Below are 72,089 nucleotides of genomic sequence, written 5' to 3'. Positions count from 1 at the left end.
GAGATCTTTAAGGGAAGTTTCAGAGTAAAGTCTATGATCTCATGATCTTCCCTGAATCAGTTTCCTCATCTGTAGAAAGGGAAAAATATAGAATTATTTCATGAGGGGCAGCTATGTGGTTCAAAGGATTAGAGCACTGGACCTTGAATCAGGAAGAATCATCTTCTTGAGTTCAAACCCAGACTCAGAAACTTACTAGATGTGTGATCCTGGGCAAGTCACTTAACCCTGTTTCTCTCATTTCCTTATTCATAAAATAAGCTGTAGAAAGAAATGGGAAACTACTCCAGTATTTTTTGCTAAAAAAAAATCCCAAATGAGGTAACAAAGAGTTAGATATGACTCAAGAGACTGAACAAGAACAAGATTCATAAGGGTTTTATGAATATGAAACTAGATAGAAGGAAACAGTGACTACAATTGATCTTATTACCTGATTTTGAAAGGGCTTATCTATGGCTAGAGAGCCCATTTTAACTGGGACGATTTCTAATTAAACCCTATTTGTAGCTCTGACTGTTAGAATACAGGCATTTTTACATTCTTCCAAAGATAAAGAATGATCCTTAACTGTTACCTGTTGCCTCATATGTCTCTCCATATCCCCCATACTAAAAGAATAATTAAAACCCCATAAAATCCTAGACTCTTAGATTTGTGAACTTTAAAACAAGGATCACAAAATAATAGTTCTGGTACATACCTTAGAACATAGAATAAAATGAAAGATCTGGAAGAAACCTTAGGATCTTGAATTTTAGAACTGGCATGTGCATTAGAATATAGAATATAGAATGTCAGAACTGGAAGGGAACTTAGAATGTACAACATAGAATTCTAAAGCATTGGGAAGATGTTGCAATAGTCTATGAAAGAAAAGCCATTTCCCAATTAAGCCATTTCCCAAATAAATGGTCAAAAGATATGAATAGATAGTTTTTAGAGGAATAAATCCAAGATGTCAATAGCCATATGAAAAAAAAGCCCCAAATCACTAATAACAAAAGAAATTAATACTGAAACAAGTCTGAGATAACTCCTTATACCCCTCAGATTGGCTAAGATGTTAAAGAAGGAAAATGATAATTTCTGGAGGGAATGTAGAAAAATAAATACATTAATGCATTGTTGGTGGACCTGTGAATCAATCCAATGATTCTAGAAATTGATTTGGAAGTATTTCCAAAGAGTTATCAAACTATGTACCCAAACTACTGACCCAGCAATGCCACTACAAAGGGTATACATCAAAGAGATAAAAGAAAATGGGAAGACATACAAATTTGCATATATGTCCAAATTTGCAAATACATACAAAAATATTTATAGCAGTTCCTTCTGTGGTGGCAAAGAATTGGCAACTTGAGGAGACAAAAACTCATCAGTTGGGGAGAGGCTGAACAAATCATGGTAAATGAACATGATGGAATACTATTGTATTGTGAAAAATAATGGAGAAGGTTTTATTGAAACCTAATTAGACTTGTATGAACTGATGGGAAGTAAATTAAGTAGAAATGATGAAAAATGGAATCCTCATATAGATAAAGAGCTGATGAAATAAGTGGGAATGAAAGCATATTTTCTTCTCTTTCTTTGCTTTTTTCCTTTTTTTTTTGATCTGACTAAAATGGAAAGTTGTTTTGCTTGATTATACATATTTGTAATGGGATTTGTCTTCCTTGACTTCTCAGTGGGTGGAGTGAGGGAGAGAATTCCCCCTAAAAATAAGATTGAATTTTTAAAAATAGTCTATCAAGAAGCAATGAAGATGGGGGAAGATAGGTAGCACAGTGGAAAAGTGTCAGGCCTGATGTCAGGAGGATCTGGGTTCAAATCCAGCTTCAGATATTTCTTAGATGTGTGATCCTGGGCAAGTCACTTAACCCCAAATACCTAGTCCTTACCACTCTTCTTCCTCAAATTCAATATTCATGATCAATTCTAAGACAGAAGGCAAAGGTTTAAAAAAGAAAAAAATAATAAAGGTAATACCTGAGCTTTCTCATGAAGAAAATAAGATATTTTATAAGGTAGAGATTAGGAAGGAATCTATTCCAAGTCTGGAGGATGACCAATACAAAATGGGGATGGGAGATAAAATACAATGGGTGAAGCATAGTAAGAGCCAATTTCATTAGACTGTAGACTAAGGGAAAGAAAGTAATATATGATGATGTTGAAAATGTAGATTGGAGTAACATTATAAATGACATTAAAATATAAACAGGAATTTAGGGGCAATAGGGAGCTAATGAAGATTTTTTTAATTAGGGTTGTAAAATGGTAAGAACTTACAGTTAAAGTGTATAATAATTAAAGTTTGAGATACTAAGAATCTAGTAGTGAAAAATAGTTCTACATCCAACTTTCTTTCCATAAGGAAATACACCTATCAGTTCCCAAATATCCTCACATGGTGTGATATGTAGTGTCTTCCAGGTATGATAATACAGGTAAGAAGCACTAAAGGTCCGAATTGGGGTAATAACTGAAAGTAATGAGTAGAGGATGGGAAAGTACAATGATCAAGATTAGAAACCAATTAGATATTTGTAATGAGAGAGAGTGTGGAGTCAAGATTCATGATTTATATTGAAGAGTACTCATAAGAGAAAGATCTTTTATTCCAGTTCCCTTTGTTTTTAAGAGGAAAAACCAGAGGCATAGAGAAATGAGTAATGTGTCCAAAGTTATGAATTTATAGCAGAGCCTGGATTCAATTTCAGCTTTCTTGACTGAGGGTTGGGAGGGGGAGAGACTGCCTTTTTTTCCCCTTAAACTATGTAGAAGAGATACTGAATAAGGAGAATGAAATGGGGTGTGGGAGGGTAGGGACTGTGCTTAAGAAATCTTTCATCTAATTCCATGATTGCGCTATGGGCCATCCAGGTATCTTTCAAGAACTCAAGATATAAGTAATATAAAGAAACAAACAAAACTTACCCAGACTTCCAATTCCATCTCCTTTCCCTTCAAAATAAACATGGTGCACTGTGCTGGTAGTTCTCTGTGAACAATTAAAGCTAAGTCATTACTAATTATCTTGCAGAGGAATCAGCTGTTGCCCATTGTGATATTATATTCACCTTAATATTGGAGCTTTAAATGAAAACTCTTCATTAGAGAAGATAAGTTGGCCATGGTAAAATGCTAATCATCTCTCTCCATTACTCCCAAAAGGGAAGAGGAAGGACTTTGCTCCCAAGGGAGGGGGAGGACTTCCCTGCTAATGTTTTTGGGTTTTGTAAAACTTTTATTCAGAGTGTTTGTCACGTCTGCTGCTGGAGTGGAATAGGAAATCATTACTTGAAAAGGGGATGACTGATGTTTCAGGGTGTCTGCCCATGCCTTTAGAATGGGAACATTCCTTCAACCCAAGTATGCATGGTTAAGCCTAACAATGTCTGGTATGACCAGGAGAAGGATGCAGAGGTTAATAAAACTCCCCTGTTCTGAATCATTTGTACTCTGCAGCTAAGAAAACCAAAGGCAAAAACTTTATCAAATTCCATCTATCAAAAGGAGAGCAAAGTAGCTCAGAGGGCTCCAGGAAATGTGTGTGTGTGTGTGTGTGTGTGTGTGTGTGTGTGTGGTTTCCTTATAATATGGTACAGCATCAGATGACCAAGGAAGCCCTTGGTTCAGGAATTATTTCTTATAAAAATGTTTGAAGGGGGGCAGTTGGGTAGCTCAGTGTTTGAGAGCCAGGCCTAGAGATGGGCAGTCCTAGGTTCAAATCTGGCCTCAGACACTTCCCAACTGTGTGACCCTGGGCAAGTCACTTGACCCCCATTGCCTAGCCCTTACCACTCTTCTGCCTTGGAGCCAATACACAGTATTGACTCCAAGACAGAAGGTAAGGGTTAAAAAAATGTTTGAAGGAATTGCTTGCCATCTCCTAGAGGGGGAGGGAAGGGAAGGAGGTAGGCAATATGGATCTTATAATTTCAGAAAATTGTTATATATAATTGGGAAAATAAAATATCTTTGAATGAAGAAAAAAAATTGAAGGGAAAGCAAGGTGACAGAATGCTGGGCTTGGGATCAGGAACTCTAGTGGGTTCAAATCTCACCTCAGTCACTTCCTAGTTGTGTGACCCTTGGCAGGTCACTTAATACCAATTACCTAACCCTTAGTATTCTGCCTTGGAACCAATACTTAATATCAATGCTAAGATAGAAAGTGAGGTGTTTTTTTTTTCAGTGTTTAAAGAGGTAGTTTGCTATAGTGAAAGTACCCTTGACTTGGATTATAACATTTTCCAAGTCCCAAGGTTCTAGGATCCCCCAGGCGAGGTACTGAAATACATAAATAGATTGGTAAGTACTTGGAAAGTGTGATCATTAAAAGCTGACATGGGTTCACCAACAACAAGGTATGCCACAGTAAATCATTCTCTTTGGGGGGGGGGGGTGATAGTTATTTTGTTTTATTTTGTTTTTGTTTTGAATTAGGATGATTGCTTATAGGAATTCTATGGACACAGAATATAGGATTTCAACAAGACACGTGTCCAAATCTCTGATAATATCTTTGTGGACAAGATGGAAAGATACGGCCATTGATTTATGGCCATTGCCACTGGATTGAATTGAATGGCCATTGGATTGAATTTCCTGGTAAGTGTCATAGGACTCTGTCCTCAATGCAATTCTGTTTTAGATTTTTATCAATGAATTGAATTCATACATAAAAGATCTATCAGATTTGCAGGTGTCATAAAGCTATAGAGGACTAATTGCCTGTTGAATGACACTTCACATGAATACTTCAGGAAACGATCCTTTCATCAGGGGGGATGTTCATCCCCATCAGCAGATTGCATTTCCACACCTTCGTGTACATAAGTTTTAAGGGGTTATTTTTGGTCAGTTGCTATTTCCCCAAACTCCATCCTCTCTTAGTTAATCTTTGAATGCTAAAGTCTTGGAATCTAGCTTGGCTGGTCCTCAGATTAGAAGGATATAATCCCATATAATCCCATACCTGAAGTCTTTCCAGTTTAGGAGTCCTAGCCAGAGCTAGTGCTTTGTTAATATACTCCAGAACCCAGGTTCACCTCTTTACTAGGAGGAGGGACTAGAGTAGGGCGGTAGTGAAGCCCCAGGAGTCACAACAGAAATCTGTAGTGTAGCAGACCTGTGAAGATAGGGAACATCCCTACTTCAAAAGGCCTTTCATTCTATAACCCCCCTCCCTCAAACTTGGACTCTTTGGTTGTGTTTGGTTGTATTTTTTTCCTAACATTTTCCCTCTCACTTTTTCTCCATATTTTTTACTCATCATAATCCTTCTTTTCTTCCAAATCTCTCATAAAATTCTGATTAATTCCTCCTCCATGAAATATTCAGGGATTTGAAAATGGTAATAATTTCCACCTTTATTCTCTCAAAACAAAACAATGCCACACTTCTTTTCTCTAGGTTAACTATTCTCAGATCTCTAAATACTTGTTAATTTATCAACTATTATACCTATGTAACTAATAAGGAAGCCCAGGGAGAGGAACTGGGAGAGAGGAAAGGAAGCTTGTTTGTGCCCACTTAGTGTTAAGGAACTTATGAAGTATTATAACCCTCCCCCTTACCAAGTGTTTGTGAACATTGATTTCTCTCTGGAATGACACTTCCACTAGAGTGTGTGTACAGAAAGAGGAATTCCATTTATTTTGTTCAGTGCTCTGAAGGGAGAATACCCAAAGGGCATTTAAAAGCAACACAAAGTTTAGCAGAGTGACATTTTCCATTTCTCTCCTCAAATAAAGAAGGAACATTACAGAATCTCTGTTTGGGGAGAGAAGTGGTGTAGTGAGAAGAGAACTGGATTTTCAGTTGGCAGACATAGTGTTGAGTTTAGGTTCTGACATTTGCTGGTTGTGTGAGCTTGACAAGTCACTTTGTATCTTAAACCTCAGTTTCTTCACTATAAACTGAGGACAATAATCCCTGACCCACTTGAGAATGATTTATTAATTGAAAGCTAGTAGTGATCCTCCAAATCATCTAGTCTAATTTACTCCTTATTTTTCAGATGAATGCGCTTAGCTTTAGGAAGTCAGTGACATTTTCTGAGATCACAAAAGTAGTGAGTGTTTGAGGAGGGATTCTGACCCAGGACATTGGACCATAGGTTCAGAAATGAGAGGAGGAAGGAACCATAGCCAACAAGCAACTGTTAATTCCATTCAGTTCCCCAGACACTTATTCAACATCTGCTATTTTTAGAATGTTGTGTTTAGTACTGGGGGGGGATATAAAATTAAGAAATGGGAGGACTTGTTCTACCTGAATTTAAAGTCTAACTGGTGGAGGTTAAGAAACCAATACTATATGTTAGGCATTGTACTGAGATCTGAGGATTCAAAGAAAAGCAAAAAAGAATGGCTGCTCTCAAGGAGCTAATGTCTATTGGGAAGGCAACATGGAAGTAACTAGGTACAGATAAGATGTTTCCAAATGGATATCAAACAGTCTGAGAAGGGGATCACTAATCTATGGAGGGACTGAGAAAGCTTAGTTTTGAAAGAAACCGGAAAAAAATAAGGGGATGGAAATGAAGGGATAGAATGTTTCAAATATAGGGGACAAAGAACTGTAAGGAGGCCGGCATTGTTGGATCACAGAGTACATGAAGAGGAATTAAGTCCACCCCAACACTATTTTTTCAGGTGTGAAAACTGAGATGAAAAAAGGTGAAATGATTTAATGAGGATTATAGAATTAGTTCTGAGATGGGATTTGAATTCAGGTCTTCTGGGTGCACAAGCACCTCTTTTTATCCACTATAGTACATTGCTTACTTATGCAGTATATTGGGTATGAGTTGTTGGGTGAATCCATTGAGATAATGGATATGAAAGAGATTAGTATATACTGATAATAGTTCTGTATTTGGATTCAGGGGACCATAGTTCAGATCTAAGCTCTTCTGCTTTAGACACCTCTGGGAAATTCAGTTTCTTCATCTATAAAATAAACGATTGGCTCTATGTGAACTTTTAAAAAATATTTATTTGATTGAATTTATTTTCAATTATCTCACCTCTATCTCCTCACTGCCATATTACCTGACTCCCTATATATATAATATCTCACACATATTATATACATATATGTATATATAGAGAGAGGGGAGGGGGAGAGAGAGAGAGTCTTTTGTGTTTCTATTTTTTGGATCATTCTCTGGAGGTGGATTTCACAAGTTATTCTTCAAATATTAATTCTATACCTGTATACAATGTTCTCTTGGTTCTACTTATTACTTCATGTAGAACTTTCCAAATATTTTTAAATAACCTGTTATAATTTCTTATGACAGTAATATTTCATCACAATTATATGCTATAATTTGTCCAGCCTTTCCCCAATTGATGGACATCCCCATAATCTCCAGTTCCTTGACACCACAAAGAGAGCTGTTATAAATATTTTGGAATGTATATGATCTTTTCCTTTTCCCCTGATTTCTTTGGGAAACAGACCCAGCTGAGTCTGAGGATATACACAGTTTTATAACTCTTTGGCCATAATTCCAAATTGTTCTCCAAAATGTTTGGATCAATTCAGAGTTCTTCTAACAGTTTATTAGTGTCCCCATTTCCCCCCAGCTATAATTTTTGCTCTTTAATCATTTTAGCAAATCTGATAGGTATAGGATATCTCAGAATTGTTCTGTTTACATTTCTCTAATCAGTAGTGATTGAGAGCATTTTTTATGGTTTTGATTTCTTCATCCAAAAACTATCTGTTTATATCTTTTGCCCATATTTCAATTGGAAGATGGCTCTTATTCTTATAAATTTGACAAAGTCCTCTATATATTTTACATCTGGGACCTCTATCTGAGAAACTGCCTATAATTGTTTCCCCAGTTTTGCTTTCCTTCTAATCTTGACTACATTGGTTTTATTTGTACAGAAACCTTTTAATTTAATATAATCAAAATTATTCATTTTACATCTCATGATGCTCTCCATCTCTTATTTATTCATAAATTCTTCTATCCATAAATCTGATAGTATGTTCCCAGTTCTAATTTGCTTATGATATCTCCTTTAATGTCTAGATCATGTATCCATTTTGATTTTATCTTAGTGAATGATGTAAAATATTATTCTATACTTCATCTCTGCCAAACTACTTTCCAATTGTCTCAGTAATTTTTATTAAATAGTAAATTCTTATCCCCAAAACTTGGCCCTATACTTTTGTCAAATATACTGACCTACCTTTTATTTTAGACAATACCAGATAGTTTTGATAGTTACTACTTTATAATACAGGTTAAAATCATATACTGTTAGATTTCCTTCCTTTCCATTTTTTAATAATTCTATATTCTTTATGTTTTGCTCTTCCAAATAAATTTTTTATTATTTTGTTATTATTTTTCTACCTCAATAAGATTTTTTGGTAATTGAATTGGGATGGCATTGAGTAAGTAGATTTGCTTGGGTAGGATTGTCATTTTAATTATATTGACTCTGCCCATTCATGATCAATTAATATTTCTACAATTATTTAAATGTAACCTTTATATTATATAATTACACACAATTATATAATTATATATAAATATAATTTATATTATATAATTTATATAATTGTGTTTGTGTAGTTCCTGGATTTATTTTGGCAAAATACTCCTGGGTATTTTATTTTGTCTCTGGTTATTTTCAATGGGGCATCTCTATCTCTTCTTGCAGGATTTTGTTAGTGATATATAAAAATGCTGATAATCTATGTGGGTTTATTTTATACCCTGCTATTTAGTGAAAATTATTGATTCTTTCAACTAACTTTTTAGTTGAATCTGTAGGATTTTTCTACATTTGGTATCATATCATCTGCAAAATGATATAGCTTTATTATCTTTTTGCCCATTCTGATTCCTTCAACTTCTTTTCTTCTCATTGCTATTGCTAGCATTTCTAATGGTATATTAGTAATATTGGTGATAATGGGTATTCTTGCTTCACTCTTGACTTTATTGAGAAAGCTTCTAGCTTATCTCCATTATAAATAATACTTGCTGATGGTTTTAGATAGACACTTCATATAATCTTAAGAAAAAATCCATTTATACTGATGCTTTCTAGTATTTTAATAGGATGAGTGTTATATTTTGACAAAGGCTTTTTCTGCATCTATTAAGATATTAATATGATTTATGTTAGATCTATATGATCTTTAAGGGTCCTCATAGTACTAAAACTCTCTATGATCCTATAATACATGTCTTTGCATCTACTTAGGCTGACTTACACTTGCAATATCTCTCCCTTCCTATTGAAATCCTCTTTTTTCAAGATCCATCTCAGATGACATCTTTTCTATAAAGTGCAAAAAAATATATTAAAGTGCTTGATGAATGCTTTTTCTTTCATTCATTCATGAAACCTTCCTTTAACTCCACCTTTTCAATTTTCATATGAATTGCTGAATATCTCTGAAATTTTAATCACATCCTACCATACATACATATTTGTGTGAATGTTTTCCCCTCTCTAAGATTATAATAGCTTCCTGTAGACAGGGCAGAGGAAATAGATGGCACACTGGAGCACTTAAGTTGTAATCAAGAGTGCCTGAGTTCAAATTTGGCCTCAGACACTTACTAGCTGTGTAACCTGGGGCAAGTCACTTTATCCGAATTTGCCTCAGCTCCTCACCTGTAAAATGAGCTAGAGGAGGAAATGATACAACTCCGGTATCTGTGCTAAGATAAAACCAAATAGGGCCACAAAGAATTGGGTATAAGTGAAATGAATGGGCAACAAAAGGAGACAAGGACCATTGCATTTTCCTCTTTGCATCACTGTTCATATCACAGTGTTTGTTGCATTGAGTTGATCATACTGGTCTAGTACATCTTGGATTATAGTACTGGCTTTGATACTGATTTTATTCTGTTACCTTGAGCAGTCCTTATCCTTTTTAGGACTGCATAACCTAATCTATAAAATATAGAAGTTAGACCAGGTGAGTCCTAAATACTCTTTTAGCACTGGAACTGTTTTTAATTCTCAGGTATCCCAATAAAAATCATCTTCTGTCTCTTTCCTCCTTTGGTTCTTCACTATATCTCTTCACCTTTCTCCCCACCAAACCCCTATCTCCTTTTATGGCACATAGGGTTATTCTCTAGACAAAAGCTCAGTAAATACTCACTGAATGAATGAATAGATATATTCAGGGCAGAAAGCCTTAGGGAGCCTTTTATACAAACCAGCATTGAATGTGATCTGGAAAGTCGCCCGTGCCTCCTAAGTTGCTTCTTACAAGGATGGAATCCTTCTAGACCTTCTTAGGATTTGTTTCTGATTTCTTGTCTTTGAATGTCCTAATGGAAAACTACTAGACAATTCATATCACTCCACTTAGTGCCTTACATTTACATCTCTGGACATCAGCCCTCCAAGTAGCACACAGCTGGCAGAAAGTTCTGAGAGTCAGAAAAAAAGTAATATAGCAGTTATAAGAAGAATGTGAGATTCTCCATCTCTAAGGGAAGTTGCACCAAATTATGGATACTCTTGGTCAGAAGCTAGCTAGAAATGGGGTGAAAAGTATTACCTGTTTTTTGTGAATCAGTCTAGTTGAAAGAATCATTAGAAAGCATCTGGTCCAATAATAGCTGAGCAGGACTCCCCTTTAAGATATCCTTTGCCTGTTGATAAACTCTATAAAAGAACCTACTATGTTCTGAGGCAGTCCAATCTTCCTTCATTCCTTCCTTCTTTCCTTCCTTCCTTCCTTCCAACAGCCTAATTATTCTTCCTTACATTGACTTGAAACCAACATCTCTGTAACTTCCACTAATTATTCCTAGTTCTACCCTCTGGGGATAAGCAGAACATGGTTAATTTGGTACATTTCATTCCTCAAGATATTGAAGACAGAGCTCTTTTCCACACTCTAATTCATTTCTTCAGGAGGAGAGCACCAAGTTCCTTCCACAGAGGCTTGATGCTCTTTGGGCCATTCACCAGTCTGATTCCCCTTCCTCTGAAAATGTTTCAGACTGGTATGAGTACAATACTTCAGATGTGACCTATGTGGACTGCAGGGGCTTAAACACTGTGAGCCAAATTCTGATGTTTGCCACCATCTACCCCTTCCTCTGGGTAAAAACACAGGGAAGCTGCTCAATGGGTGTAATCAGCTGAATCACAAACACAGTTTCATCACTCAGCTCTCTTTGATGTAAACACTAAAGCAGCACAATACCAGTCCCCGGACCACACTTATACTCAATAACACACCTCTTCTCACCACATTAAGCATATTTCAGTTCAATTCCATGGACATTTATTAAATACATGTTGATTTTTTACAGCATCGTGCTTAGCACTGAGACACAAAATTGAGATAAAAACAGGGGAACTGGACTTACTGACTTAGAATTTAGCTGGTAGATAAAGAGCCAATGCAGATTAGATGTAATGTGCATTACAGAGTCACCTGAAGTGATGACCAAATGCTATGTGAAGTCCAGCTAGGAGTGCCAGGGAAACTTTCCTGGAGAAATGGATATTAAGTTGACCTTTGGAGGAATGGGATGTTGGAAGATGCAATTGTATAATTGTCAGGAGGGAGAGGTATTCTCTACCTCTGGCATGGAAGAAATCTCCTCCATACCCCTGCTACAATGGAAGCATTTAGCTTGGGAATGATTGATTTCAGTTGGTTGACTATCTTTAGATACATCTTTAAGTAGGGACTTTATAATTTTATGGCAAAAGATAGCAGATCTAGAGACTGGCTTTGATATCAAGAAGACTAAAATGTCAATTAAAAATTAAGTGTAAGACTGGGGACATGTGGTAGAACAAACTGTGTTTTTCATTGTATGATAAAATTAAGGGGGCAAAGGAAAAGAGTGAGTGACCTTGATAGGCGTGGTGGCAGTTGTGCAAGGTTTTTTCTATGGAGTTTCCTTTTGGAATCATCATCATGGTGTGATGGACTTACATGGGATTTGTCTCTGCTGGAGTTAATGGTCTGTTGGATTTTTATAGGGAATATTAGCTTGGGAACAAGCTATGTTGAGCAATATAAGATCCAATTTGATCCCAGGACCTCAGGAAGATTCTCAAGGAGAGAAGGACTTCTAAGTCTAACCAAGAATCCCAATTACAAAGAAGGAAACTAATGACTGAACCTTACATAGACAGGAACTGTCAGAGGCAGGCTTTGAATGGTTTCTACTTTCTGAATGTGTCAACAGAGCATAGTTGTAGGTCCTGTCCCCAAACAAGGCTGTTTAGAGGTGAAGGTAAGTAGACTGGGAAGCTAAAAATGAAGGAGAACATAACAACCCCCAATCCCAGCTTACAAAGGAAACTATTTTTCCCCTTTAAGGGTTATCTCCCCTTTTACAATATCAAATTTCAAATCCAAGAACATGAATATAAATCATATGAAACAACCATGGTCATTTTCAATCATGTTCAGTTCTTCATGACCTCATTTGGGGTTTTCTTGGCAGAGATACTGAAATGGTTTGTTATTTCCTTTTCCAGTTACTTTTACAGATGAGGAAACTGAGGCAAACAAGGTTAAATGACTTGCTCAGGGTCATGCAGCTAAGAAGTATTTAAGACCAGATTTGAATTCAGGAAGAAAAGTCTTTGACTACAGTTCCAATGCTCTATGCACTACATCACCTAGCTTATAGCATTTACTAACAGCATTAAATAACATTTAAAGGGAAAAGATTTTTTATTACAGGATGTAGTAAAATCACAGCCAGGAGAGTATGAGGGTCCCTCTTTCCTTCCTACACCATCTTCTATTCCTCCTTGCATTTTTTGAAGAGTAATGAGGATAATGATCCTTTGGGAAATGGTTAGAGGTCTCCATAGACTAAACTCCAAGTAAAGGTTGATGGAGAAGATGACAGAAGGAATAAAGCAAGCTTCTGACTAGCCTTAAATGCTTCACCACAACATTCCTGTGGTTTCCATCCATCAGCTCTCAGTGGCCACTGTCTAGTCTCAGTCCATTTCTTTTGTCCATTCCTTGGGTCCATGCCTATGGTCAGTCTGGCTTTCACTCATCAGGAACTTGTGGCTGCTCAGAGAAAAACAGAAAGAATATGCCATTCTTCCACTCCTATCCCTTAATTCTTCCCAACCCCACTCCCTGCCACCATGATTAGAAGACCCTTTTTTCAGACAAAAGGGAGGACTATATGGTGTTTCCATGACTAGTATGCTGTTAAACAGAAAATTAAATTGGGAGTCCCTGTATTCTCTAGCTTCCTTCATCCTCTCACTCTCCTCCTGTTCCTTGGGAAAAACTTGTTGGTCTTCCAAGACTGGTTTACAAATGCAAAGTTAATACAAAGTAATTTGGAAGGGGACAGTGTAGGGGAAGACTGAAGTAGCTTGGGTCTTCAGATTTTAATTTTAAGAGCTTCCTACCACTCTTGGGCTTACTTTTCTTATTGCTGTTTTGGAACTTTTGTTGTTATTATGAGACTCTCCCTATTCTCCCCTTTCTGAAAACTTTGATATACTTTCCCAAAATCTAGGGAACATGTCAGACTTTGCTCTTCTCTACCATGAATTCTAAGTTGCAATGGCCATTTTCCTTTAAGGTTTTCATTGTTTTCACATAAGTGACTGATTCCTACCTGTTAATGTGAATCAGTTATAGACTAGTGATTCCCTTATCACCTTCTCTCCATATTGAAGGATGAGATTATCATTAAAGCCAGCCAAGAATTTACTAGTTATTGATTATATTTATTTTTGGCAAAGTCTGAAGTCAGACTATGACAGCTTTGTATAAGGTTATGAAACCTTTTCTGAAGACATAATCTATTTCCTTCTTCTGTCTGGGTTATCTGTAATACTAACCTTAACTTATTAACAAATTCCTTATTGCAGATAATCTTAACTCATGCTTCCATTCTTTAATTTCTGTACTTTTTCACATGGAAATATTTTCCCAATTAATATGCAGTGCTACTCCCTTTTACAAATAAGAAGGTTAAAGTGAAAGGAGCCTCTAACTTTCCCAGAACAATACAAGCCATCAGTAGTAGAACCCAGGAATCAAGCCCAGATGCTCTGACTATTCCAGGATTCTTCCTCCTATGTCATGTAAAATGTTACACTTGGAAAAGATCTTTGGTCACAGAACATAGACTGGCATGGCTGGAAGGGGACTTAGAGATCATCACGTCCAATACCACTATCTTATAGGTTTTGGAAATGATTTATCTGTTGTCATATAACAAGTTAATGGGAGATTCTAGTTTAAATCAACCAATTTTGTGATCTATTTCCACTACATTGAGTTATAGAATCCATTATAAATTATCAAACTCAACTTTCTGTACCACCAACAATGTGGAAAATAGATCCCCTTGCTGTTCCAACACACAGACACACACACACACACACACACACACACACACACACACACACACACACACACCTCCTATTCCTTTTGGGGGGGAATTGTCTTTTTTTGGGGGCATAAAAGGGAAGACGGGGCAAAACAATTCACTGAAGTAGGAAGAATTCTGGACTTGAAGTTAGATTACCCGAGTTTACTAGTTCCATCTAGACTTCATCAATTCTTCCTGTGTGACAACATTTGAGTAAGTCATTTAAACCAGTGATATCAAAGTCAAGTTGCATACATGAGAATCCATGTGCACATGCATTGACTTACAACATTATTCCTGTTTATATATTTCTTTTTAAAAGTTAAAAATTATTGCTTTCAAATCAAATGGGAATTTCATTTTAGTTTGGTTTGGGCTCAACTCAAGAGTGTTGTGGGACACACATATATCTGACCTCACCAATTTAAATTCTAGCTCTCAGTTTACTCATCTGTAAAATGAGAGGAGGAGAAACTAAATAACCTCTAAGATTCTGCTGTAAATCCATCATCCTGTGGCAGTCAAAGAAGAGCAGCAATGGATGAATGGAATATGTTAGATAAGGAGAGTTCAAACATGAATTATTCAATCCATCAGCAAGTATTGTGGGCCAACTTAGGGGATGCAGAATGTTAATACATGGCATCTGTCTTCATGAATCTGAAAAACTCCTTGAGGGAGACCCGAGTGACATCCAGGAAACAACACAAGGCAGTAAAAAAATTAAGCATCAAATCATTTAAGTGATAGAGGAATTCAGAAAAGTGGGAGATAGTCAGGAGAGCCCCTGGGGAGAAGGGGGGACTAGGGCAATGATCAGTGCTCGTACTTGTATCTTTGCTTCTGTTACTTATGGTTTCTCTCTCTTATTTCACTTGATACATCACAAATATCTGGTGAAGAAGCCCGGGCCAATGGAATACATAAGTTGATGGCTGATAGTACATAAGATAATCAAGATAAGGTGGAGCCATTAAGAAGACAAACTTGAAAGCTTAGCTAGAGTATTAACCCTTTTGCAGAGCTATGTTTCATGAAGAAATTGGGCAGACTTACTGATTACATGAATTTTAGTTGTGTGCAATGATGCCAAGCCCCTAGGTCAACTGAAGGACTCTCTGGAAGTTACTGAACCTTTCTGGCTCTTGCTTTCTTCTTCTCCATATTACATATTTAATAGGGTGCTTTTGAGGACCCAGGGAGATAATGTGAGTACCATGGGGTGATTTATAATACTGGCTATTAATCATTATTAGCAGAGTGAAAACTTGATATTGTCATATTTACACATTTTAGTGGGTCATTTACTTGCTATCCTAGAATCTAGTTTAAGTAGTCATAAAATCTTGATGTTTTTATGGACTTTGAAGGTCATCTAGTGCAACTCATATGTGACTTTGAAACTTCTATATTGCATGCCTGACCAGCAATCTAATAACCTTCTTCATATGAGGACCTTAACTGAAAAAACTACGACCTCCCAAGGCAGCTCATTCCATTTCTGGACATCCTCAGTGGTCTTTAAGGTATGAAATAACTACCTAATAGAATACAAATTTTAAAGTAGACAACCTGGAGGAAGTTTGAGATTTTGAGACTAGGTATCTTGAGATCTAGAGTCCAACGGTTCTGCTTTTCCTTGTTCTATGATCTTGAGAAAGTCACTTCCTTTTCTGGGACTCATTTTCATCAAGTATAAAATTATATGGTTAGTTATTAATCTAAATCCAAGTTCTTGAGGGATTTTTTTGGATGTAACAGATCCCTTTGACTGTCTGGTGAGCCTCTTCTAAAAATAATATTGTTAAGTAATTTTAAAAATGTCAAATTTCAGTTAGAAATTAGTAAAAATAAAGATGGAATTTTTTGCCCATCCAACTTCCATAACCACTCTGAAATCTATCCATGAACCTCTTAAAAACTTCTATGTTAGATCATTGCTAAGGTCTTTTCCAGTTCTGATATTCTAAGTTCTAAGGCCCTTTCACCTCTGATGTTTTTATGTTCTAAGGTCCCTTTTAAGTCTAACAATTCATGTTCAGTATTCTAAGGGTTTTCCAGTGCTGATGCCCTATTTCCTATGTTTTAATACCCTTTATCTCAAACCTTCCATATTCTATGAGTCCTTTCAATTCTAACATCTTGCAGTCTATGCTCAAAGAGCAAATAATATTATTGTCCCAGCCGCTTATATACCACTTTAAATAAACTGCCTTGGATTTTTATATCTGTGAATGTCTTATATACCCAAGAAGACTATAAGTTTTCCCCTCCAGGCATGGGTGAGAGTTATTTCGTAGCATCATAATACCCTGGAAGGAGTACTGGCTTGGGAGTCAGAGAACTTGGAGTAGTAGAGTAGGAAAAATGATTTAGAAGACTTAAGTTCAAATCCTTTCACTCTGACACATCCTACCTCTGTGATCTTGGGCAAGTCTCTTAACTGCCCTGGGTCTCACTTTTCCATATGTAAAATGAGAATATAAAACTAGAGAGCCTCTGAAGTTGATTTCAACTATGGATATGTGATTCTTTGATTTCTACCTATAGCATCCTAGGTTCTTATAATAATAGGAACACTATTTTCTAAGGTCTTCTCCAACTTAAAGTTCCATGAATCCCCCTTAAAGGTTTAAAGGTGAGTCCACTCTGTAATAAGACCCTTTGCTTCTTCAAACACGACTCTCATTGAATTGGAATTGAACCCAACCTGCCTTTCCCTGCCTCCTGGATAACAAATCCTGTGGCAGTGAGGTTTTTCTGCAATAGGACCTCTGTTCTAATGGCTTATTACAAGTGCTTAAAGGAAATCCATGCTGGGCAGCCTGTGCCTAGCATTCAGATTTCAGCAACTCCCTTGTGTGGCCAAATCAACCTAATTGCGTTAATGCTGGTTGAAGTGCTCTGACTACAGTTTTGAAGAAGGCTACCTAAGAACAACATGTTACTGACATTTTTCCAAGGCATGGTTGCTCAGCTGCTGCTGGCCCTCATTTGTCCTTATTTAGAGCTTTTATTTGACTCATAGTTCAAGGAAGGATTTTAAAAAAAAGATGCAATGTTTATCCAAGGACCTGATACAGGACTTAAGAGCTTTTAAAAATCCCTCTATGCTACCCATGTCCTTTGTGAAGTCTTCCTTGATCTCTCAATTGAAAGAGTGACAGATCTGGAGTGAAATATCCTCCTTTTGAAGGAGGACTTTGCTGATGTGTGACCTAGGGCAAGTGCTTTCCCTTACCTAAGTTCTTTCTCCTAAAATGTTCCAGTTGAGAAAGCACTTTGTAAACTATGAAGTGCTATCTCAAGAGGGACTTCTATGTCTCATCTATCAATGGAGCTATCATATGAAAAATGCCAGATATGCAGTATAAACACAACTTGAAGTCCATTAATTAAGTATATGACCTTAAACAAGTAATTTTCCTTTTCCAGACATCATTTTTCCTTTTTAAAAAAAATTATGGCTGTTGGATTATGCAGTCCCCATGGTCCCTTCCAGCTCTAAAATTCTCTGTTCTAAGGTCCTTTTCTGCTCTGATATCCTAATATTTTAAGATCCCTCCCAGCTCTGGTCTTCAAAGACTTTAAGAAATCAAATAAATACTAATTTTCTATCCCCTGACTCTGCACCAAGCTACCAACAATATTTCCCAGACTTCCAGACCTAACACAGGTGCCACATCTTCAGGGAAGCTGACCTCCAGTTCCTTCTCAGCTCTAACAATCTCTTACATCCAGGGCTCTAAGCTCCCCCAGCTCTAAGGAGCTGGTCCTTCTAGCTCTGGGGTGCTGTTTTCTATTTTCCCAGCTGGAAGTAAATTGTTGAAGAACATATTGTCCTGACCACTTATATAGCACTTAAAATAAATTGCCTTGGATTTTTATTATCTGTGGATATGCCATATATACCCAATAAGATTGCAAGCTCATTCCTTCAGGCAGGAGTAAAAGCTAGCATGTGGTCACCTACTGTTGTTGTTGATCTTTTATTTTAGAAGAAGACCCTGGAAGGAACACTGGCTTGGGAGTCAGAGAACCTCAGACACCCACTCCCTGGATGACCTTGGGCAAGTCACCTAGGAGTTACAGATAAAGGTGATGGACTAAATGGCCTCTGAGGGTCTTTCTAGCTCCAAATTTATGGGCCAATGAGAACCATTTTCTTTCCCTTGCTCTCTTTTTGCCCATTGTTAAAAATAAGAATTGAACTACCAAGGTCACAGGGCTGAGGCATCTGAGACACTTAGATGACAGTGAATAAAGTTGTGGGGTTAGTGTCATAAAGACTTGAGTTCAAATCCTACTTCATACATGACTAGCTATGGACAAGTCACTCATTCTCTGTCTACCTCATTTTCCCCAACTGTACAATGGGCAGGAGAATAGCATCTACCTCCCAAGATTGTTGTGAGGATGAAATGAGATATTTGTAAAGTTCCTAATGGTAAAGTGCCTGGCCTATATTGGGTGCTTGATAAATGGTATTCCCATCTCCTTCCCTTTTGTGGGCATCTGAGGAGATAATGAAGGCAAAAGCCTCAAGTTATGTCAGTGTCGTAGATATTTAACATCATTATTATTAACAGGCAGTCCTCAAACTTCTCTTAGCATCTGTCTTAAGTACTTATTGGACTGACAGCTCCTGAAGGTAGGGTTTTATTCTTATTTGTGCCTTCCACAATCCCATCATAGGACCTGGTAGGCTGGGGAAATGATATTCAGATTGGATTGAATATTAAGTGCTTCAGAAGATGCAGGAAATTGTTTTCCATTCGTAAGCAGTGATAAGACAGGAAGCAAAGGATGGGCTGAAATGACCCTTGACCACACCAGCAGTTCTAAAACAGGACAGGGCCCTCTTTTCTGTGCCCCAGCAGTAGATGGATAATGAGACACCTTATATTCCAAATCACTAAAAGGTCAGAATTGGCAAAAGGAAAGCAAGCAAAAGGGCTATTTTCCCACTTGGGTTATGACAAATGCTAACCTTTTGTCTTATTTGTAGAATTGTTGAGTACAGAATGTTAGAATCTGAAGGGTTCCTGGAACACAGAACAGAGAATGTCAGAGCTTCCAGGCATGTGCTAGCTCTTCCTAGCTCTCTAGAGCCATCAGTTAAATTTTCAGTCTGAGCATTTACATGTTGGAAGTCAGAGAATGCTACAAATCAGGGTTTGATTTATTCTAAACTTCAGAAAGTGGGGGTGGGGGGTCAGCTGGGTGGCTCAGTAGACTGAGATCCAGGCCCAAAGAAGGAAGGTGCTGGGTTCAAATCTGACCACAGACACTTCCTAGCTGTGTGACACTGGCAAATCACTTAACCCCCATTGCCTAGCCCTTACCACTCTTCTGCCTTAGAACCAATATACAGTGTTTTTTTTTTGAAAAATTTATTTAATGAGTCAATTTACAACATTATTCCTTGGTTACAAGAATCATGTTCTTTCCCTCCCCTCCCCCCACCCCTTCCCGTAGCTGATGTGCAATTCCACTGGGTTTTACGTGTGTCCTTGATCAAAACATATTTTCATGTTGTTGGTGTTTGCACTAGGATGATCATTTAGAGTCTTCATCCCCAATCATACCCCTCAACCCATGTAATCAAGCAGTTGTGTTTCTTCTGTGTTTCTGCTCCCATAGTTTTTCCTCTGAATGTGGATTTTTCTCTTAGATTCCTCTGAGTTGTTCAGGATCACTGCGTTGCCACTAATGGAGAAGTCCATTACATTCTATTGTACCACAGTGGATCAGTCTCTGTGTGTAATGTTCTCCAGAGAACCAATATACAGTACTGATTCTAAGACAGAAGGTAAGGGTTTTAAAATAAAAAGAAAGTAATGGAGAAAGTGGCAATGATGCAGATTAAACTTAAAAAGGGGTTTTGAGATTTTCTCACAGCAGAGAGCTGGTTGTTAAACATTTACCACTCTACTCATGGCAGTATTTGAACCCAGATCCTCTGACTACAGAGACAGTAGTGGCAGTGCTCTTACTACAGTCATGATTTTCTGACTCCTACGACTCATTCAGAATTCAAATATTTGATACTTGTTGCATGGAAGAAAACTTGGATGTCATCTAATCCAACCCTTCCTGAATGGAAATCCTATGACCTGACAAATGGCCATTCAACCACTGTTGAAAAACTGGTAGTTCAAGAATTATTCCTCCTTTAGAGGTAAAAAATCTGCCTCCGTGAAACCTGTACCTGGTGCTTCTAAGAAAAGTATTGCTTTTTGGTAGAATTTTGAAAAAATACAACTTTCATGTCAGAAACTTAGATTCAAGTCTTTCTGCTACTTACTAGCTCTGTGACCTTAGGCAAGCCCCTTAAACTCTCTGTGTCTCAGATTCTTCATTTGTAAAAAAGGGATTATAACCCTTTCCCTGACAACCTTGCAGAGTTGTTGTGAGAAAGAAGATGGACATGATATATAAAATACTTCACAGGTATAATCTAAATGAGGGTTTTTCTTCAACAGCCAAGAAATTTCACAGATATTTACTACCTCTAATAGACACTGCAAAATTTAAAAAGATGAATAAAACCAAGTCCTGTCTCCAAAGAACCTGAAGTTTAGTGGGCAGATAATACACATATACAAGCATATTCTTATATTGTTATAAAAATTAGAATATGAGCACTGCTGAAAAAACTAAGTATGTAATAGGAGCTCCAAAGAAGGAAGGATCACTTTTAATTAATGAGGATGATTCTTATAAAATCATGGAATTTCCAAGTTGAAAAGTAGCCTTAGAACTTACCTATTGAAAACCCCTCTATTTTACTACTGAGTAAATTGAGTCTCCAAAAGCAAAGAAACTTTCCCAAGGTCATAGAATAAGAGGAAGAATTGGAATTTGAACCCAAATCTTTGGTTTATACATTGGAGGATCATGGGTGGATTCTTAAAGAAGATAGCACCTGAGTTGGGTCTTAAAGAATTAGAAAGATTTCAACAGATAGATTGGTGGGATTGGGAGGAGGAGGATATTCAATAAATATTTACTGATCACCTACTATGAGCTGTGAAATATACCAACTGGTTTAAGATATGGTTGCATTCTTCAGAAAAACTTGTCACATTCAACATGAAGTGAATAGAGTCTTTCCTAATTCTTGTTACAGTGGTCCTCATACAGAGGACACAGTTACAACATATATTGTACTGACACACAAATACCCAAGGTGCATTTATCACAGAAGAAAAAAAAATGAGTCTGTGAAGCCAAAGAAAAATCTTTGGAGGATTTCCTCAGTGTATAAAAGTATTAAAAGACAGAGTAGAGGGATCAGTCAGTCTTCAGGCCAAGAGAATTTCATCAAGAGCAGGAAATTTACCTTCATTTCATTATTCCCATCATAGTGAAAGGGATATTAGAACTGAAGTCAATCAAACCATTAAGAAATAGTTGGCAGGTACTGTCCTAGGTGCTGAGAATACAAGTTTAGTGAATGAAACTAAGCCAAGGGACTTGGATTTGAATCTTAGCTCTTCCTCCTCACTAACCCCGGACAAATAAGGCATTTCTTCATTCTGAGACTCAGTTTTCCTTCCTCTAAATGGAAATAGATTTACTTACATTCCTTTGCTCCACAGAGGTGCAAAGAAATCATTTTGTAAACCTTGAAGTGCAATCGAAATGTGAGTTGTTATGAATGGTGATTATATTGGGCTAAAGAGAACTCCCAGAAGACCAGAACTCTTGCTAATTTGGAGTGACCAGATGGGGAAGAAAAAGGAGGGGGAGAAAAACACTGCTATGAATTAGTCACAAGTCTAATTATACAGTGTTATTAAAGTACATGCTATTTTATGACTTTTGGCACGTACTGTAATTGGAATTATGATAAGTTGTTCCCAGGTAGAGGGCCTTAGGGGACTTGGTTTAAGAATGATTTATAATTCTCACATGAAAAACCCAAACAAAATAGTGAGGGCCTCTGCGAACATGGCAGCTCCAGCTTCTCTATGAAAAATGAAGATCATTCTTAAATGCTTGGAATACTGTTAGTTTCCTTCACATGACAGATATTCCTCTTGGGATTTTGATTTGTGCTGTTGAAAGGGCACTGAACCTGGAATTGTGGAGTTTAAAAAAGTTAACTCCAAAAGATACATTTCATAACTTTGTAACTTTGGATAAGGCCCTTCCCCTCTCTGAAACCTTCTTCTAACTGTAAAATGTAAAGAAGAAGGGTTATGTTTCCTACTTCCTGTTGTGTGGTTCATAGACTTCAAGCTGGAAGAAGTTTAGAACTCATAGAGTCTAATTCCCCCAAATTTACATTGGAAGAATTGAGGACTCAATAAGTGAAATGACTTGCCCAATGTCACACAGGCAATATGTAACAGATCCAGAATTTGAAGACAGATTGTTTGACTCCAAATTCAGGGCTTTTTGTACTGTGTAAACAGAGGCTGACTCTGTGGACTGGAACACACTCCATAATTGTGGGCTACTTTTATTGCTCTCCATGGGAATCCTCTTGACCACTGGCCTCACATCTGGTCTTACATTGCCCCCTCTAAAGACTCATTACCATGGCACCCCCATCTGGAGTCAGACTTCCTCTTGTTTCTTTCATCTTTTGCATGCTAATTTGTAAACTCTATATTAGTGGGGGAATTCTCTAGGTATCCACATCAATCTCTTCAAACAATTTCCTCTTTTCCATCTTATCATAATTGTTTCTAATTGGATCTTTAGAATTTTATCTTACCATCCTCCTTGGGCTGACTTCCTCCATAGAACTTTAACCTATGAGATACTCCCTCCTAAGTAGTCCATGAGGGTACTCCTTAAGATCTGAGACTTAGTAGCTATGTAATACTAGGTAAGTCACTTAACTATTTCTGCCTCAGTTTCTTCAGTTGTAAGATGGGGATAATAATAGCACCAACTCACAGGAAGTATTCTGAAAATAAAATAAGTGCTTAGCACAGTACTTGGCACATACATAGCAAGTACTTAATAATAAATACTTGTCCTTCTTCCTTTCACTTATTCTTCTTTGGAATCCTTTTAAATCTGTTATCTCAAAACAGAATGTCTGCCTGATAATGTTTTCCTGTCCTCCTGTAGAATGATCAGTTTCTTCCAAAATTCCCATCATTTTCACCCAGCAAACACCTCCTTTTGGCTTATAAGAAATAGATCAGGATAGGCTTCCCCCCGCTTGATTTTGCTTCCATTTTTTGAAGGATAAAATTATTATTAAAGTAAGACCAGAAATTATTCACTGCTTTGCTCTTGTCAGAGAGAGACTTTCAGCAGTTATATAGCTAATTGAAGGCCCTCATCACTATGATGTCATGTCTCATTCTGGGCTAATGATACTATTCTCCAAACTCCCCACCTATTTCCTTTCTGAACCACCAACCTGTAGTTTATTCTCTCCAACATACAATATCTGTTTCTGCTTCCATTAGGTGAGCAATCAAATGCTTTCTAACACTGGTTTCTTCCTTTGTTTCCTAAATTTCTTCACATGCATTTATCATTTTTTTGTTGATATTATTTTGATTAGGCTGATTTAATTCCTTCCTTCCTTCCTTCTCCTTCCTTCCTTCCTTCCTTCCTTCCTTCCTTCCTTCCTTCCTTCCTTCCTCTCCTTCCATCCTTCCTCCTACCTTCCTCTCCCTTCTTTCCTTCCTTCCTTTCTTCTTCTTTCTTCTTTCCTTTCTTTCTATCTTTCTTTCTTTCTTTCTTTTCTTTCTTTCTTTCTTTCTTTCTTTCTTTTCTTTCTTTCTTTCTTTCTTCATTTCTTGTTCTTTCTTTCTTTCTTTTGTCTTTCTTTTCTTTCTTTCTTTCTTTCTTTCCTTTCTTTCTTTCTTTCTTTCTTTCTTTTCTTTCTTTCTTTCTTTCTATTCTTTTTCAGAACCCTAGAGCTTAGGCTCTCAACCAGTGTTTTAGCCTCCAAATATCAAGAATTAATGCCACCATGCTCAGTAGTGAGCACAAACTCCTTAATATATATATATATATATATACTATATATAGTATATATATATATATATATATATATATATATATATATATATATAATACTATTCACCCTTTCTTTGAACTATCCTTTTTCTTTTGGATTAGTCATTATGCATCCAGAGACATATTTCAGATATGGGTTTTTACCTACCATAAGATGTCTAATTCATCTATAAGATCTCTAATTCTTTTTTTAATTAGTCTGTAATTTGTGTCAAGCTGATTTTTGTTCATATAAGGGTTGGATCAGATGGTCTCTGAGGTTTCTTCCAATTTTGAAATTCTGTGATTTCTGAGTGAGTTATCCATGGCCACACAGATAGTAAGCAGCAGAAACAGAGTTCAAATGTGTGTTCTCTGACTCTAAATCCAATGTTCTTGTCATTATACTATGATGAGTTGGAAAGGGCTTGTAACAGTAAAGTATTCCCTCAATGTGATCTATGAATATTATTGTTCTTTCAAATATCAATAATAAATTGTTTAACAAATGGTATGAAAAAGAGTACTAATAAAAACCAACAAAGATGACATAAAGACAATTTCAAAATATTTTCGATTTTGTTTTGCAAAAAGAAAAAGAGAACTAAAAAGATTTAAGGATATATCCATTGCTCATGGTTAGGCTAAGTAAATGCATAACCATGTTGATATTTCCAAAATGAATTTACATATTTAACAAAATGTCAATAGTTTATTTTATATAATTAGATAAAGTCACAATAAAATTCATATGAAAAGTAGATTAGCAAGGATATCAAGAACTGTGAAAAAGAGAACCAACAAATACAGTCTTTGTAGGGTGTTTGTGTTACTAGGATTTCAAATGGACTATAAAATAATAATTATAAAAAGTGTCTGGAAATGGGGAAAAAACAAATAATACATTGCCAAAGAGAGACTTGAGAAATGGAACTTAAGTTTAAAAGAGCTAGCAATTGATAAAACAATGTCTAAAAATCAGGGATAATGGAATTATTTTTCAAATTTTTAACCTAGAAAAATTATATACCAAATTATGTGATGAAAAATCCAGTTGAGTCAAATACATGAATATAAAACCAATTTAAACCTAAATCAAAAAAGAATAATGTATAGCCCCTGAAAGCCAGGATTTTTTTTTTGTCTTTTTTCCTCTAGTGGCTTAGCACCATGGCTTTGAATTTAGCAACAGATGTTTATTGGGTTAAATTGAATATATGTCTCCACTCTGGAGAAGAGGGACATTTTCATCAATCAAAAAAATGGAAAAATTATTGGAATCAAAAATCAATGAGGTTGATTATACAAAAACAATATAGTGGGGGCAGCTGGGTTGCTCAGTGGATTGAGAGCTAGCCCTAGAGATGGGAGGTCCTAGGTTCAAATCTGGCCTCAGACTTTTCCCAGCTGTGTGACCTTGGGCAAGTCACTTGACTCTCATTGCCTAGCCCTTACAACTCTTCTGCCTTGGAGCCAATACACAGTATTGACTCTAAGAAGGAAGGTAAGGGTTAAAAAAACAACAACAACCAAAAAAATAGCGTCTCACATCACAAATTGTTCTCAAACTAAATGAAGCATATTGGGGAAAGTTTCTATATTAAATATACTAGAAAAAGTCAAATGTGATATATAAGAGACTGATATGCATTTCTCAATGGAATTTTGCTCAAAGGATCTCAATAAACAAGTTTTATAGTAGGGAATGAAGACTTTTAATAACATCATGAAATAATACTCAATCTACTAAATAATAAATAATAAGAGAAATACAAATCAAGGTGACTTCAGGATATATTAAACCCATAAGAGTGACAAAAATAGCAAAAAATAAATGAATATGAAGGGAAACAAGAACTAATTTACATTTGTAATCAATGTAGCCATCACCATGGAGATAAATAATGCTACCTCATAATGCACCAATTAGCGATGTTGTAGAATTGGGGCTTCTGGGATTGTTTTGTGAGATTTTTCTGGGAGAAAGACTGAGAAACAGAGAAGCCAAGTTGAGCACAGAATCAGCATTCACCTTCCATCCTGGGCCCATATGAACGGGTACTGTAGGATCCTTGTGTTTTGTTTCATAATTATCCCCTCTTGAAAGATTCTGATGAGGCAGTGCAGTTGTTGCTGAAGTTGGTGATGAGGTGTTTTCTGTGCTGATTGGACTATGTTTGGAGATATAAGCCCATTGCTTATAAGACACAATATCCATCTCCCATGATTCCAAGTTAAGAGGATGAAATCTACCATTAATTGCCCCATTTCTCCAGATATTTGTCCAACTCTTCCCCAAAGAGGAAGGAATTTAAAGTGGCTAGTGCAATACTGTTAATAGATATTCTCAAGGGTTGACTACACATATCCAGAAGCAGTCCACTCATTCTTTTCCTCTCCATCATTATTCCTGTGTTAGGTAAAGAAAATAGATACTGTTAATTCTTGTATCATGATTGATGTTATATGTGTCAGATAATAGAGACTGAGGAACACAGGCAGCCTGGGAAGAGTGGAAAGCGCATCCTGCCACAGCACAGGGCATGGAGACTACAGAGAAATGATTTCTCTCCTTAGTAATCACAATTCCTTTCATGTCACTCTGTCATAGTATTCCATAGCCATCTTGAAGTCCATTTATGGTAGGAGGGATATAAGTAGAGAGAGATGAAGTGAATTAAGCTCCTAGAAATTAATAGAAGAAAATTTGTGAGCGAGCCAGCCCAACATTTTAAATGGGATGTGCCTTTTCATACCTGGATGTATATAGGTCCTCTTTTGAATCCTTTACACATCATTCTTCCTGTGTATACCCACTTTCCTTTCCAACTTACAAGTAACTGAGGGTTAACAGAATGAAGGATTCCCTTCAACACAACTGTCACTAGTATCTATAGAACAACTGGAACTATGCTTACCTGCTACCTATATTGATTGATGCCTATATATATATATGTACATATATATGTCAATATAAGTTTAAGAGGCTCATTGCCAATAAGTTTTACTTAAAAGCTTATTGGTAATGAGCCTCTTGAAATTTACTAGGCTAGTTCTCAGATAGTAGGGGATGTGTGTTTCTGGTACTAGATTTGGAACTTTTCCAGAAGGTAGATTTTGGCTGAGCTTATTTCCTACTAGCACAACCACTCAGGATGACCTCCAGTCTATAATGAGAAATCAGAGGAGACCTTTTTAGAAATGTGTGAGGACTTTGTGCTAAAAAATAATCAAAAGGAAGGAAGATCTATTTGGGCAAAAATATGCTTTATTTGTGACAGGGAATATTCTATATGTCTAAAAATTGAAGAACGAATGGCTAAATTATATAATATTAATGACATGAAATATTATGATGCTATTAACATACATATGTGAGTATATATGCATATTGTGTAGGTATGCACACATAAATATATATATATATATATATATATATAGGTATATATAATGGAAAGACTCACCCCAAATATTGTCAAGCCAGGTCTGTGGGACCATAGTAGTGATCACAATGATTACAACTATCTATCCATCTTTCTATCTATCCATCTCTCTCTCTCTCTCTCTCTCTCTCTCTCTCTCTCTCTTTATCTATATCTGTATCTCTCTCTCTCTACACACACACACACACACACACACACACACACACACACACACACATACCTAAAAAAATAGGGGAAGACTTTTTTCCTGGAATAAACTCAGAAAAGAACCCAGAACAAATACACTTTTTATTGATTGCTCATTTGTTTCTATTTTGTTAAAAAGTTTGGCAGAACATTATTGCCTGATGAAGAATATGGTAAGGGTTTTATGTAAGATTTTATTCCATATTTTTACTTTTTTGCTCTTGATGATGGTTATTAAGTTTGTAATAAAATTGTGTTTTTTTTTCAAAGCTAAGGTAAACTTCATGATCTCTCACATTGTTGCTTAGTGCATTCTGGTAGAATCATAGGTCCAATGTTGGAAGGAACCCCAGAGGCCATAGAGTTCAACCTCCTCATTTTAAAGATTAAAAATCTAAGGAAGTGAAAACTCTTGTCTCAAGTCACAAACATAGCAATCTGTATGGGTAGGATTTGAACTCAGGTAAACTGATTCCAGAGACAATGCCCTTTGCATCATAGCACAATTCACTACATGGATTTCTCTGGAAATACATCAAATGTGAATCTACTCCTAAACACTGAGCTGAAGGACCTTTCTGCCACCCCAGGTTTCTACTCAGAGTGCTTAGTAAATTACATTCACTCCTGTCATACATCTCTACCCTCAATCAGAATTCTCTCATGGTCAGGACTGATCCTTTGTTTTCCCACTTAATTTCTTTTAATCAATAGGTCAACCACTCTGGAGCCTCAAATGTACCATCTATAAAATAAAAGGGTTGGACCCACTGATCTCCAAAGCTCATTTCAGCTCTAGAGTCTATAATTAAAATCAACACAATTATGAGAAAATTTTCTCTTTTAAAAAAATTAGGAAGTTAGATAATAATTACTCAAATCTTCAGAGCACTTAGGAAACACTTTCTATCCATGATCTCACTTGCTCCTAGGCAGCAGTCCAGTAAGAGAATGATGGCTGCCATTATTATCCATATTTTGCAGCAAAAGAAAGTAAAGCCTAGAAAGACAAAGCAAATTACCCAAAGCCATAATTTTAGAGGGTTGAAGGAACCTTAGAGATCATTTCACTCTAACCTTTTATTTTGCAGATTATAAAGAAACAAAAACTGAAGTCAAGACAAAGGAGAAATGACTTGCTATTGATCACATAGCTAGTAAATGATTAAGTAAGAACTAAAACCAAATTCTCCTGAATCCAAGTTCAGAAGTAGTTCTATGGTAACATGTAGCTAGTAAACTGTAGAGCCTGGAAATCTACCCTCATGTCTTTGACCCCCCAGGACTAGTTTCTTTTCTAATGAAAGAGGATGCCCAATGGTCCAATTGGTATAGAGAAGAATAGCAGGAGAAAAGGCTGGAAATAAAGGCTGTAACAAAACATTTTCAATCTGAAGGCTTAATTATTGGACATTATTCTATAGGCAATGAGGAAACAGTTAAGGTTTTTGAGCAGGGGGATTGATGGGTGCCAAGTAATGCTTTAGAAAGATAGATTTCGGAATAGCATAGTTACTAAAAGAATATATTCACAAAATGTCTAAAGTTTAGAGTGCACTTTTTCTCATAACTATGTTGTCTAAACTTAATACCTTGGGAAAGTAACTTTATCTCTATTGGTCTCAGCTTCTTTTTCTGTAAAGTGAGGAGCTTGATGCTATCCCTTCCAGTTTTATATCCTATAATCAATCGTGAGGGTATAAATAGAGGTTTGGACCCCAGACCTGAGTTCAATGTCCCTTTCTTCATAAGTTGTTATCTAAACAACTGTAAGAAAATATTTAAAATTTAAAATTGTAACATTTAAAGTGAGTCTGCCCCTAGTATAGGTCCACCTGACCTGACATACACTTAGAATATGGATGACAGAGAAGAGAGCCATTAGATTCCCAGAATGGTTTGTAGGAATGTTCCCTGGCTTCTATGGAAGAACAACAGATCAGCTAAAACAGCAGAGTTATGGGTAAACATGCATGGCTGTCTCCTGCTTAGACACCAGAACCTTCAGGGAAGAAGAGGGCACCAGAGGCACCCATTGTTCACAAGTGACTGGCAGCTGCTCCAGCTGTGAAACAAAAGACTCTCTTTATAGGTGCCAACTTCCTCAGAAGCCAACCGGGTTCCCATCTGTCTTTCCTATCACATTTGTAAATGTGGAATGGAACCTTTAGTAGAAACATTTATAGAAACAATAACTATTCACACTTCCTGATACTTTAAGTTTACCAAATATTTTCCTCTTGATAGCTTTGAGAGGTAGGTGGTATATCATTGTTCCTACTTTATAAATGAGAAAACAGACTCAAAAAAGGGAAATAAGGTCATAGACCCAGTAAATGACAGAGCCAGGGTGTGAATCTAGATGCAGGAAAATATCGTTGAGGCTAGTCATCACTCTGGGCCTTCAGATAAGGGAAGACAAGCCCAGTGGGGATGTCATGATCCTCACTGGAAATTTTCTCTCTCAGGTTCCCAGTTACTTGCAAGTTTTTGGAGGAGACCATAGTTTTTTGATATTTCTAGCAGGCCCATTGAGCATATTGTAGTTTCTGGACACCATATGATGAAACCTTGGAATGAGAGTCTCTCACATTAAACCATTATCTAATGGTTTAATGGTCGATGGGAAAGAGGAAGAGCTGAATGGCAGAATCATAGAAGATTAATTCTGATAGGGATCTTACCCCCTTATCATATGTAATATGAGGACTGACTAGATGGTGTAGCTCAATCCTGAGGGCATGATTAGAGCCAACCCAAGTGGGTGCTTAGAGAACCTGGTCCAGTAAGTGTGTGATAATGTGGAAGGGGATGGGGGCCTGGATTTCCACTTCAGACCTTGCCTGTTGTGCTTTGCATGATGCCATCTTGTGGGGATCATCGGAGAACCTGCTTCTAGAAAAGCAGAATGGACAGCCAAAGGTATTTTGTGATTGTTTGATATCAGGGGATTGAATGATGATAGAAGAAATTTTAAGTGGATGCTAACCCAGAATTAAGTGTGCAAGACAAGGGACACCAATAGCAGCCAAGACTATTTGGGATCACAGCCCTGAGGAGTAACTTGGAGGATATAGTCCATCAATGAATCAACCCTGGCCATCAGCAGCCAAGTTACTTACACATTCAATACAATAGAACAAGGAGAAGAGAACAAACATTTAAGAGCCTACTGTGTACCAAGCACTGTACTAAGTGATTTACACATGTGGTCTCAGTTGATCCTCCCAACAACTCCACGAGGTAGATGCTATGATTACCCTAAATTTAGCTGAGGAAACAGAGGCAAATAGAGGCTAAGTAAATTTCCCCTGGTCACATAGATAGAAAATGTTCAAGACTGGATTTGAACTTAGGTCTTCTTGATTCCAGTATTATGGCTCTTACAAGACTTACAGAAGATGGGGGTGGGGGTGAAACTTTAGAATAGGGAATTTAAAAAAAATCTCAGAGAGATCCTGTTTCAGCCCCTTGTCTGACATATTTGGAGATCTAATCCTAATTCTAAAGCCTGGGCTTTCCGGGGGTTATCGAAAACCAGGATTCAAAGCCGTGTCCATTACTTGGAAAACCAGTACTCTATCCACTCAATGCCAGAGCCAGAGAAACTTTATAAAGTAAATATTGAGGCTAGAAGAGACCTCACATAATATCAGAATTAGACAAGACCTTAGTCTTGTCTAAATCCTTCATATTTACAATGTGGGACCTGAAACCCAAAGGGAAGAACTAACGTTCTGAAAATAAGTGGCAAAGTCTTAACTCACAATTATATCTTCCCATAGTGTAGTAACTTGTGTCAATGGAAGCCTGGAAAGCCTCAATGGTAGTTAGGTAATGAAGTGTTTGGAGAACTGGCTTTGGGGTCAGGAAAATTTAAAATCGATCCCTGTCTCAGATATTTATGAGCTATATGATTATTGGTAAGTCCCTTAACACTTCTTCATCTCAATTTCCTCATTTATTAAATGAGGATAAAAATAGCATCAACTTTACTAGGGTTTTATGAGGATCAAATGTGAGAATATATGTAAAATTCTTTGTAAACTTTAAAACCTATAAAATGATGATTATTATGATTATTAATTATTGTGGTCAAGTATTATGAGGCATCTTGGAAAGATTAAAGATATCCTGGTGTAGTGAAGAGTGATAAGGATGGAGACAGAATCTAAGTCCTGATTCTGAGACCCTGGATAACTCAATTTAACTTTGAACTTCAGTTTCCACACCTGTTAAATGGAGAGTATATATCACTTGCCCTGCCTAATTTTGAAGAAAGAATGTTTCTAACGTTCAAAATGGTTATATAAATGTGACTTTTTATTATCACACATGCTAGCAAAAGTATAACAACAAATTAAAACCCTGGCTGAAGGGTCTCATTTTGACTGACACCTCACACAGCCAGGAATAAGAGTGGGAAGATGAAGAGAGAACATTCTTTTCTAAGTATGTTTTATGGGACCTAGAACTATTTGTGGAGTCTCATCAAAGTATAGTTCCTGCATATGGGACTGAAAGAATAGACCATGGCATGAAATGAAGGCTGACCATGGCATGAAATGAAGGCTAAGACTTAGATCAATGGCTCCTAGAGTATGATCCAAGGACCCCTGGGAATCCCTGAGGGTATTTCAAGGGATTATTGATGTCAAAACTGTTTTCATAATCATTCCAAGATATTTTAATTTATAATATAGAAAATATATAATATATTTGTATGAGTGAGACAACTTAAAAACAGAAGCAATTTGGAGTCTTCAATTATTTTTTTAAACCCTTGTCTTCTGCCCTGGAATCAATATTGGTTCTAAGACAGAAGAGTGATAAGGGCTAAGCAATGGGGGTTAATTGACTTGTCCAGAGTCATACAGCTAGGAAGTGTCTGAGGACAAATTTGAACCCAGAACCTTCCATCTCTAGGCCTTCCTCTCTATCCACTGAGCCACCTAGCAGCCCTCAATTTTTTTAACCCTTACCTTCTATCTTAGAATCGATAATAAGATGCTTGCTTCAGCAACAGCCATGCTAAAGTTGGAACATGATAGAGAAGATTAGCATGCCCCTGCATAAGGGTGACATGAAAATTTGTGAAGCATTCCATATTTTTTATAAAAACAACAACAAAAAGAATCAATATGAACTATCAGTTCCAAGGCAAAAGAATGGTAAGGGCTAGGCACCTAGGATTAAGTGAGTAGCCCAGGGTCACACAATTAGGAAATGTCTTAGGCCAGATTTCAACCCAAGACCTGACATCTCTAGACCTGATTCTGTATCTACTGAGCCACCTGGCTGCCCTTTTAATGTTTTATAACAATTTAAGTGTTCTGTGACCAAAAAGTTTGAGAAAGTCCATCCCTTTCAACTCTAAAACCCTATGATTTTATAATGGAAAGAGTTCTGGAGTTAAGAGACAAAGATCTCAGTTCAGGACCCAATTCAACCATTTACTACTGATCTGAATTTAGGTTTTACCTCTCAAGACCTCAGTTTCCTCAAATATTTATATAAAGGGCATTGTGCCAGAAAATCTCTAAAAAGCCTTTTCGCTGTAACATCCAGTGACTTCTCCAGGAGATTCCTCATCCCCTGGATTTGATTATAATGACTATATAAATTAGCCCACACTTACTCATTAACCCTGTCCTACCACAAATCACTCTGGGCTGGAATAGCTTCAAGGGATATAATCTCTACCCTGGAGTCTCTGCCCTCCAGGAATTCATAGTATGGTTGGGGAGAGAAGACCTACACCCAGGAACCAAAACAAAGCCTAATATAATTAAGTGCCCAATGATGTGGAATGAACTATGAATTCAATAAAACATCAGAGAAAAGTGGGGTAATTTATTCATTGAACAATAATTTACTGGATTAAAAAATTAACTAGAAGCCATACTAACCTCTAGAGAATACCTTGGATTCAGAATACCTGTGTTTTAGCAAAATATGATCCAATCTTTTATGAAATATTGTAGGTGAGAAGTGGTAGGGGCTCAATTAACTAATTGATTGATTAATCAATAAGCTTTAATTAAAGAACAGAAAGGTAGTACAGTGGATAGAGCATTAGGACTGAAGTCAAGAGGACTTGGGTTCAAATTGGCCTCAGACACTTCCTAGCTGTGGGACCCTAGGCAAGTGACTTCAACCACAATTGCCTAGTGTTTGCCACTCTTCTGCGTTAGAATTGATCAATTGATTGATCAGTTGATGAATTGGCAGAAGGTAAAGATTTTTTTTTAAGTATCAATTAAACAATTACTATGTAGCAGACATTCTGCTAGACTTTGAGGAAACAAACATGAAAATGCTCTTGCCCTCAGGAAGATTTTATTTTTGTACGTGTGTAAGTATATACAAAAATAGATCTGTATACACAGATGCATTCAAAGAAAGTTTAACTGCTTCTAAGTGTTAATTTTTCTTTGTTATTAAAGTTTTGTGCCGCTCTTTTCTTTCTTAAACATTTTGCTCCCATTTTTATGTACATGTATGTGTTTTAATCTGTTTATTGTATTCTCCTCAGACATATCTACCTTTTCTTGCTTACTGATACTATTTATAATTTTATATATATGTATATACAGAGATGTTCTTGTATTGTCCTTATGCCCATATATGTCCTTCCTGATAGGGTATAATAATTTAGAATATATGTACATATTTATATACACACATGCATGAAAACAAGCCATCTATTTATACAAATATACACACTACATGTTAAATTGTAATTGAATACTATTTTTCTATAAGAAATGACAACCTAGATGATTTCAAAAGGCTATGGGAAGATGTGTATGAATTGATGCAGAGTGACATGAACAGAATTAGAAGACCAATTCATACCATAACATTAATATTATAAAAATGAACAATTTAAAATTGAATAAATTGATGAAGAATGGAATGAGTAGAATAAAGACAACTTATCTAACACTTTAAAAACAAATATCTTTGAAACTATAAGAACTCTGACTTATGCAAGGACCATCCCAGATTTCAAAGGACCAAAATTGAAGTATATTCTTTATCTCTTGATGCAATGGATTTAAGGTGCAGAATGAGAAAAAAGCAATAAAGGAATTAGTTTTGCTTTACTATGTATATTTGTCAGAATGATTTTCCCCTTCAATTGTGTGTAAGAGAAAATAGATTCCTGTTATTTTTAATTATTTTAATTAACAAGAATCTATTTTTAAATTATTTCATTTTTTAAAAATTATTTTAATTTTAATTAAATATACATGAAATAACTTAAGGGAATAACAGGACTAAGGGAAAGGCAGTGGATACTCCAGGGTAAGGAAAGACCTCAAGAAGAATAGAATTGCTCAAGCTGAGCCTTGAAGAAAACCAAGGGCTCAAGAAGCAGAAGTGAAACATATGCTACAGTCAGTGGAATGCGAGATGGTGCATCATGTGTGAAGAACAACACAAAAAAAGCCATCTGCATGAAACTAGAGTATATGAAGGGAATGAATATATACTAAGATGGGAAAGGTAGATTGGAGTTGAGTTAAAATGACTTTAAATGTTACAAAGAGGAATTGTGACAATTATGTGGAGTCAGTATTAACCCTAACCTTAATCAAATAGTCCAGTGACATAGTCAGGTATGTGCCTTTGAGGTGACTAAACTCAAATGATAATACAAGTTGGTGATTTGGGGATAAGTCCAATTATGAGAATCAAAAAGCAGTGATCATGAGCTCCTCAGGGACAGGGGATGTCTTTTGCCTTTCTTTGTATGCCTGGGGCATAGTGATCACTTAATAAATTCTGATTGACTGACTGAATAAAAGTAATTAATGGATCAATATCAACTTAGAGAAAAGTCTCTAAGGAACCTAACCTTGACTCTTTCTATTCAATATTTTTATTAGTGACTCAGGTGATGTCACAATGATCAAATCTTCCTCTCCCCAAAGATTGGGGTGGGGATGAGGAAACCTAACACAAAAGATGGTATAATTAAAGATCATTATAGCCTAGATTCTAGGCGCTGAATCTAAGAAAATGCAATTCAATGGGAATAAATGGGTTTTTAAATTGGATGGATTCTAAGTAATATGAAAAGGCTTTAGTGATTGTGTCTACTGCACACTCCATATTAGCTGAGTAAACAGAAAGGTCACAGGAACAGAAAAGAAAGGTGAAAGATGGTCTTGAGGGACTCTGACCTGGTAAGATTCTATGTAGAATAATGGAATTTAGGAAGGATGTTGACCATATGGAAAGAATCCAATGGAAATCTACAAGGATGATCAAGATTCTGAAGATTTTTCTGTAAAGGTATCAGTTGAAGAAAGTGGGGTGTTTTACCCAGAGAAGAGAAGACAGCAGGAGACAAGAAGTTCTCTTTGAGAGTATGAAATGCCATATTACAAAGAAGGGATTTGACTTGTTCTGTTTTGGTTCCAGAAGGCAAGAATAATGGAGAAGTAGAGAAGGAGATTCCAAAAGAAGTAGATTTAGGCTTAGGCACATGGGAGGAAAAAAAAATTCTAATATTGGGAGCTATCCAAAAGAGGAATAGATCACCTAAAGAGGAAGTGAGGTTGCCATACCTGGAGATGCACAAGTGAAAGTCATATGACCATGCATTAGTAATTCCATAGAAGGCATTCCTGCTCAGATTGGTATTGGATAAAATGACCTCTGGGGTTTCTCCAAACTATAAAATTCTGAGAAAGCATTCATTATGATTACTCAATTGCCATTTTCTTCTCTTATCACATAATTTTTTAAAGCATGCAACACATATGTGATGATCAACAGGTTATAATCTCAACAAATGAATACTCCTAGGAACAGAAAAATCCAATTAGAACTAACTGAAGCAGAATAATAGTGGCAAGAATGAATGCAAGAGTATAACTGGATTGTTCCATTCCCTATTTGGTATATTGATGTGTGTGTGTGTGTGTGTGTGTGTGTGTGTGTGTGTGTGAAACCCAACAACTCATTTTGGATTAAAAGCCATGAACATTTTTTTTAAATCAGTGAGGTTCTTTGATTACCTCTACAAACTCAAAATTTAACTTCTTTGGGACAAAATAAAAACAAAAACAAAAAACACATTTTGTTTCTACCTGATCTGGGTGACAACATGAAAGGACTCTCCAAGGTTATTTAGCTTAAATAGAGACAAATAATAGCAGGTCATACATATAATGCTTTGTAGCTTGCAAAAACAAAAAATAAAACCTATGAAGAATATGATAAATATAGATGAAGAAATAGATTTAGATGGGAATTTAATTGCCCAAGATCACATTGCTAATAAAAGACATAGTTAGTAGCTCTATTGATCTTAATGAATTATTGTTAAATATGAAACAAATTATTATTAATCCCCACAAATTTAGCGCTTCACTATTGACAAAATAGTTTCTATACAGCAGCCTAATCTAGTAGGTAAATTAAAACATTTTAACTTTTATTTATAGATGGGAAAGCTAAAATATCAGAGAAAGGGACTGATCCAAGGTCATAAAGCTATTGAATTGGCTCAAACATGTTGAACATAAGATATAGCACAGTAAAGAGCAAGGAGGATGAGATAAGGATCCAGGGTTTTGGATTTCAAGTCCACCTCTATTACTTACTTACTATCTATGTGATCTATGGAAAATTGTTTATACTCTCTGTGCCTCAGTTTCATCCTGTTTGAATAGAGCACTTCTGAGATCATTTCCAGTTTTAAAATTAGGATCCTATGAACAGAACTTTTTCATTCTGTCATGCTGCTTTATATAATAAAAATTAAAACAAGACCCTAAGAAATATCATAAAAGCCTTGGTCATTGTCTATTTTTACAAATCTACAGAGCTGTTGTTTTATTTAGGCCACAGCAAAATAATGAAGCTTTTCAATAAATGTGGATTATTCTTAGTACATTGTGTATAAAACCTGCAGAATGGACTTTAAAAAAATTAATGTTATCTCAAGTCCTTGCTTGTACAGGCAAAGAATTGACCTTGCTACAGACAAAATTAACAAATCTCTCTCTCTCTCTCTCTCTCTCTCTCTCTCTCTCTCTCTCTCTCTCTCTCTCTCTCTCTCTCCACTTCTCCCTCTCCCTCTCTCACTGTTTTTCTGTCTGTTTCTCTCTGTCTTCTTTGTATCTCTCTTTCTGTCTCTTTTATCTATCTGTTTCTCTGTCTGTCTATCTCTGTCTCTGCATATACATGTCTGTCTCTCTCTCAAGGTTAGTCATAAATAGCCCTATATTTGGACATCGATAAATATTTCAGCCAGCAAAGTGCTGGGAGTATAAAGATGTTTGCAACTAGGCTACTTCCTACCTGTGAAATGGAGAGTATTTTATAAAAGCAAGATATAAACCAATCAAAGGGAATAAAGAAGCAATTATCTAAAAGACTCAAGCTGAAGACAATATTTGCTTCCAGGCTACCTGGGGAGTATAAGCAGGGGATTTCTACACAATTATCTGGATAATTATATTTCTTCTCCCTTAGAAGAACAGGTTGAGTAATAGAGTGGCACAGTGTAAAAAGTGTATTGGCTATGGGGTTCAAATCCTGCCTCTGCTGCTTACTACCTGTGTAACTTCAGGCAAGTCCTTTGATTGCCCTGGGCTCCAGCTTTGACAACTGTAAAAAGAAGCATTAAACAAGGTGGCCTCTGATCCTTTCCAGCTCTAGATCCATGCTGCTCCTAATAGCTTCTATTTCTACAATGTCTTAATACTTGCAATATAATTTTCTCACAACAGCCCTAAAGGGCAGGTGAGGCAAACATTATTACTTCCATTTTACAGATGAAGAAACAGAGACTCGGAGGAATAAATTACTTGTCCATGGCCACATGAGAATAGGTGCCAAATCTAGCATTTGAACATAGATCATGCAACTGTAGAAAGAACACTGAAGCCAGAGTCAGTTATGAGTCAAATCTCACCTCTGATATAACCTACCTAACCTTAGGCCAGTCACTTACCTCTTTGGGCTTCCATGTTACTAATTTTTAAAATTAAGGGGGTTAGACTGGAGGGCTTCTGAGGTCTTTCTGGGTCTCTAGCCTTTGAATCTAGTCTTTCCCCCATTGTATCAAAATGCACTGTACCAACAATAATCATCCGTTTCCCACTAACATGCTTTCATGTGAATCCTTTATCTCATCAGACCTCAAAGGGCCTCTGAAGGGATCATTATTTCCATTTGACAGATGACGAAACTGGAATATAGAAGAGCAGAGTGACTTACAAAAGGTATGAGGCTAATAAGCATGAAGATGAAGTTGGGACTACAATAATAAGAGCAAACATATAAAGCACCCACTCTATGCAAAGCAAGGACTAAGGACTAAAAGAGGATACAGAGTTCATATTATCTATTGCCCTTGCTTACAGTGAAATATATAGTCTGAGGAGACCTGCTAATTAAATATTCTGATACTGCTATTTCCAGTGGGTGGAGGAGTCTCATCTCTGCCATTAGGCTATGCGATTTTTGACATCAAGGGCTTTATCTCCTGTAATACCCTATAAGAAAACAAATGACTTTCTTCAAGGCATTCTTTGTGTATGTCTATTATCTTTTTTTGATTACAAAGTGTCTAGGCAGGGCCACATAAGCTATGGATGCTTAATAAATGTTGCACTGAATTGAATTACTGCCAATATGTTTTGCATATAGCAGACACTTAAATGTTTATTGAACTGAAATAACATGATAGAGAGGGTACTGCCCTTGCAATCAAGAATTCCTGGGATCACATTTAACCTCAGCTACTAAATAGTTGTGTAATCCTGAGCAAGTTACTTAATCCTCTGTGCCTCAGTTTCTTCAACTGTAAAGGGAGGGGTTTGAACATGATGGCATCTAAAGTTCCTCCCTGCTTGAAATCAATGATTTACTTGCAAAGGAAAACTGAGAAAACATTTAACTGTAAGAGTCACATAAATAGACATTTGACAGTGAGCATTATATACAATTCTTCACCTTGAGTTGGCAAGAAGAAATTGGTAATTAAGCATCGTGAAGTACCCTAGAACAATAGTCACTAGGTAATGTCAGAATCTTCCTGGTGATACTCTGTGGTCTTTGAAACCTGGAGCACCATGATGCCAGAATAATTTAAATAACAAACAATTCAAAGGGCAATGGAAAGATGGATGGAAAGCATAATTAGGCTGGAGCATGCTAGGGCACTAATTCTAGCTAATCTTTCTATAATGCTTAAAGTACTCTTGATCAATTAATAAGCATTTATTAATCATCTACTATGTGCCAAGCACTATGTTAGGTGCCAAGGATACAAATATCGAAATGAAAGTCTTTGCCTCTTGGGAACTTATGTTCTGTTGGGGAGGTATTATAATCCCCATTTACAAATGGGCAAACTGAGTCTCACTCTTAAAGCTAGTAAGACTTTGGCCAGGATTCAAAATTAGTTCTCCTGGTTCTCTAATACACTTTCCACAATACCATGATAGAGCTACATTAGGACTTGTAGGAGGAGTGGATTTAAAGAACTGTAAAAGGTGATAAGAAAGTTATGAAACAAAAGTGAGAGACCACAGATGGGTAAATTAAATTCTTCTTTGGTGCCTTCAAGATAATAAATAACTATTATTTATATATGGGGCAGCTAGGTGGAATAGTTGATAGAGTGTTAGGTCTGGACTTAGGAGGATCTCAGTTCAAACCTGACCTCAGACATGTACTAGCTGTGTGACCTTGGGGTAGTAATTTAACTTGTTTGCTTCAGTTTCTCATTTGTACAATGAGCTAGAGAAGGAAATAGCAAAGCACTACAGTATCTGTGCCAAGAAGATCTCAAAAGAGATCATGAAGAGTGGAACACAACTGAAAATGACTGAAAACAGTATTTATATAGCACTTTTTGGTTTGCAAAGTATTTTACATATATTATCTCATTTCATCTTCACACAAACCCTATGAGGGATTTTGCAGATGAGGAAAACCCATTTTAGAAATGAGGGAATTTAGAAAAGCAGAAGTTAAATGACTTCCCTAGGACCATACCATTAATATATGACTGAGGTAAGATTCAAATTCAGCTCATCATTACCCCAAATCAAGATATCTATCCACTAAGCTATGTAGAAATAGTGAAAGGTCTCTACTTAGGCAAAGTCAGGACAAAGACTCAAATCTTGTACTCTTTCTAACCCAATTCAGTATTAATAAACCCTTTGATTTTCTACATCACAAACATAATTGTCATGGAGCTAAAAAATATAAAGGTCGCTAATTATGCCCTTGGTCATGACAAATTGTAAGATTCTGAAGGGGAAAGTCTATGCTTTAAATTCTAGAATGTTAGAGGTAAATAAATCTTCCTATTATTTTTCTTTTTGCTCCCAGGGATCTTATCTTAGGGAAGGAAATCCAGCAAATATTCCTGGTTAAGGGAATAGATTAATTAAATTGGAAAAGTTGCCCCAATGGTACAAATTGACCTCGGGCTTCTGAGCTGTAAATGAACATACTGCTCCCCATAGTGTAAAAATAAAAGGCGAGACTACAAAAACTAATAAAGCAATGGATTTGATTATTGGTTATAAACTGATTTCAGATACTCTGCTGAGCTAGCAAAGTATCCTTAGTTTATATCAGTGAAGAGAAACTCATAATTGAACTTCTCTTCAGGGCCAGGTACAAGGATGCTAAAGAGACTCTAACATTTTTTATTATAAAAAATAAAATATTTATTGTGAATATAAGGATACAAAAGGATTTCTAACTCTAAGGGATTTTAACTACACCCAAATAAAATTCCTTGGTTCCACAAGGAACCTCTTCTCCTGTTTTTCACAGGCTACACTAATCTTTCCTGATCTGATTAACCCAAATTTTCCCTATTCTACAATAAACCACACTATTATCCTTATAACTCTTAACTTTGCCTCCAAGTTATAAAAATAACAAAGGCTAGATGGTTGAGTCTCAACAAGAATCAAGTTAGGACTCTGAGCTTCAGCAGACTGAGTCCAAACCAAAGACCAGGTGTTTCTTTGGTCCTCTCAGTTAAACAATCTATAAAGACAGTACTAGATAGTCAATAGTGTTTCCCAAGTTGGAAAAAGAAAACACTTAACTCCTTCAGGTCTTTACCTCAGACAGTGAGAAAGAGAGAGAAAGAGATTGAGAGAGAGAGAGAGAGAGAGAAATTACCTCCTCAAAGCTCTCAGAGCAAGAGTCTCTGTGTGTGACTCTGTCAACTGCCAGAGACCAACTGCCACTCCCAGAGACCAATTACCAGAGAAAAACTATTATAACTGTCAACATTTGAAATTGACAGTCTCAGCTCTGCTTGAAACTCCAATTCTTTCTCAAGTCAACTTCTCTACTTCTTATCTCTAAACTAATATAACAAGACTTATTTTCTAATATCATTCTTGTAATTTAAGTACAAAATATTAAAATCAGATAGGGCCAGGGCAGCTATCAGTGGATAGAGAGCCAGACCTGGAGATTGGAGATCTCAAGTTTAAATCTGGCCTCAGATAATCCTAGCTGTGTGACCCTGGGCAAATCACTTAACCTCAATTGCTTATCATTCTTCTGCCTTGGAACCATTACTTAGTGTTGATTCTAAGACAGATGGTAAAAGTTAAAAAAAAAAACAAGATAGCATACAGAGCAGTGCTAGATTTGGGAGAGGTTCTTTTAGGGAGACCGCATCTTTTGTAGCCCCCTTATTTCACAAACAAGAAAATCAAGGCCCAAATGGATCTGATGACTTACCTCAAGGTACTATAGCAAGGTGGAACTGGAAATCAGTCCTTTTTCTACTATACCACCCTATTATCAATCAAAGTTGATCAGTTATGACAAATATTATTGGAGACATTTACATAGATTGCAATAATAATAGTTGATATTCCTAAAGAGATTTAAAGTTTGCAAGCATCTTTCCAACAACTCCAATAAGAAGGTAGTCAGGAATCTTTATCCTTCTTTTCCAGGTTCGTAGAGATGAAATGACTTTGTTTTTCAACATATAGTTAATAAGAGGTAAATCTGAGCCTAGGTTTGCTCGTGAGTTCATGTGCATTCTCCAGTAAGATACACACCATACATTCATCAATCAGAATTTCATTTAATCCTCATAAAAATCCAGGGAGATAGGTGCTATTTTACAGAAGAGAAAACAGAGGCAAAAAGTATCAAAATGATAGCAACTGGTACCTGTGTTTAGATAAAGAAAGAGACCCCAGTTCATCTAAAAAGGCAGCATGATGCATTGCAGAGAATTGTATTGAGTCATAAGATCTGAGTTGTGGTTGCATTTATAACAATTGTTGGCTAGCTGTTCTTATTGAGTTTCAGGTTTTTTTTTTTTATCAATTGTCAAATGTTGAAAGAATAACCCTTACTTAGGGTCCACTATGAGGACCTAGTAAGGTAATATATGTAGGAGTACTTGGTACACACAGAAGTTGTTGTTACAAACCGATGATTGTCAGAACTTGGGAAATGGACCACAAGCAGGGAAACCCAAGGGATAGATTGATAACTAAGTGGTTCTCATTTACTTATTGAGGCTAGGTCTGTACTAGAGAAAGCAGGTGGACAATAGAGTCATTTTCCTGATAATTTAATTGCATTCAACTTCCCAATGAGAAAATTCAATTACCCTCCAGAATTTTTTTTTGTGGCCTCCAGAGGGAAAAAAATACCCACTCATTTCAATAGGAATGATCTTAGTCAGCAATTCTCTTGGATCTTTGAGGTTAGTGATAGGGGAATCATCTCTGAACTCTTGTGAGGGAGTAGAAAGTATATTGAATTTAGAGTTAGAGACCTGGGCTCATATCTCAACTCTGCCACTTACTATCTCTGTGATCTTGGACAAGTCCCTTCATTTCTCTGGACCTCAAATCTGTAAAACAGAATTAGACTGGAAGATTTCTAAGACCTCTCTTAGCTTTCAATCCTATGTTCTCAGAAGAGGGGAGGGGAAGAAGGCATGGTCATTTAGACTGTCATTTTTTCCAAAACACCAAAATCTTGATTTCTTTTGCCTTCTTGTTGACTAATATCTCTCAAGAGACTTTCCCTGATAGATTATAATGAATCTTTCATGTTTCTATGCTACAAAATAAAACTGCTATTACTAATATTACTTCTACTATTACTACTACTACTACTATTACTACTATTTCTTCTACTTCTACTACTATACCTACTGCTGTGGCTACTGTTGCTGTTGCTATACATATCTTTTTGTCTGTCTACCTAATCCACCCATTCATCCATCTATCTATCTATCTATCTATCTATCTATCTATCTATCTATCTATCTATCTATCTATCCATCTGTCCACCTATCTGCCTACTATCTATCTATCTATCCATCTATCTATCTATCTATCTGTACCTGCCTACCTACTTATGTAGTACTTGGGATCCTATGACAGGGGGCAAAACCACTCATTCCTGGCCATCATTAACACGGGAAAAAAAGTGACAAGTGATGTGCAAGGTATGGGTTATATTTAAACAGAAATATGGACTGAAAACACAATATTTCAATATGGTAGAATAGAATGAGATAACTGGGACCAAAGAAATATTTGGTGATTATTGTCATTCAACAAGAAAATCAAAACAATACCAAGGTGTTACTTTTGCACTTGGGCAAAGATGATGATAGACAGAAATAATCAATGTTGGAGGAGCTTCCTGAAGATAAGTAAACTTGTCTCCCACCACTGGTGAAACTAAAAATTGGTTCAACCGTTCTGGAGAAAAATTCAAAAATATGCTAACCATATTACTAACTGCAACCTACTGCTAGTCATGTATTCCAAGGAAAACAATGAGAAAACAAAAGGTCCTTAAATGCAATGAGATATTCACAACAGCATTCATTGACCTTCCCCACAGTTCCCATTCAAGTACATATTCAGTTTATCAAGCCCCTTCTCATCCACAATCTCATCTAAGATGGCATCTAACTAGTGGATGTTGTAGATCATAGTGATAGAGTGGTGGATTTGGGGTCAAACAGAATACTAAAGTTGGGATTAGGAAGATCTGAATTTGAATCCTGTCATAAACATTTAAGTTATATGACCCTGGAAAAAATATTTGACTTTTTTTGTGCGTAATTTTCCTCATCTGTAAAAAAAAAAAAATCATAATATAGGGATCATAATAGCATCTACCAAACATTTGCTCATTTTGTGAGGATCAAATGAAAAAACACATGTAACATAGCTTACAAATCTTAAAGTGGCCTATGAATGCTAGTTATTATTATTATCTCACCTCTGACATGAGCACTGCATAGCCCTTCTTGGCATTTACTCTTCATCTGTTAAATGGGGATAACAGTACCTGAAAGATGTTGTGAGGCTCAAGTAAAATAATCTATGTAAAGTCCTTTGTAAACTGCAAAAGATTATCTGGACATTAATTATGATTATGATGTATTGTCAGAAAAATTATGTGACGGAAACAAGTCTGATATTATCCCCATTATACAGATGAGAAACTTCAAAAATTTGAGAGATATCCTCAAATTCACAGCTAGTAGGCAGACAGAATGAGCAAGCAGGTTTCCTAATTCAATTTCCACTTCCAAGCTAGATGTAAATCAGTTTCTGAAGCTGGTCTACAAATATATGGAAATAGACATGAATTTGAGGTATTTATTCCATTTCATTCTACTTGACAGCAAATGTGTCATCAAAAACAATTGATGATTTCTCTTTTTGCAATACAGAGAAAGAAAGTAATAGGAAGTCTGGGATGAAGAATATGGGTCTCTGGGTAACTGACTGTAAAGTCATATATAAATGCTGACTATTATAGGTATATTGATTATGCTATCATTCTGTATTCCTTTTGACTGAATTTCAAATTTTGTTTGCCAGTAGAATAAAATGTTATATCTGCACGATTGTTTTCATTTAAATTCAGTCCATAATTTTTATAACATCCATCAAAAGATTTGTGGTCTAAATTCCAGATTTCTCACTTACTTCTTATATGACCAGGAGCTCCTCAGTCTAGGTGTTGGTTTTCTTATCTTTAAAGTGAGGCGGATGGGCTAGATGACTTTTACAGTTCCTCCCAGCTTTGGCATCCTCTGTGTCTGTTGTTGTTTTGCTAATATTTTATCTTAGGACAACTGCATTCCAGAAGCTATGTGTTAGAGTGAATAGAGAGCTGGCCTCACTTAACTTTTCAGAATTCCCCCACCCCTAACCTTCACACATTCTCTAACACTATAAGCTGCAAATCAGGCTCTGATATGCATGGATCCAGGGCATTCTCTGTCTCTCTCCCTTCTCTGCCTCTGTCTCTATCTCTGCTTCTCTCTCTCTCTCTCCCCTCTCTCAATATATATGCATGTAGGTGTACATATATTATGTGTATGTTTATTTTGCTGTCTGTATAGATCAGTCCTCTGATTTAATTAATACTGGGAAATATATGTATGCATGTATGTGTGTATACACACATACACATATGTATGTGTGAGTATATATGCTGAATTATGTAATTTATTATATGTTCAAAACCATATACACATGTGTACCTAGGGATCCTTTTGACTACACCATTCCATGTTGATTTTTTGGTGCTTTCAGGAATTTACTAGCATTAACATTCTATTTCATGTTTTTAAATGTTTCTGGTGTCTAATATTCTATGTTACATTATTCCTTCTATCTTAGGAGTTCTTATCTGGGGTCTGTGAACTTTAAAAATATATTTTTATAGCTGTATTTCAATAGAGCTGAATAATCCTATGAATTTTATTTTATGCACTTAAAAGCACGATTCAGAAAATGGGTCTGTAGGTTTTACCAGTTCAACAAAGGGGTCTGTGACCTTAAAAAAAAAAAAAAACCAAAGTCATGGTCCTTGTTCCTGCCTGACTCGGTCTACCATGCAGTGTTCTCTATTCCAAGGTCTCGTCCAGCTCTGATATTCCATGTTCTAAAGCCCCTTCCAGCCTAATGTGATACGATTCTTTGTCTCCCTGCCCCTGCCACCCAGCTCGTGATAATTATAGCTCTCAGACACACACTGTAAATACATTTTGCTAAGGTACATATGAAAGTTTAGCAACTTCTCTTTTGGAGAGGGGCTGTATTGCAGAATTAAAACCAATATAGGCTTGTACTTGCTTTTTGAATGGACTATTTCCATTAGATCTGCCAGTGTAACAGAAAACTACAACTGAGCATAAACATAGCCTGGAAAAACCTTCCTTTTTGAACGAGACCCAGAAGAATGCATTTCTCTGCAAGACTTTATCCACCCCTCGAGCAGAAAGCACAAGGAGGCTTTCAAGATTTGATTTTTTAAAAAGAATTAACAGCTCAATATGTTAAAAGTACATTGACTTTTAAATTCCATTTCAAGTAGGAATATATGAATTACATTATACTTTTCCCCTCCCCTCAACTGATACTGCATTAGAGTTAAAATCATATATATATATATACACACACACACACATATATGTATTTGTGTCTACACACATATACACATATTGCATGAATATAATACACATGTTGGCAGGAATGAGAGGCAGAATGGAAGAATGGAAAAGATGCTAGACTTGAAATCAGAAGGATCTGGGTTTAATCACATAGATGCATAGATAGAGGGGTATCCCAAAAGTCATAGTGCTATCTTAAACTATTAAAGCTTAAGTTAGCATTAAGAAGGGCATCTAGGTGGCTCAGTGGATGGAGAGCCAGGCTTGGACATAAGATGTCCTGGGCTCAAATCTGGCCTCAGATACTTCCTAGCTGGGTGACCCTGGGTAAGTCACTTAATCGCAATTGCCTAACCCTTATTATCTGTCTTCTAACTTAGAGCCTATCCTTATTATTGATTCTAAGATAGAAGGTAAGGGCTTGTTTTTTAAAATAAAATAAAATAGCACTAAGTTTGGGACTCTTGTACCTATAGAAATATATGTATGTAAATGCACATAAATACTTGAAAAAATTCATCAATAGATGATTTGGTTGAGGTGACTGCCAAACAAGGAAGATTAAGTATTTTCCAAACAAATGAAACTAACAGGGATTTTTGACCTAGAGCCAAGGATAATTGTGGGATGTGCTAGCTGTTTTCCTATATTTTATAAAATAGAGCTAGAGCTGCAATTTACGCAGGGTCACACAGTTACTAGGTGGAACTGTCCTCAAGGGTCAGTATTTCTTTAAGTCAAAACTGAGAATTGAGGAGATGATCAAGTCCAACCCTCTTGATACAAATGGGGAAACTGAGAGCCATAGAGGGGAGTATCCCTCTGAGTCTCACATCTATTTAGAGGCAGATCCAGGATTCAAACCTTAGTCTTTACTTCCAAAATCAGGGCTCTTTCCATTATATTATGCTTCCTTTCAGGGTGGCCATGTGGGAGACAAATGACATATATTCTTTTTGGCCACAAAATAAAGCCAAAAGGTGGGCATTTATAGAGATGTAGATTCTAGCTCAATACCAGATTTTAGGCACATTCAACTCATTGTGAGCTTACTTGGGATTTTCTTGACAGAGATATTGCAGTTGTCCGCCATCTCCTTCTTGAGCTCATTTTGCAGAGGAGGAAACTGAGGCTAACAGAGTGAAGTGACTTGACCAGAGTCACATACAACTGATAAGTGTCTGAGGCCAGTTTTGAATGCAGGAAGGTGAGTCTTCCTGACTCCAGGCCTGGCATTCTCTCTACTGTACTACCTAGCTCCCCATTTGGTACTAGGAAAAAGTTCTAATAATTAATAGCTGTATGATAAGAGAAGGGATTTATTTGTTGAGGTACTAAGCTCCCTTCCATTATAGCTCTTTAAACAGAGGTCTGGATGGTCAGTCTCCCAGGAAGTGGGAGAACAGATTCATGCTGCAGATAGAGGCTGGGGAAGGTGACTTCTAAGCTGGCTTTCGATTCTATGATTCTATATCCCTACACATTTTCCCTGGAAGACTATTACTTCCATATTATGGCTTACACAAAGATTCCAAAGTAGAATTTTAGCTTAACTTATCCAGATAATACAGTGTTTTGCTGCTGGAAATCTGAGAACTAAGCAGGCACAAATGGATGGTATTGATAAGATACTTAGACAGATGAAGAAACTAAAGAATGAAGGAGCCAATTATTCAAGGACAGATAGCCATTTAATAACAGAATCAGGGTAAGAACCCAAATCTACTGATTTCTGGAACAGAGCCCTTTCCCATTTATAAAATATTGATTAATTTAGTAATTCATTAATTTGGTATTTATATCAAAATTTTATATGTGAAAATGATACAAAATGATTTTCTGATGCCCACCAGTAATTTACTTCACTTCCTTAACAGCCCTTGTTTTTACTACTGATGATGTGTGTATTATATGTGTAAAGTGTTTAGAAAAACCCTTTACTTAAAATATATCATCTGATTTTCACAACAAGGTAAATTTTGTAGGCATTAGCAACCCCAGTTTAAAGATGAGAAAACTGAGATTTAGAAATTAATTTACTGAGGGGCACACTGGAGTATTCCCTCATAGGTCAATATTTCTTTAAGCCAAAATCAAGCCCTTTATCAAGTACCAAGTGCAGGGTCTGGAATTATCTTGATAAGTTCAGATCTGACTTCAGACACCTCCTAGTTTTGTGATCCAGGGGCACCCTGTTTGCCTCAATTCCTCTTCTATGAGATGAGCTGGAGAAGGAAATGGAACACTGCTCCAGTGACTTTGCCAAGAAAAACCCCAAAATGAGTCATGAAGGGTCAGACATGTTTGAAAAACAATGAGCTTATTTTTCTTGCCCTTCCACTTCTCTCAAAAAAAAAATCTCCCAATTCCCCTCTCCCTATCCTCAACCTTGTTGAGTGTTGGAAAGAACATGGCCCTTTACTTCTGAGGGACTTATGAGAATGAATGCTGACCATATCCAGAGAAAGAACTGTGGGAGCAGAAACACAGAAGAAAAACAACTGCTTGATCACATGGGTCAATGGGGATATGATTAGGTATGTAGACTCTAAATGATCACCCTAGTGCAAATATCAATAATATGGAAATAGGTTTTGATCAATGATACATGTAAAATCCAGTGGAATTGCTCGTTGGCTCCAGGAAGGGGGAGGGAGAAGGGGAGGGAAAGAACATGACTCATGTAACTATGGGAAAATATTCAAAATTAATTAATTAAATACATAAATTTAATTTTTAAGAAAGAAAGAACTTGGTCCTTGCAGTCAGATGACTTAGATTTAAGCATCAGGTCAGATATTTACTAATTTATTGGGTGCATTACCTTAGACAAGTCATTTCACCCTATGGGTCTCAATTTCTTCATTTACAAAATCAGGCACCACCTTACTCCACCTCACAAGTTTATTGTAATGAAAGCATTTGGTAAACTTGTTACTTTGTAAATATGAGCCAATTTTAGAATTAAATTTCAAGCATTTCCAAAGCAGTAGGAAAGGTGAGGCCAGAGTTTCTAATGGTGAATTGAAAAGCGAATTTTCATTCAGAGAGCTTCTAGAGTGGGAAGAAAATTTCTTTGAGGATAGTGGGTTTCTTTGTCTCTCTACATGGCTTTTAGGGCTAGGGCCAGGGAGTTTGTACTAGAGGCATTCCAGAACTAAGTTATGAGGAGGGAGGAAGTAGAGTAGAAACAACTCCAGACATAGAGTCAGGCAACTTGGGTTTGAGTCCAGGGATGACCATTAATTCCTGCATGACCTTAGGTAAGTTACATCCTCTGGATTCTTCATTCATCAAATGATGAGGCTGGACTATTGGTTATCACTGGGCTCTCCTGGCTCTAAGGTTTTGTGATCTGTGTCTGTGCCTTTCACCTCCTGTCTGTCTTCTATCATATGTTCAGATGTCTTCAGTGGACAAACTCTGTCTTGATGATTTAAAAGAAGGGAAAGCCTCTTAAGCTCATTATTAGTTCCCTTGCAGACTCCACACTACACCCAGTAAGGAGAGAAACAAGCATTTATTATCATCTCAAGAGGCAGCTAGATTCAGTGAACAGAATGCCAGGCTTGAAGTCAGGAAGATTCATCTAGAGTTCAAATCTAACCTCAAACACTTAGTAGCTGTGTGACCCTGACTAAGTCACTTCACCCTGTTTGCCTCAGTTTCCTCATCCATAAAATGACCTGGAGAAGGAAATGAAAAATCATTTTAGTAACTTTGCCAAGACACTACTGAAAAGACTGAACAAGAACAACCAGCCAATTGTCTGAATCTAATTTATGCTCACAACAATGCAGAGAAATAGTGTTTTTAGTCTCCTTATTTTACAGTTGAGGAAACTGAGGCAGGTTGCTCAAAATCACAGAGCTAGTAAATTATATGGGAATGAGAACTCAGCATTCTTAACTCCAAGCTCATAGCTGTACCCATTGTGGCTTTCCCCAAAACAAGATAATGAGTAGTGCATATTTCTGAAGTATCATGAAGTTTTCAAGATGTTTTCTTTATGCCAACTTGTTAGGAAAACTCAGGTAATAAAGTTATCTTCCTCACTTGATGGAACAGCAAACTAAAGTTCAGAAGGGTGAGTGACTGTTTTAAGGTCACACAGCTTGTGTTAGAGCCAAGATTCCAAACCAAGTGGTCAAGTGCTCTTTCCCCTTCCTAACTGGACAGAGCCTTTAGAAAGACAATCTTGTAATTGAATTTCTCCATTAAAGTTAAAAAAAAATCCCATATGTAGGAAAGTACTCCAGTGTATACCCAAGGCTTATCCTTTTGGAATGTCCTATGCCCAGGGTCTCTTTGTACCTAGAGTTGGGGGAGGGGGGAGTGTTCTGGAAACTGGAGATGGCCTCATAGTCTTTGAGTTACTTTACTTGTTCGAAGAACCTTGTGCAAAAAGCTTAGGGCTCTGGGTTTAGAAGGTTTAGAAGGACATGATGCCTTAAGGTAAAAGTTCTCTTGGGTTAGAGGAATCATAAAGAAGACATACCAGTTATCCCTCAGCAACTCTTACAATTCCTTTTTCAAAGTGTCATTGGGGAGAGTGTGATTATTAGGGGACTGTGGGCAAGAGAAGGATGTGTGGCTGACCCAAGTCCCTCCCTAAGTATATTCTTTAATCTGCAAAACAAACAAACAAACAAAAAGCCACAACTTCTCTGGCAGGCTTCTTTCAGGGCTTAAAATGGAGGAAAGGGAGGAGAATTGTCCTGGGAAAACAGAACCCTCATTTAGCCCAGAGACATTCAGAACAAAATAAGAATTTTTTTCTTCCCCTCTTCATTCTATTTTTCTCTTATACTTTCTCTTCTTTATTAGTTTATCCTCTTTCTTCTTTATTTTGATTGCCCTTTCTTCATTCTGTACTATTCTCATTCTTCCCTTCTCCCCATTCTCTTTCCTTTGCCTAATTTCATTTTCTCTTTCTTCATTCTTCAAAGTCTCTATTTTCCACTTCCTGCTTCCTGCCTTCCCCCCACCCCCTTCATTTTACTCAGGAAAGCTATACTTGGAGTCTGAGTTCTGCCTCAGACACTTACTGGATGTGTGACCCAGGGCAAGTCACTTGATCTCAGTTTGTCTATCTCCTCCTCTGTAAAATAAAGGTGTTAAAATATCACCTACTTTAATGGAGTTTAATGACAATCAAATATACTTTTTAGAAATTATGTAATATTAGCTATGATTGTACTCCGATTTTCCACCCTCTTCTTTTACTTATTTTCTTTTTTATTCTCCCCATTCTTTTTCTCATTCTCTTATCCTTTTCTACTATAAGGTTATCCATCCCAACAACTCTCTCCAAAACTATAAGGTGATATCAAAAACCATTTAATTCAAGTCCAAGGTGAGGAAACTAAGGCTCAGGGGAAGATGTAATAACTGGTCCAAGCTAACAGGGATAATAAACATCAAAGGGGGGATTTGAACTCAGATCCTCTGTCTCCAGAAACAACATTCTTTCCAACATAGAGTCTCATTCTCCCTATTTGCCTACCCACTCCTACCTCTCCCTACTCCCTTGTTTTTCTAATTCCTCTTCCTTTCCATGGCCCCCAGGAGCACAACTGGAATCATCCTGCGTCCCTCTCTTGGCAAGTTGGAGCCCAGGGAGGCAGGGGCCTCAAGGTGTTGAACACCATCAAATTTCTCCTCATCTTGGGGCACTCTTGTAAAAGGACTCCTGGGAGCTACAGAAACTGGCTATTTGGTTTAATCAGGGGCCAGAATGGGTATAGAAGTGGCAAGGTAGATAGAGGAGAGAAAATAGCAAAGCAAGAATCAAAGTCCAACTACCCCAGAGTAAAACCAACAGATTATTATCTTTAACTCTCAGATTTGAGTGGGCCCACTAGGAAGTATCAGGTTATTTCCTGAGGGAAAGTGGGGGAATGTGAGCTGAAGCCAAAGGAGGGCTCATGCAGAAGTCACTGGAGCCATATGAAAACTATGGCTCCTAACCCACCCAGACAGCCATCTCAAAGCATCTCTGCAGAGAGCCAAATGCAGCTGCAACCACCTTCCCAGGATCAATGAGTCTTTCACCTAGAGTGGATAACAACTGCCACTCTTACCCCTTGGGAGCAGGCCTCTTCTTCAGTCCAGTGCTGTTGCCACTGGGGTTAGGGCAGAGGATTGATACAGGAGGATCAAGAAGAAAGTGGGAGGAACCTAGGGTGTTATTCTTCCAATCTAGTCATTGAGAAGGAGAGCAAATATAAAAATCAGGGGAAATGGCTGGGTAAAGGTCAGGAATTAAGTTGATGATGGTAGGAGGGCTGGGGGGGGGGGGGAAGGGGGAGATAGATAGGCAGATAGAAGAAAGTGAAAACAGGAATGAGGGAGTCTAGGTGGGGAATGAATGAGGAAAAGGCAAGGAGAGGGACAAGAACAAAGCAACAGACTAAAGAGATCAGTGGAGGGAAAGAAAATTACTAGGTGAGGGAGGGTAGTGAATGTGGGGAAAGGAGAAAGGGAAGAGAGAAAATGAATGAGAGCGAAGCCAAGGTGGAGGAGAGAGATGACTATCAACTGGGGGAAAGAGGAGTTGGAGGAATTCTTTAGCAGCGGTCTGGGCGACTTCACACTTTATCCGTGGGGGTGGAATAAAACAGCAGGAAAAAAAGAGGGGGAGGAGGTGGAAGAGAAAAAAAGAGTAAAATAGAATAAAGAATGGAAGAGAGGAAGAGGAGAGAATGAGGAGAGGAGGGAAGAAAGGAGAGGCACAGAAGGGCAGATAGAACAGTGACAGAGAGAGAAACAGACAGAGACAGAAGGAAAGAGGAAGGCAACCATCAAGAGAGAGACCTGGTCAGAGACATCGGGTAGAATCAAAGGGGGAGGAGTGGAGCTTGGGAGGGCAGCCACTGGGCGGGGCAGAAGAGGTGGGGAAGTAAAAAGAAGATTCTTGGGGAGAAAGAGTGAAGAAATTGAAGTTGCTAAAGAAATCTGGTTACAATGGAGAAGAGGAAACTTTCAGAGAACAGATCCAGGATTGGAAACTCCCGCCGCTCCCTGAGCCCTCCGGCTAAATTGTTATAATACACTTTAGGTGTTTTAAAATAATGTATCGACTATATAGTTCATCTATAGGACGGTCATGTGTAGATTATATATGTATACATATGCATATAGTTTGAGAATGTAAATGTGAGTGATCAAAGGTATCTATAGATTGACTACAGGTTGTTGTCCCTCTCACATTTCAAAGTAGTGTCCGGGGACCCCTTTTATCAGTTCTGTAGTTCTGTCTCTCTTGATTATGTCTCTGTTGGTCTGTGTGTGTGTGTGTGTGTGTGTGTGTGTGTGTGTGTTAGACGAAGAAGGATAGTTTGTGAGGTCGAGAGTGCATCTAGAATCTCCCCAGGGTTTTAGAGACAGACCTAATTCCATAGTAAGCATTCCATCCATCTTCCCATCTCGCCCTCTCTGTTCCAGACTAAGGACTGGTGCAACCAAAAGGTTTAGATTACAAAGGTTTATTTAGAAAATAGTTTGGTTTCTTTTTTTTTTCCTCCTTTTTTTGGCAAACATTTTAAATACTTTCAGGTAATCAAAGATTGTCGATGCCCTTCATGCTCAAACCGGCCCTTTCTTCCTTAATCTCTTCCCTGCCCTCATTTCCCCCTCCTTTCCCCAGCTATCCAAACTCCGGTCTCGCGGTCCGGCCAAACCTTACCCGCAATGTACGCCCTCAGCCGGAGTCCGGAGGACTTGCATCCGGCCGGCCAACTTCTGAAGACAGCTTTCGTGGAGACCTCGAACTGAGGTTTCCCCTTTTCCTTCTTCCTTTTCTTTCCATCCTTCCCTCCTCCTCTTTCTTCTCCGCCTCTCCTCTTCAATTTTCCTTCCTTGCCCTTCCACCCACCACCTCCGATGTCCTTCCACCTCTCTCTTTACATCTTTCCCAATTCCTGAGCTAACCCCTCAGCAGTCTCTCCTGATCAGGTCCAGCCCAGCCGCCCCGTCCGGGCTCCCTACAGCCCTCTTCCTCCCAGCCCCACCCCGAGCCCACCGGGGTCACTGCAAGAAGGTCTTCTTCTTCTTTTTGAACAGGATGTGCTTGAAGGACCTCCGGAAGTCTTGGTTGAAGATGGTGTAGATAACCGGGTTGAGGGAGCTATTGCAATAACCGATCCAGAAAAAGAACTTGAAGAGAGTCTCGGGCACCTGACAGGCCTCCCTGCAGATGCCGTACAGGCTGTAGGTGAAAAAGAAAGGGAACCAGCACACGACGAACACGCCCATGACCACAGCGAGCACGAATGTGAAGCGCTTCTCTCTGGCCTGGGTCACCTTTCGGCGGCACAGGCTGCTGCGCTTGCGACGCCGATGGGACGAGAAGAACTCGAGGGAGCGGTTGCTGGCCCGGGACAGGCGGCTCCCAGCACCAGCAGACTGGCCTCCTTTGGTGGAGGAAAAAGAGAAGGAGAAGCCACGGCTGCCCTTACGGGCTGCCGCCTCTTCTCGGCTGCGCCGCCTGCGCCGGTTCTCGGAGGTGCTACTCTCCTCCAGTTCGATGTCCTCGAGCTCCGCACTCTTGCGCAGCTGATGATGGTGATGGTGATGGTGATGGTGAAGATGATGGTGGTGGTGGTGAAGGTGATAGTGCCCATTTTCGCCAGCCTGGAGACGTAGGGAGGCGGCGGCTGCTGCAGCGGTCGAGGGCCCTGCCCCCACTGGCGGTCGGCTGAGCCCGTTCTCTGTCTGGGACGAACCCTCGGGCACAGTGCGCTTCTCCGACAGCGTCCGTGTCCGTAGCTTGGCCACTCGGTAGATGCGAACGTAGACCAGCACCATGATGATGCAAGGCGCGAAGAAAGAACCAATGCAGGACGAAAGGATGTACCACGTCTCATCGTTGAGCTCGCACTGGGGGTACAGGTCGTCCTCCGGGTCCCGGTAGAGGGAGATGAGAGGAGGAAAGGAGATGACCGCTGAGATGAGCCACACCGTTACTATAATGCCCTTGATTCGGCGCGGGGTGCGTTTCAGGTTGTACTCCACCGCCTGCGTCACGGACCAGTAGCGGTCCAGGCTGATGGCGCACAGGTGCACTATGGAGGAAGTGCAGAAGAGGACGTCTAGCGCCAGGTAAATGTCGCACCACACTTTTCCGAAGTACCAGTAGTTCATGAGCTCATTGGCTAGCGAGAAAGGCATGACCAAAGTGGCCACCAGAATGTCAGCGCTGGCCAGGGACACCAGGAACAAGTTTTGGGGTGCTTTCAGGGCTCGGCTGGTCAACACGGCAATCACCACCAGCACGTTACCCACGATGGTGAAGACGATGAGAAAGCTCACCACCGCGGCCAAGCCGGCCACCTCCGCAGGAGAGTATTGGCTCGGGGGCTGCCTCTCCAGGGACTCATTGGAAGATCCCCCTCGGTCGCCAGAGTCGGTACTATTGGTTGTCAGCTGGAGATCCATGACCCCACTACAAGAGCTGCAGCAAAGGGGTCCCCTTCTGGCCCCGTGCACTGGAGCAGAGTCCGCTCTGGTGCTCCCTCCTCGGACACAGTGCCTTCATCGCCGACTCCTCTTTCCACTGACACCCAGCGGCCGCTCCCCGCAGGAGCCTCCCTCAGTCCGTGAACTGTGCTCTCGGGAGACTAGGCAAGCGGCGTCGCTTCTCCTTGTCCCGAAGCTCTCCCCAGACCGGAGCAACACTGGCCGAGCTCTGCTAGAAGAACTGTGTGTCCAGGAGGATATCAGTCCGAGAGCAGTACGAAATTAAACCTAGGCGGAAAAACCCCGGACTGGAACTTCCCCTCAGCTCTCAAGCCCCATGAGCCTGCAGGGGCAAGCAGGGTTTTTAAGTGCAGAAGAGAAGGAAGAAAAAGGAAGAAGCAACTAAGGGGTAGGTGGGAGGGAGTGTTAGGGGGTCATGGCTCAGAAGTGTGACCAGTCCAGCCCTCCCATCCACAAACACACACACACACACACACACCCTCACTACCTCCGCCCCCTTGGTCCCCAGCTGATCAGGAAGAAAACCTGGGTCGTGGAGGCAAGAAATCTCCACGATCTCTCCGGGAAAAACTGGAAGGAGTTAAACGAGGCTGTAGCTGTGGCAGCGGCGGCGGCGGCGGCGGCGGCGGCTGCAGCAATCCCATGGCAAAGCGTTTAACCTGCTAAGTCCATTGGCATCCTGCCCAGCAATCGATGCCCCTTGACGCGGGGCCCTATTGCTTTGCACCGCGATGTCCCAGATAGGCTTGGACTCCAGCTCCTGTACGGGCGGCGGCCGCTCCAAAGCACGGATGGAGCTACTGCCCCGTCCGTCTCCGCCTAGCCTGGCACCCCCATCAGCGATGCCTCCTCCTCTCCTCCTCTTCCTTCTCTTCCTGCTCCTTCTCCTCTTCCTCCTCCTCCTCCTCCCAGGCGCAGCGCCCCGAGTAGCGGCGGATCTCCCAGCCAGGCGCTGTCACGCCCACCTGCGCCGTCGAAACTGCCTAGGAGCTTGGGGAAGGGGGAGGGGGCCCAGGGCACGCCCAAGGCTCAAGGACCCCGCGGGACGAGGCAGTCCGGGAGCTGGCTTGTGTTCGTTTTGCTTCGCACCTGCTCCAAGTTTACTTTTCCGGCCTTCTTCCAGCGGGCGCTTCCTCCTTTCTGCCCCCAGCGGGCTGCTCTGGGCATTATCTTCGCCTCTCCTCTGGTCACTTCCCTTCGTTCTCCAAGGGTTTGCTATGCGTAATCGAGAGAGACTGAGGGAGAATGGCAGGGAAGGAAGTCGCCGTGCGGATCTCGTGGCTCAGCTGTAAACTCAAGTGGAGACGTCTGGGTTTGGATTGCAACTTCGTTTATTGTTCCGCGCGGTGTGGTCTGTGTATGTCTGTTTGCAGAGGGGGTGGGGAGGGGGGCAGAGGAGGCGGAGCCAAGGGAGAAGAGAAGAGGGAGGGGCAAAGAGGATCTGAGAATCTGGTTTTGGAGGTAGAGCCTTCACACGCTTGAGGTCAGTGTAACAACGCGCATCAGCCCATCTGGTGGGAAAGAAGTCGAGGGATTTTATTCTAATTTAATATTATGTGTTGTATGTGTATCTTTTTTTCTTTTGAGCCTTTCATTCTGTTCACTGTTTTAACATTAACACTTGCTGCAGCTTCTACCTCCCTCCGTCTGTTCTCGTAGTTTCATAGAATCATAGATGTTAGAATGTCTCAGAGTGGGGGAATCATAGAACCTAGAACCTAGAATGCCAGCCTAAAAGGAACCTTAGAACATGGAACTCAGTTCTGCAGGAATGATCATTATTTCTCTCATTCCACAGAGGCCCAGAGAGGGAAAGTCACCTGCCTGAAGTCACACAGTGAATTTGTGATGAAGCTGAGGCTCTATCCTAATTCTCTTGGCTTCTCATTTGGAGCCCTTTCTAACTAACGCATCACTATGGTTGTTGACAGAAGCTAAGATTTCCAGGGAGGCCAGCTCTACCCAGCCGACCAGCTCTGTCTGCTGCACATTAATTTATAAGTGAAATCCTTTTGCAATCACAGTAGCAGAACCCCAACCAGCCTTTCCATGGGGAGAATTCTTTTATCTCCTAATGATGAGCTTTTCTTATTAACCTCATCTTTTAAAAATTGTGCCAGGTTCCCTGCGGTTTTTATTGTTATTAATATTATTATTATTTTAGCAGAAAAGTCTATCGAAAATCCATGTTTTTATGGAAAGCATCAAGTCGCATCACTTAGCTGATTGGGGGGTGGGGGAGGACATTTGGCCTGGCTCTCCAACACATGATTTTAAATGCACTTAGAAATTACATCCCAGCTTTGGGGAGTAGGAGATGATTAGGCAGTAGTACCCCCTACATCAAGCACAGATATTTAAATCTGCATCTCTGGACCATATGCTCCAGGGCTAGCAGCTTCCCTAACTGTTTTTGTTGTTGATGATGATGTTTTTTGTCTGAGCCATTGTCTATCCCCCTTCAGGATGGTAGGAAGGCAGACTGCTATTTTTGCAGTGGTGTGGGAATGTGCCTTAGGATGAGACTGCATACACTCTACCTTGGATGGAACTGCAAGTAAGAGACCTCAATGAGGGGAGAGGGTAGGAGTGCTGAAAGGAAGCAGAGAAAAGAGCTAGCTGGACTGAAAGGAGACCTGGATTTGACCCCACATCAGGACACCTGGACTTAGCTCAGCCTTAGCTCAGTCACACTAGGCAAAGTCAGTTTATTCTTAGCCTCTCAGCTCCTCTGTTGCTCTAAACCACCATTCCTATAAAAACAAAATCTGCACTAAATACCTCGAAATGTTGTTTAGTGGGAGCTACAGAGCCAGGATTTGAACCGAGGTCTTCTGGTACCAAAATCAATGCACCATGCAAAACTATTGAAGCTTGATTAGCTGGGGGGCAGGACTCATGCTTCCAGGGTTACTAGACCCATAATATTAGCAATGATTTCTCTGGCCCTTCCCTCAACATCCAAGGCAAACCCTGGTTGATATGCTATTCATGTCCTGAGGCTATGCAACTGTGCCTCAGGGAAAAGATGCAGGAAAAAAAAAAACCAACAGAAATTTGATCCAAAGAGATTGAACCAACTAGAATGGGTGTCACACATGCTATTCCACGTTCATGGCCAGAGAAACACTCTGACAGCAATTATGTCGTTACTGTTCAATGAGACCTCTTAGACTGTGAGTGTTTTCCACATGAGCAGAGTGAAGCTACGTTATTCCAGACATTTAAAAAGAGCCTTTATAAACTACTACAGATTGTCTATTAGCAAGCAGTCCTTTCATATCTGGAGAAAAGGTCGATTCTGTTACCTAGTAAATGACAATTATGGGCATTCGGATCTGGGTAAGTAATGGGAGGACCAAAGAGCTGAGCTTGCAGACATTCCAGATCACCTCTTTTGACCCCTTTGTGATATAAAAAAGCATAGATCACAGAGGAATTGCTTGTTACCTCTCCTTCTGAGCCATGTGGGAAGACAGCTATGCTGAACGCCCATTATTAGAACATACTTTCTATAACCTTTTATATAGCATACAAGCTTTGTGGCCACAGGCAACACTCACTTCTTTGGACCTCAGTTTTCTCATTTGAAAAATGGGAATAATAATTTTTTTTTTAAAAACCCTTACCTTCCGTCGTGGAGTCAATACTGTGTATTGGCTCCAAGGCAGAAGAGTGGTAAGGGCTAGGCAATGGGGGTCAAGTGACTTGCCCAGGGTCACACAGCTAGGAAGTGGCTGAGGTCAGATTTGAACCTAGGACCTCCAGTCTCTAGGACTGGCTCTTAATCCACTGAGCTACCCAGCTGCCCCCGGGAATAATAATTTTTGTTATAGAATTGTAACATTGTGTGTAGAATTACCATAGAATCTTAGAATTATGTATAGAGTTATCATGGGATTGTAATGAAGAAAAGAGAGACAAATGTCCTGAATACAATACTAAAATAATATTGTATGTCATTGAATGGAAGGGAGGAAATAAACATTTCTATCACACCAATTAAATGCCAGGAATTTCACTAAACTATTATCTCATATGATAAACAACAACTCTTGGAGCTAAGTGCTATTGTTATCCTCATTTTACAGAATGTATATCTGCAAGCTCTAGCGAATCTGTAACTGAAGCAAACATACATCAAGTGACTTGCCCAGGGTCAAACAGCTACTAAGTGTCAGAGGCCAGATTGAATAATTATAGTGAACAATTATGTAGCTATAATTTACTATATGTATGTAGTTTCTGTAGATTTATAATTTACTATCTGTATGTATGCTACTCTATGTAGCATAATTTACTATATGCTAGGCACTAGGCTAAGCAATTTCATAGTAACCCTGAGAGATAAGATGCTGTTATTATTTGCATTTTATAAATGAGGAAACTGAAACAAACAGAAATTAAGTGACCTCACCAGGGTCACACAGTTAGGAATTGGCTGAGGTCCAATGTAAACTCAGGGCTTCTTGACTCCAAGCCCAATGTTTTCTTCATTGTACCATCTAGTTGTCTCTGATCTTCCACAAAATCTTTCTCATCTGCCTCCATGTGCCACGAAGGGAAGCCAGTGCCAGGAATGATTGACAGTTGAGAAGGCAAAGAGTACAGTTGTGACAACAGCTGATGTCTACTTTCTGAGGACCCACCTTCCAGGGAAGAGCTGTGTAAGTGCAGGGATTTGTGCCCAGAAAGATGGCCACTCAGCAATGGGTTCTTTGGCTGTGGCAACCCAAGAAATTCCAACAGAAATTACAAAATGGCCCTCTTTCTAAATGGTTCCCTCCCAATTTTGTAATGATTGTTACAGATCAGCAGGCAGGGAGTGCTAAGAATTTACCCAGTTTTTAGACTGTCTGGAAACCCGCACTTAACTGTTGGTCCTCTAAATTCAAGCTCCTTATTGAGCGACCATTAGGAGGACCAGAAGAATTGAATTATATCGATCTTGGCATTCACAGGATAAAATAAGACCAGAAGACGAAAAATAAATTGTGGCTAAATGGAAGGCTGGCTCACAGATCCTCAGAGGGGGAGACAAATAAATGGACTAGAAGTTGATCTTTTACATCCAAAGGCAACAAGCAATATTTCATAGGACATTAATTAATCTTTATTTGTTACCAGCATTTGCAAAAACAAACAAAAAACTCACCAATATGTGATACAGATGCTAATTATGCTAATATCGATGACTAACCTTGATGAACCTCAGTTTTCTCATCTGGAAAATGGGCATAAATAATATTTGCATTATATGAAAGAGTTGTTATGAGGAAGGTGCTTTGGAAACATTAATAAAGTCTAGTATTCTGAGTCATTAAAATCTATTATCTCTTTTGCTCCCTTCACTTGACAGATAAGAAAATTAAAGTCTGGAGAGAGCACAGACCTGCTCAGACTACTATTAGCTAAGCCATGATGAGGACCAGGTTTCCTGGCCCCTCCATTTAATAGAAGTGATTAAAATTGTGACTCTGAGAGCTTAGACCTAAAGGTGTAGGGATGTTTATTATATTTTATTTTTCTTTTCTTTTTTCTTTATTTTTTTAAACCCTTGCCTTCTGTCTTAGAATCACTATTCTGTATTGGTTCAAAGGTAGAAGAGCGGTAAGGGCTAGGCAATGGGGGTTAAATGACTTGCCCAGAGTCACACAACTAGGAAGTATCTGAGACTAGATTTAAACCTAAGACTTCCCATCTCTAGTCCTGGCTCTCAATCCACTGAACCACCCAGCTGCCACCTATTTTTCTTTAAAAAATATACAGAAGGGATTAGATAAAGCTGGAAGGAACTTCAGGAGTTACTTAGTCCCATGGTATATAGGAAAGAATCCCCTCTAACCTGTTTCTAAAAAGGGGTATTCATACTTTGAGGAGAGGAAACTCCTTTTCTGCAAAGCAGCCCATTTCACCTTTGGCTATGAGGCACCTAAAACACTCCTACTCATTGGAGCCTCTGAAAAAGCAACCCTAGATATACTGTGGATTCACGGCCACCCAGAACCAAGGTGATGGAACCAACTCGAATGGGCATCTCACATGGTCCAAGTTTTTAGCTAGAGATGTGTTACTGGCTATATTTCACCATATATCCTATCATATACGTCACCATGAGTTCTACCACAGGGTTTACTAGACATACAAGGCACAAAATCAATATAAAACAAAGACATTTAATGAAATGGAATAGTAAGAAAAGAAGATCCCCCCATAAAGCTGGGGCGCACTCTCCCATAAATTCACACACCATCTGTGGGAAGAGCGAACACACCTCGGGAACACTAGTGGCTACATATGGTTGAACATGCATATGGATTGGCAACTCCCACATCTAACTAAGCAGATGTCTTCTGGTGACATCACATTACTATCTGCTGCTCTTGACTGCTCTCTGCTGTCACCTACTGGGCTAAGGCTGGAGTCCTGAACATCTTTGTAATGTCTTCCCTATATGAGGAAAAGTGGGCTCTGCATTCTCTCTTTTAGACTAGGGAGCAGAATCTAAGCTTCTGCTTTTTCAGAGAGGTAGAGTTCTTACTTATCCAATCAAGCTAGGGGAAAAGGAGAGGGAGAGGTCTAGAAGCTTCTAGTCTTCCCCTATAGGGACCAAACCTTTATAACATTGTCAGTCTTTGAAGGTACTCCTTCCTGCTTGCAGTTTTAATATTTCCGTCCCAATTATTTATCTGATTTAGGTTTTGTGGGTTTCTTTGTTTCCTGCTTAAACCCTTATAGGGATCCTGTGCCTCCCAAGATCCACTACAAGGGTTTTCATCAAAGAAACTCTAATTTTCCTCACCATAATTTCCCTTAACCAAGAAAGATCTTTTGGTTCTTTCCATGCAAATTGATAGGTGGGTGAAGGCAAGAACCAGAGAGGCTGGCTAGGTGAGGCTTCTCTAACCATTAATTACTTCTCTTCAAGGTCTACGCTATAGATTTCTCCTTTTTACATGCAAGTGTGGCTGAACCCCTTTTCCCCAACCTTGATTTTGAACTGCCCCAAAGATGGCCCACTGGAAAGTCTCTCTGTTCTGTATCTTCATACCTTCTCCCCCATTAGAATGTAAACCTTTTGAAAGTAAGGATTGTTTAATTGTATCCCCACTGACTACCACAATAGCTGGCATCTACTATATGCTTAATGAATGCTTGGCAATAGATTCTTGATCATAGACAGAATGGCAAAGGGAAGGAGCACTGGCATTAGAGTTCAAGAAGTCAATTTTAGATGTGGAGTCTGTAGTTTTTCTAGCCTCTTTGGGCCCCACACCCAAGTTAAGAGTTTAGAAGAAAAGGTCACTTAATGTCCCTTCTAGTCTGTGATCATAGGATTAATTGATAGATTAATTAATTAATCTACCAATATTAATTAATAAATTGGTAGATGTTGGTTTGGCTGAGGTGGGGAGAAGGCATGTACAACTCAGAGAATGTCAAAAAAAGCTGCATAGTACAATTAGGAACATAAATCTGTCCTCCTAGTTCTGAGATAAGAAGCAGCTATAATCATCCCATGAAGCATTGACCTAGAGCAACTTGGAGGAAGAAGAACCAAGTTCAGGTTTCTTCTAGCTTCTCATTAGGCAAGTCGTTAAAACTCTCTAAACTCCAGTTTCCTTATTTGCAAATATAGATTATAATTCCTGTCCTGGTGCCCATGCTGGGTTATTGCTTGATTCACACGAGTTGATAAAAAAAGGACCCTGAATTTCTCTTCCTCCTCATCCCTGTTTCTTAGCTTCCTTCAAGTTCCAGCTAAAATCTTACCTTTTATGGTAAGCTCTTTCTGGTCCCCCTTAATTCTAGGGCCTTGCCTGTGTTGATTTTCTTCAATTTATCCTGTATATGCCTTGTTTGTATAGAGTTCTTTGCTTGAATTATGAGCTCTTTGAAAAAAGAGACTATATATTGTTTTTTGCCTTTGTATCCCAGAACATAGCATAGTGCCTGGCACATAGTAGGCACTTAATAAAGCACTATTAATAAAGAGTAGACTTTGACCTAAATGTAGATAGATCAATGATTCATTCATTCATTCATTCATTCATTCATTCATTCATTCATTCAATAAACATTAACTGAGAAGATGTACTGAATGCTAAGAGAGAAGAGAGGAGAAGAAAAATAACTCAAATTTATATTTATGTGCATCCTTTTGGGCTATCCTCTCTCAACTAGAGTTCAAAGAGTGTGCAAGAGCAGTAGGTGCCTCTCCCCGGATTCAAGGTTCCCAGCCTGTCTGCACTGACAAAATTATTATTCATGTGTCCCCAGAAATGTATTTACCTATGTGTAGACAGAATTAGTTCACAGCCAAAACATTAGTTGAGATGGTATTAGATTTCTAAGAACAATTAGCAACAAAATATTCCCCACATAGACCTAGGAAAAACTCTCCCACAACTATACGCAGCATCAGTGGGAAGAATGGGCACATACAAAGTACAGTGGAATAGAGATAGACACATAGCCTTCAGATGTGGCCCAGGGATCTCCCACCTTGAGCATTATAGGGCTCCAATGTTCTTTCTTCTCTTATGTTCTCTGTATGTTTCCCCCCATAAGGTATGGTATCTTTATTGGGTAAGTCACTGGTGGACTCCCTGGGCTTATTCCTCTTGCAACTCAATCCCATGTGTCTCTTTTCTTGACTCATAAAGCTGACATTCCTCAAGCTCTTTCCTGTCTTGGTTGCTGAAATGTCTCCCTGCCCAATATAATATCTTTTTGTGGCTGAGTGGCTTCACTGCAAGATGCCTTGGGTAATGAGGGGGTGAAGAGGAGAGAAAGAAATTCTCTCCCATCCCCAAGAGCCAAGAAATTATTGGGCTAGGTATTTTCCTAGCTGGCTCTTTTTCCTGTTCTCAGGCACCATGCACAGAAATTTGTGCTTCCTCTACTAACTTTTTAGAGATTATATCATTTTGAAAAGACACCAGGATATAGATGGCCTTTCAGCCATCATTGGATAACTGCCTTCTCGTCCCATTAACATTTATTGAAGAACTTCCTATCTTGTAAAAAGTGACAATGTATAAATTGTTCCTTGTACATTGTTTAAGACCTTAGCACTTGTGACTAGCCTCTAACATTCTGTAATTTTTATCAATTCAGTTGGCAGGAGAGAATCATTAATCAGGGATCTTTTGACCAATTTCTCTCCTGCATTACATAAATTTTAAAATTTGAATTTCCTTTCCTTTATATTTAAAGGTCTTTCTCTTAGACACTTGCAGAAATTTGTTGTCTGTCATTGAAATTGCCATATTTAACCACTTAGAATTTGAAGCATAGTTTTAAAAAAAAAATTTGTTTGCTTTTTTCTTAAAAGCAGTTTGAAGATTCAACTGGCATTTTGTTTTCCATGCTGAGACATTCTGGTCAGTTGTTATTATTATTTCTTGCATTATGGTGTTCAGATTTTTTGAATTGTCATATTCTTCTGGAAGCCCTGTGATCTTGAGTTGTTTCTACACATCCCTATCTTCAAGATCAATAACTTGCTTGTATGGAGATCATGTTTTTTTTTTTTAATGTTATTGCTTTTTGCTTCTCTTATTCTAGTTTGTCTTTTATTTTGTTCATTTTCATTCCTAATCAGTTTTTCTCTTTTGTTTCTTTGGTGAGAGTTGCCACTATGGATTCAGGCTTTGAGGATTCAGCCAATTAGCTTTAGCAATTTCATTCTTTTTTCACTATTTCTTTCTATTCTTCACTTTCTGGCTCCTTCCCCTTTGATTTCAATTTCCTTGGGTGCTTAACCTAAAAGCCTTCTCAGCTTTCTCCTACATTGATTAATTTATGGTTTACTGACTCAAGTGGCTTCCGGAAGGAAGGGGGAGCAATGCTGGGCTTCATCCCTCAGGCTTAGTGGAGTAACATACAGAAATATACAGTTCCATTGGCAGTTCCCTCTGTTCCTCAGGGTGAACTCTGTCCTCTCTGTTGCAAGCTTCTGCCTTTTGGTTTTCCCTGGCATTAAGAGGAGGGGAGGCAGGGCAGAATTCTGTTGCAAACTCTATATTGGCTTGAGTGGTGCTACCCAAATGGTGGGCTCTGGTGGAGAGGGTGCCAAGTAAGTACATTAGAGGTAAGGGATTAGCCTTCTCTGTCATAAGTTAATGAATTGTTACTTCACTGGGATTCTTAGTATGTTAGGCTGTGAAGTTATATGAGATTGCTTTATCTCTTACACATAGTTCCTGTGCTAGAGAAGTTTGGCAGGTCAGAGGCAATGTTTAGTCCTCCATCCTTTTGGCCACATGACTGGGAATTATTAATGGCAGGCTGGGAGCAGAAGTTCATAAGGACATCATATGCTCCCCTACATAGCCCTAAGAAAAGTATCCCCAGTCTATGTGTCATTCCTGCCCCCCCCCCCATGTTGAAGAGGTCATGGCATAAACTATCAACATGCAACAGCTATGCAGAGGAAATCCATGTGTTCAAAGGGTAAACATCCCCTAGGTTTTCTTAGAAATTCTTTTCCAGCAGCTCCAACCTGGTCTTCTGACTAGAGAAGTGGGAATTTTTTGATTAGAGTGATCTTGGAAATTAGGTTTCTAATAGAATCATCACACTATAGAACCAGAGGGGGCCTCAGAGGTCATCTACTACAATGCTATTATTTTATCAGTGAATAAACTGAATTCCTAGAAGGGATTTAGACCCAAGGTCCTATGATTCCAAAACTGAGGATCTTTCCACTTTAACATATCTGTGCAGTGCTAGTTTCTGGAGGCTGCCTTGTGAGTAACCTCCAAGTCAAATGTTTAGAGATCATATTTGTTATTAAGACAAGAAAGAATTCTGGCCCCTTCATTTTACAGATGAGGAAATTGAGGCCCAGAGAGATCAAATGATTTGTCCATGGTCACAAAAGCAGTAAGTTACAGCTTAGATTAAAAGTCATGCTTTCTGATTCCAAAGTTCTTTCCATTGTACTAGGATAATCATGGTCATCTTTTAAAGAGCACTTTAAGGTTTACATAGTGCTGGAACATGTATTTCATTTGCTCTTCACTCCAACTCTGAGTGAGATAGGCACTATTAATATCTCCATTTCCCAGATGAAGGCAATCAGAATAAGTGACTTGCTCAGGGTCACACAGCTTGTGTCTGAATCAGTGTTTTAATTTAGATCTTCCTGACTCTGTGATAAGAGCAAAAATGGCAGCAGACAAAATGAGGATCTGAGCAATCAATTCTTTTTTACCTGATGGAAAATTAAATGGCTTAGGGAAGGCTTCATGGAGGATGTAACTTCTAAGCTGGGCATGATAAAAAGAGAGAGACTTTAATATTCAAGGATGGAGGGAAGGTGAGGGGCTTCCATTCCAGGCAACTCAGGGATAAAGTGACCAGGAATGAGATGATGAATATTAGTTATTTATTATTTTTTAAAATCCCTCTGAAAGGGCCAGGAAGTAAGGTTCTATGGAGAGAAAAGAAAAAAAGGAGTGTTTAGATTTTGGCTCCAAAAGAATCGATATTGTCAGTTGTGTTTGATTCTTCATGACCCCAGTTGAGGTTTTCTTGGCAAAAATACTGGAGTTGTTTACTATTTCCTTCTTCAGCCCTTTTTTACAGATGAGGAAACTGAAGCAAACAGTGCAAAGAGACTGGGTCAGGGCCAAATCTGGGGCCAGATTTGAACTTAGGAACAGAGGTATTATTGAGTTCAGGCCTAGTACTATCCAGTACACCATCCAGCTAACCCTCTAAAGATTAATTTTCCCCTTACCTGTCACCCTGACTGAATTAATCTCCTCTTTGGTCTTTCATTTGTGTTGTTCTCTCTGCTTGGAAAGTTTTCCCTCTTCCTATCAACAGGATAAGGTAGTTAGATCTCTAGTCAATGTTGTACTAACTGGGGTGAAGACCTGAGCCCTTTTATTGGTGCTGACACTGTATGATGGAGACATCACTTCCCCTTTACTGGGATTTGTTTTTCTCCTCTATTGAATGAAAAGATTGTATTGGATAATCCCCAAAGTCTCTAGTTCTGCTATTCAATGCTCTAAGTTCCCTCCTAGCTCCAATATTCTATGTTCAAAGTTCTTTTGTTTCCTTCAAATCCCTGAATTCAGTGAATGACAAGATCTGTGGTACTCCAAACCACCTTCTTCTCAAGGAGGAACTTATCGCAGCCATAAAAATAAAGAATGCCCTGCACCTAACAAAATCAATGAAGTGTCTGCTGGGATAAGAATGGAATTTTTAATTCTTTGAGCACAGATTCCATTAGTGCACAGAATGGATGTAGGGATTATACAAGTGATTCAAACTTGAAAAAGTAAATATAAGAAATTGCACTGAAAGATGGAACCTTGGGGAAAAGAAAGAGAAAGAAGACATTGGGAACAGTTCAGATGAGATGTAGGATCCATATTTAGAGCTGGAATGCATTTCTGGGACCCTGGAGTCCCCTCCCCACCCCAGTTGATGGATGAGGAAATGAAAGTTTAAATGCAGCCAGAGGTTAAGGGATTTTCCCAGAGTCACACAGTTATTAGGGTTCTGAGGTAGAATTTGAATATAGTTCTTCCTGACTCCAGGTCAGTGTGCTCTTCACAATAGCATGAGGTCTCTCTCTGGTAAGTAAACTTATCACCTGTGGAGTCCTGGGGTATTTCCCAGGGGGTATTATATGGAGAGGCAAGCTGTGGTCCGAGTGATGCTGCCATGTCCTCTGCAAAGCCAGGAGACTTGGGGGAATCCTAATGACCCTGGCGTCTCGCTGAGACTGCGACATCGAGTCTGCCCTGAAATGTTAATGGATCTCCATTCTGATCATTGACATAGAATGGTTAGTGTTTTCCTTATCACATCCATCTATCCATGTATTGATGGATGATTTACCCAATGAGTAATCCCCTCCACTAAGTTTCTATCCCAAACCTCCAATTCTAGAGTAAAGAAGAATTGTTCTCATTCGTGTTTGGGTTCAGAGGATGATTCTTCTATTACTTGATTGCTTCTAATTTATGTACCATTTTGGACTTTTTTTTGAACATTTACTTTCCATCTTAGAATCACTACTATATATTGGTTCCAAGGCAGAAGAGGGGTAAGCGGTAGGCATTGAAGATTAAGTGACTTCCCCAGGGTCACACAGCTAGGAAGTGTCTGAGACCAGATTTGAACCCAGGACATTCTATTTCCAGTCCTGGCTCTCTATCCACTGAGCCACCCAGTTGCCCCCTTTTATGTCTTACTATAATGCTTTTACTACTGGATTTATGGCTTTCAATACGTCAGTAACAGGGACTCTTACATTGGATGCAGATTCAGACATTGATTGTATAATTGATTATTCAAAATAGCAAAACTGAACCTGAGAAAAGTAACAGAGCTCCAGCCAGAACTGCCGGAGACTTCATGGGTGCAGTTGTTACACAATCAAAACCTTCCCTCTTCCTCCATTCCCCCACTTAACAATGACTGTCTGGGGATGTATTTTTCAGGCTTCAACCTCATGGTTTGGCCTATGTCTATGTTCTTATTAGAAAAACAATCCCATATTAGATCTGAAATAAAGATACAGGCCCTCCTTCCTTAGAGAGCAACTTCCTGAAATGTAAGTCCTCGGTGCTCAATGCCTGCCAAATTTGATTATAGTCACTATGGTTTAGGTAATGAGGTATCCAATTCTTTAATGTGGACTTTACCTTCATTTATTATGAACAGTATTGACTTTACCATTAAGGAAGGAGCCAGCTTCATTTTTAAAATCTACTTAAAGTATGGTAAAAAGTGTGTGTGTGTGTGTGTGTGTGTGTGTGTGTGTGTGTGTGACGCGCGCGTGCGTACGTGCTTTTTGGTAAATTGTTCCATGTATTATTACCATTAAAAACATTAGATGGGTAGGATAATTAATTGAATGACTGTGGTTACATGTTCACTATTTGAAAATGTGGCTCTATTAAATGACTGCTTTGGATCTAAAAGACTTTCTGATTTCTGACCAGCCAATATGTATTTATTAAACACCTACTATGTGCCAAGCACTGAGATAAAAAAAATGCTGGGGAGACAGAAAAAGGGAAAAAGACAGCCCTGGCTTAATTAAAGAGATGATGTGAAAACAGCTCCTTACAAACAAGCTATGTGCTGGATAAATTAGAGATAATTCACAGAGGGAAGGCACTAGCAGTATAGAGGATTAGGGAATGCTTCTTGCAGAAGGTGAGATTGTAGCTGAAATCTGAAGGAAGCCAGGGAAGCCAGGAGGCAGAGATGAGCAGGAAAAGAACTCCAGGAATGGAGCACAGCCAGTAAAAATGGCTGGAATCTGGAGGTGGAGTGTCTTGGGTGAGAAACATCAAGGGGAAAGACCAAGGATTGTACATGGACGCAGAAGGCTAGGAATCAGGTGTTTGTGTACCAGCTTTAATGTTTACACCTGTGTGACTTGAGCAAAGAACTTCACCTGTGTAAGCCTCAGTCTCTTCATCTCGAAAATGGAGATGATACTACTTGTCTCAGGACAACACAGTGAAGAGTATAGAAAACTGGCCTCAGAATGTGCCTTGGCTAAATACTGGCTGTGTGATCTTGTCACATTGCTTCCCCTCCTAATGCCCCAGGTGAGGAGGAACAGCTCTGCTTTAGTTGAAAAAGTCCATCACCGTCAGTTAAAATCACAGCCTCTCTCCCCACCAAAAGTAATGATGATGATGATGATGATGATGATGATGATGATGATGATGATGATGATGATGATGATGATACCTCACACTTACTTGATGCTTTCACATATATTCTTTCACTTGGTCCTCACAACAACCCTGTGAGATAAAGAGTGCAGACATTATGATTATCCCCCTTTTGCAAAGAAGGAACATACTGCTTAGTGACATCCCTTGGACTTGCCCAAAATCACAGGAGCTTCAGAGCTGGCACTGGGAACAAAGTCTTCCAATATGAAGTCCTTTTTCTGCTACTGTTGCCCTTGGCAACCAAGAAGTTTAGAGCTGGAAGCATCTTCTAAGATCCCCTAGGCTAGGGGTTCTCAAATATTTTGGCCTCTGTTCCCCTTAACACTCTTACAAATTATTCATGATCCCCCTTTTATCTATCAATATTTGCCATATTGGGGATTAAAACATCTTTGTTATTATGAAAA

At 38.6% G+C, this 72,089-nt stretch overlaps 1 protein-coding gene, 1 long non-coding RNA gene and 1 other non-coding gene across 3 annotated transcripts in view; 1 reads left to right on the top strand and 2 right to left on the bottom strand.

Annotated features, from left to right (window-relative positions):
- Nucleotides 1-3,234, bottom strand: part of LOC103094959 (uncharacterized) — a 36,506-nt gene extending 33,272 nt beyond the window's left edge. The window contains exons 1-2 of the long non-coding RNA XR_469236.2: nt 3,090-3,234; nt 2,947-3,010 (exon numbers count right to left, since the gene is read on the bottom strand). This is a non-coding gene — a long non-coding RNA (uncharacterized LOC103094959). The remainder of the gene's footprint in view (nt 1-2,946; nt 3,011-3,089) is intronic.
- A 29,785-nt stretch (nt 3,235-33,019) lies between these two features.
- Nucleotides 33,020-33,121, top strand: LOC130455325 (U6 spliceosomal RNA). Its single transcript, XR_008913239.1, has one exon. It is a non-coding gene; the product is annotated as a U6 spliceosomal RNA (small nuclear RNA).
- Nucleotides 33,122-54,947: 21,826 nt separating this feature from the next.
- On the bottom strand, nt 54,948-58,321 carry ADRA2C (adrenoceptor alpha 2C). Its single transcript, XM_056802369.1, has one exon. It carries the CDS (start codon nt 56,912-56,914, stop codon nt 55,505-55,507), a length of 1,410 nt encoding a protein of 469 aa, XP_056658347.1. The 5' UTR covers nt 56,915-58,321; the 3' UTR covers nt 54,948-55,504.
- Nucleotides 58,322-72,089: the final 13,768 nt, after the last annotated feature.

This window comes from Monodelphis domestica, chromosome 6 (genome assembly GCF_027887165.1).
Source record: "Monodelphis domestica isolate mMonDom1 chromosome 6, mMonDom1.pri, whole genome shotgun sequence".
In the NCBI taxonomy this organism is placed as follows: Eukaryota; Metazoa; Chordata; class Mammalia; order Didelphimorphia; family Didelphidae; genus Monodelphis; species Monodelphis domestica.
Note: the sequence above shows the minus strand (reverse complement) of the source record. Positions and strands in the feature narration are given on the sequence as shown.

What these genes read in the sequence shown, in the direction of transcription:
- ADRA2C (XM_056802369.1), bottom strand. Translation starts at nt 56,914, where the DNA reads ATGGATCTCCAGCTGACAACCAATAGTACCGACTCTGGCGACCGAGGG.